This window comes from Gymnodraco acuticeps, unplaced genomic scaffold (assembly GCF_902827175.1).
Source record: "Gymnodraco acuticeps unplaced genomic scaffold, fGymAcu1.1, whole genome shotgun sequence".
Classification (NCBI taxonomy): Eukaryota; Metazoa; Chordata; class Actinopteri; order Perciformes; family Bathydraconidae; genus Gymnodraco; species Gymnodraco acuticeps.
This window is the reverse complement of record NW_022990682.1, coordinates 782,381-854,469: the sequence shown is the minus strand read 5'-3', so window position 1 is coordinate 854,469 and position 72,089 is coordinate 782,381. Positions and strand designations below refer to the sequence as shown.

The 72,089-nt window shown below is 41.8% G+C and overlaps 1 protein-coding gene across 1 annotated transcript; it reads left to right on the top strand.

Annotated features, from left to right (window-relative positions):
* The first annotated feature begins 15,643 nt into the window (after window positions 1–15,643).
* cxxc4 (CXXC finger 4) lies at window positions 15,644–45,764 on the top strand. The gene is made up of 3 exons (XM_034230204.1): window positions 15,644–15,940; window positions 17,998–18,924; window positions 44,645–45,764. Exons 2-3 carry the CDS (start codon window positions 18,112–18,114, stop codon window positions 44,687–44,689), a joined length of 858 nt encoding a protein of 285 aa, XP_034086095.1. The 5' UTR covers window positions 15,644–15,940; window positions 17,998–18,111; the 3' UTR covers window positions 44,690–45,764.
* Window positions 45,765–72,089: the final 26,325 nt, after the last annotated feature.

Below are 72,089 nucleotides of genomic sequence, written 5' to 3'. Positions count from 1 at the left end.
GTCAAACCTTGGAAAGTATCTAGATATCCCTGCCCTAATGCCAAAGGAACTGGCAACTGAATATGTGTCGCCGTTTGATGTCTATGGCTGCTTCTCAGGTCGATTAAATGAAATCCTTGCTTCCCTCACTTGCGTCGTTTCCCTGCGTTTAGTCCCTCTCACCAGGGAAGCATGGAGGGACGCAAGGAAACCACGAGAAGCAGGGAAATTAGTTTTAAGAGCAATGGGACGTCCTTTCCTCCGGAGCGTCACGTGAAGCCACGTCCGTTTGTGATGACGCTGCACAGCTGATCGTCTGACAGCAGCCAGCTCTGTCCCCGTTATTTCCACACACACCCCCGCCTCTGTTAGTACACATTTACTGACACAAACATTTGTATCATCTGTTGTAGATCCCAATAAATAAAATAAAATAAGAACTCATTCTCAAAAAAGATAAACGCCATTCTTAAAATGTATAAACGAACAATAGTTTGATTAATATTGATTAGAGTGCACAAAAGAAATAAAATAATTGAGAGAAGAAAAAGAGATATGTTATCTATCAAAACCCAGTTAGATTAACATTCATTGGATTGCACACTTTGTTTGTTTGTTTGTTTGTTTGGATATGTAGCACATTAACATTTTAATAGCACTTAATGACTGACTGAATGGAAATGACAATAAATGAAAATGTAAAACGAAAAAAGCGATCATGAAAATGTTTCCAACAAATGAATAAAATGATTTTTGACCACTTTGTTGTTCAGATATATATATCACATATGTGTAACTAAATGAAACAGGAATTGAAACAAAACACGGTATAAACTGAGGAGTGACTCCCGTGAGGTTCATGTATTTTCTTCACTCCGTTGGGAAACTGTTCTCATGTCAAGAAGCATGAGATCAGTGCATGCACTGCATCGTCCAATCAGTGAGCGATACACGGTAAGGGGGCGGGGCGAGTATCTGAGGATTTCATCGGAGGATGGTCTGGTGGTTCCTCGATTATCGCTCCTCCATTATTGCTCCTCGCTCCTCGATCCTCCGGCAGAAATAAGAGCGATGGGACGGTACTCAAGATGGCGCAGGCAAATCAACTTCCGGTGAGACCGAGGACCGAGGAAATGAAAATAGTCGACCTGAGAAGCAGCCTATGTCTGGACCGCTGCATAAAAAGGAGGGTTTCTGCCCCGTTACTTCTCTTATTACTTCTATAAGAATAAAACACGGAGGAGGGAGATCTCTTTTTCTCCCCCTCTTCTGAGAGCCCATCAGCTGATCTCAGAGCATGCTCCCCTCTCATGCAGGGGGGCGTGGTTTCTATAGCTAATAGTTACTGAAATAGAGCCCTGCTGTTTTGTCAGGGCCTTTTCTTTAAATATAATTTTAAAATGTCGATACAGTAGCCCCTTTTTTAAAATAGCCTAGTTTTTATAGGTGTTGCTATCTGTTTTGTGTAGCGTGGTTCTACAAGCAAGTCAGTGCATTCATTGGGTGGTATCAGAGAGTTACAAGGGTCTGTAAATGCAATGAAAACATTTGGCCACAGCAAATCATTTATATTAAACATGTAATTTTTACTTTTGAATACTTCAGTACAAAGGATGTATTGAATAATTTAAGTGATATATGTGTACACATATAAATCATTAGTCAAAACAGGGCTACATTTGATTTAATTAAAAGGTATAATATGTGGTAAACTGAAGAGCCGTTTGGGAGCCGAAAGAGCCGGCTCTTCTTGGTGAGCCGAGCAGTGAGAGTGACGCGTAGCCAAAACCGGAAGCTGCAATGGTGACTACCATTAGCAGCTAACTTTTGTGCTCCGATTTTTACATAAAAATGGAATTATGGATTATAAACAATTGCTTCAAAGCCACAGGTACATTATCAACCTATGGATCAACCGATTCAGCCGCGTTTTTTCTCGTTTTAATGCCATTGAACACGTCTTTTGATCAGATTGACAGCTACGGTGAGACAATCTCCCGCAAAAGCTCCGTAAAATGTACGTGTTGTGATGTCTGTGTTTGCTTCCCCTGTCGCGAGATCGGATCGCTTAGATACTATACTTAAATAATCTGTGGAGTCTCAGCTTTAATCGGATATATTGTATGTGCAGTGTCGATAAGTAATGAGGGTATCTTTATTTTGAATTCTGTGCTAAAGTGCGTTTAAAAAAAATGAATAAAACCGCACGTCCCTGCGGTGTGAATATCGCGCATGCGCATATCGCGGTTATCGCCATGACACGGTATATCGTTCAGCCCTAGCATACTGGAATTATTTTGGGAAACTACACATAAAGCATCTAGGAGAAAACATTATGTATGCTGCCTGTGATGTATGTTGAGGACACAAACTAAGAAACCAATAAGCTGAAAGTATTCAACAGACTTCACAGATCAAAATGTCCCGCAGTTATGTCTCGAAAGTCAAGAAATTACACCACATTTGGGACATTAACAAGTGAAGACGGGTAAGTTTGATACTTGATATTCAATTTGATTTAATATATTTATGTTGCACCAAATTATACCCAACGTTATCTCAGCTCTCCTTATACAGAAAAGGCATAGTCTGTACTGTACTGTAAAACATAGGTTTTATACCTTTGGGGACAACCGTTTTAAGTTATCATGCATCTTGAAACACTCATAAAGTACATGAAGTGTCATGTTATCTGGCGGAAACCATAAGGAACACTTGCTGTATCAATAAAGCTCAACCTAGATTGTCAGAACCTTGTAAATTACACAAGTAAAGAGGCTGACTTCTGCACACTGTCATAAACACTTTAATGCTGCTTGCTACTTCTTATAACACTGTGTCCATTCACTGTCCTAGTAGTTCAAAACTATTTTGCCCTCCTAAATTGGTTTTTAGAACAGCTATTGTGCAGGAGACAGATTCCGCATCTGCCATTGTTGACTTTATCAAAGCCAAGGCTGCTGCTCAGAGGTTGAGTCACGCAGATAAATAGAGGCTACAGGCTAGTTCTGGTTGAGAGTCATGAGAAATAAGTATAAAGGTTGTATTCATCTCACATAATATTGATGAAACGATCGTCGCGACAAGTTGGTTTTATAGAATCAATGTGTGTGTGTGTGTTCTTGTGTGTGTGTGTGTGTGTGTTCTTGTGTGTGTGTTCTTGTGTGTGTGTGTTCTTGAGTGTGTGTGTGTGTGTGTGTGTGTGTGTGTGTGTGTGTGTGTGTGTGTGTGTTGTGTGTGTGTGTGTGTGTGTGTGTGTCATGGCTTTCTGCCTTCCCTGCTGGCTGAGGAGGTCTTCTCAGCTGTAAGTCTGGCTTACATTCGACCAAAACTCCCTGAATGTCTTAAGAGTGTTTGTGTTTTATTATAAAATTAAAATAAGCAAAACTTTAGGCAGTTTTTTGTAGCTATGAAGAGTCTGTCTAACAAGTTAAAGAGGCCCTTTTCGGGAAATTCCGCTACCTGTGTAGTGTGTTATTTAAGTTTGTGTGCATGTTAATGGTCGGCAAAGGCTAAAATCCCAAAGTTCCCTTGTGAAGGAGTTTCTCTCTCACACTCCCCTCCATTGTTTGCTTCCTCTCTTCCTTTTACTTCCGGAACATAGTGACATCACTATGTAAGGTAAGGTACGTTTATTTATATAGCACATTTCAGACGCAGAGGCAATTCAAAGTGCTTTACATGATCATTAACACATGATAGTAGAACAGAGAGGAACACAATAAATAAACATAATGGAATTACAGTTTCATAAAAACAATGCATTAATGAGATATACAATAGTTTAAAAACGACATTGTAAATACGGTAAGTGCTAAAACAAGTTAAAAGGCTTCTGGGTAAGCAGCTGTAAAAAGTAGTGTTTTTAGCCTCGACTTAAAAGAACTCAGCGTTGGTGAGTTGTAACACCTGTGTTTCTATTGGCTATTGCTGCAACACATTGTACGTGATAGGCTAAGGGGAGGGACATCTTTAAGCAGTTGACCAATCACAACAGAGCCGGCCAGCTAACCAATCAGGGCAGACTGACTGATCTTTTTTTAACATTAAATCAGAAATTTGTCAAATCTTTCATGGGCGCAACCCTCATACTCAGCTCTGCTGCTCATCCCACAAATGCTTGTTCCTCACAAATGTGGCACCAGTTGAAAGGTAAGAAAACAGGCTTTCCAACGGTATAAGATGTATTGCCAAGAAGCATTGTTACAACCAATACATAATCTACCAAACACACATTTCTTTACTTTTATATAAATATGTCACAGTATATGCACAAAATACAATTATGAATCTGAAAACAAGCATAGTATGTCCTCTTTAAAAGGTCCCTCAACTCACTCTCTTGCTGTCATCTAATCTGAGCATTTATTAATTAAATACAACAACAAAATACATCCATATGCAAAGGACTACAGGTTAGCTCAGTAAAGGAAAAGTAGCCCCCTTGCAGCACAATCACTTTCCTTTCCTTGACCTGGGGCATGCATCTTGATAAATCGACATTCTAACTCAATTTGCATATCAAGTTGTGATATGCTCCGATAACGCTGAATGGAGATAACGAATACGCTTATTAACAGCAGGTGTAAATGCATAGGCTTGCAATCAGATATCATTATAGCCAACCAAGATACAGATTACATGCTGATAACAGGTGTAAATGGAATCTTTAATTAATTGGTCATAATCTAATACATTAGTGACAAAATTGCAACATCTTGATAACCAGCTGTTGTACAAAAGTAATTATGTAACTTCTGATTGTGTCCCGGCCACATGTAAACACATGAGTGTAACCAGTCTGGGTGCAAGCACGATGTGGTGTGAGCCATTTTTAACTGAGTCACACCCTGAATGTGACTTATAGACATTACGGACGCTTCCAATATGTTTGTGTTTGCTTAAACTGTTTGCTCGCCCTCACTGACAGCTGAGCATGTGTTTGCACACATTAACACAAAACCAAAAGTGTCCCCAATTTCAGGGACACTTGGAATAGAATCACTTGTCTGATAATCTTTGTTTTTTGTGTTTGTTAAACAGATTATTCTTCAAGTGGGAAACTGCCTCGGTGTGTAAAAAAAAAGACACTTTATATTGACAAATGTTCAAAAATTAGGTATATGACTGAAAAGTTTCCAGGTTCTAGATCCATTGGAGGTCTTATGACAAGTTATTGTTTAATGTGTATGACTGGGTGGGAAATACATGATCCTTGCTCTAAAATCGATATAGTTAAAGTGGACCTATCATGCTATATTTGAAAAATATATTGTATGGCCCATTCAAAACATGTCTATGAATTTTGTTTTTCAAAATACCAAACGGATCACCCATTGTAGCCATGCCTCATACTGCTCATACCCCTCTTTTGCAGCCCTGTTAGAGAAACGCGGATTTTGGGTCCTTAGCTTGAAAAAAAAGAAAGAAGAGGAGGCGGAGCTAATGCCTGATCAGAACTCTACCGGAGATAAAGTTAAATTCTGCTGTGATAAAACGCCATCCTGTTTAAAACCACGTCAAGGATTATTTCTGAAACAGTATGGAGCTCAAATGATTTTTCTCTTGCGGGTTTATCACAAGGTGAGTTCTTTTTTTATTTCCTGCTTTTTAAACACATGTGCTCTCCAGTACAGGTTAGCTCTGAGTGTTAGCGAGGCTTGCTAATGTAAACAAAGACGAGATTACATCCAAAACACGCCAGGCATTGTTTCTGATAGCAACTTTCTGTGGGTCCGCTGCCGCTATGATGTCAGAGCGGATGGAAATCTGGATCAGATCCGTTGCAGCCCCGTTTTTAGAGATTTGGGTACGGAGGAAAAGAGAGGGGGTTGTATTTTCTGACGCTGCGTGAGTTCCCTGACACACCGGGAACACATATTCATGTATAAAAGACGTACAAAAGTGCATTTTGCATGATAGGTCCCCTTTAAGTTAGTAAAAGAACCAACTTAATAAAATTCATATGATATAAACATGAGAATTTGGGGATTTTATAAAAAAGTCACTGGCAAGAAAACGTTGAGAAACTTAAATAAGTAAATGTAATGTTTTTGCGTTGGTTAGCGGCAATAATGTGTTGGTGTGAGATGGATTACAGCTGCCACAACAAGACAATGATCAACTCTGTTTGACACTAATTTCCAACAGAGCGCAGGTTGGCGTTTTATAGACACCTAACCCTTCCACCACACACTGCTGTTTATTGTCTCTGGTCAGTTTAATACATTCTGACATCCACCAAGGATCATTATTGTCTGAGTGTTTACATTCATGTAGCAGGACAGCCCTGGGATAGGTGAGAGCAAATATTGATTGTGGGCGTACGGTGGCATTTAATTCCAGCTGATGACCTTTGTCACCTGCAAATCCTGTCTGGAAGCAGCAGTCATGAGAGACGTGTGCACTCGAGCCAAAGATACATCTGGTCCTCACAACGCTAAAACTATAAAGGATACTGTTACACATTTTGTTCAGCAGGATCATCTCTGCATGCTGTTAAAGTGATTATTTATTGAACAGTTAAAATCTAGTTTTGACAAAGTAAAAGTTCTAGTGAAATAACAATAATCTAATAAAAGTATAAGTCTGTTCATCTCACCAACAGATGGACATTAATGCTTGACCGCGGTGAATACTGTTGATGAACACCAGTATGTAAAACATTAGCTATTTTTGTTATTAAGAACTAAACCCGTCACATCCATATAAAACTCAATATTAACATTTATAAAACTGATTTAAAAAACACCTATGGTTTCGTTTGTTGTGCTCTTCACATTCTGTTGTCAGTAGATTACACACTGATATGTTGGTTTTAACAATGAAATGATATAATACTCAAAGGGACAATTTGTCTGCATAATAAACCATGTTCACCTTTGATACTTTAAAGGTTCTCAATTAGCGTTCAGAGCACTAATAAAGCATGAAGTTTGTTATATAAAGATATGTAGTGGGATGTGGGTGCTTGTAAGTCCTTGTTTTTGTGCACCACTGGCTAGCTAATAGCCGCCCTTTACACTGCGATCATAAAGCGGTAAATTGAGGACTTTTAAGTACATTAAGGTCGTAAATACCTTTTGTATTTCAATTTAAGTTCAAATGAGCACATAATGTCCTCTTTAAGATATTGAATCTTACTTGAGATGGAGCATTGACATTGTGGTATTGCAACTTTCACTTTAACTGAACTGAATGCTTCTCCCATTGCAGATCACATTCACATAAATGTGTAATTGGTTATTTCTCAGGCTGCAGATTCAAGAAAACACACCTAAAAAGACAGTTTATGTAACACACTCATATACAGTGATGGATGGATCTGAACAGAGAATGCAAAATGTTACATTTCTTGAGGAAAAAAGAAAGTGAACTTGAAATAATAAACAAGAAATCAGTGTCGTTCCTTCTTCCCGAAGTTTGAATCGCAGATACATCTACACAATGTGACTGTGCGCTTTCATTCATGCAGCCTATGCAGACACAGGGCTTTCTATCCACATGTCACTTGATGTTTTTCTGTGCGAGGTGCTGTCATCAGTACCAGACTCTGCCAAGAGTCAGCTTTCTCACAGCAGAGCTACTAACTGGATAATTAAGGGAGCGGTATACACTCCAATTAGCAAGCGATGGGAAAGGGAGGAGGGATCGCTCGGCTGTATCCGAGGAAAGTAGCGTAAAACCGGGTGATATACATCAGATCGCAGCAAAGGCTAATGTGTGTGAGCCGAGGGCACTATACATTACAGCCTATAGGAGGAAATGAGTCAGGTCTCTAAATAAATACTGCCAAGGTTGCTGCTGCACTGTGGAGCATCACCGCCAAAGCCATAATCTCACACGGTTTATTTTCCTAAGTTCCTCTCTGTCTTCACTCTCAGTCTGTCAGTGTCTCTCTTCCTGCTCTGAAGGCCTCAGAGGAATGCTGTTTACCATAACAGTGTGTGTGAGCCCGTCTGAAACACCTCCAGGACACACCGTCAGGCTCCTCCCTTCTCCTGGTCAGATTTATTTTCTCTATTATTCCCTCGACAAACAACTGCAACTCTATGTTTTATTTGCATGCATACACAAATATATACATCCTGCACGGGCCTGCAGACTCTTAACACTTTTTCAACAGGAAGTATACAACATGCTGTTAAACAGGTGAAGATATAGGCTTATCCCTCCATTTCCCACCTTGTGTTTTTCAACAAAGTAAGCCATTTGACATCTGTAGCAGCTAAATCATAAATAAATTAAACTGCTATCTGCTGAGGCACTAAATAGCTATTCTCAGGCAGGGAAATTATCCAATGTCCAGGTAAGTACGTCCGTTGTGTGTTTTACTCCAAGATCGAACAGGTTGATGACAATGCACATTTTGGTTTCCTGTGGCTTTCCCTGGTAAAAAACATATGCCACTTTTTGTGCGGCCAATCCCACCTCCACCTGTCTCCATTAAACATCTAATCACCCTGCGCCCAAAGCTGCCTATAAAATAAAAGCATACAAAAATACTTTGACTACTTAAATAAACACTAAACAAATATACTGTAAATGTACTAAGAACGGAAACTGCAAAACAATATATGTTTGACTTTTAAATAACACAAATCAATGTATAGGTCCCACAACATCAATGTAAACCACCACTATGGGCCTTAGGAATATTGTGATGGACATTTATTTGACGGTTTTCTGACTCCATGACGATTAATGAATAACAATAACCTGCTCATTAATCAATGTATGTCCCAATGTGCACTTTGAGGAAGATGCGCTACCACTTCATGTAGGATTTTTTAAGATGAAGCAGTCAGATGTACTGTTCACAATTTACACCTCTGACTTCAGATCCCTATCACAGTCCTGTCACCTGCAGACGTTTTCAGACGACTCTACCATCGTGGGCTGCATCAAGAGGGATCAGGAGGCTGAGTACAGGAGTGTGGTGGACAGGTTTGTGGAGTGGTGTGGACTAAACCACCTGCAACTCAACGTCACAAAAACCAAGGAGTTGGTGGTGGATTTTAGGGAACAGAAGACCCCCCCCCCGACCCCAGTCACCATCAATGGAACAGAGGTAGAAATCGTGGATCACTACAAGTACCTGGGCGTCTAGACAATACGTTGGGACTGGACTAAAAACACAGGACGCAGTGTACAAGAAGGTCAGAGTCGTTTGTTTTTTCATAAGGAGACTGGGATCTTTCAATGTCTGCAGAAACCATGCTGCGTAGGGGCTGAACGATATATCGTGTCATGGCGATAACCGCGATATGCGCATGCGCGATATTCACAACCGCAGGGACGTGCGGTTTTATTCATTTTATACCGTTTCCTTTTCGAGACTGTGTCTCAGGGCTTCTTAACATTTATGAAAACTATTAATGTGTAGCACCAGATTAACGGGAAGAATCTCAGCTAACTGAAGATATAAACCATTTTTACCAAAACAAAACACAAGGGTAATACCAAGCCTCTGAAAAAATGCTAACGCACTTTAGCACAGAATTCAAAATAAAGATACCCTTATTACTTATCGAAACTGCACATACAATATATCCGATTAAAGCTGAGACTCCACAGATTATTTAAGTATAGTATCATCACTAAGCTATCCGATCTCGCGACAGGGGAAGCAAACACAGACATCACAACACGTACCTTTTGGGAGCTTTTACGGGAGATCGTCTCACCGTAGATGTCAATCTGATCAAAAGACGTGTTCAATGGCATTAAAACGAGAAAAAACGCGGCTGAATCGGTTGATCCATAGGTTAATAATGTATCTGTGGCTTTGAAGCAATTGTTTATAATCCATAATTCCATTTTTATGTAAAAATCGGAGCACAAAAGTTAGCTGCTAATGGTAGCCACCAGAGTGTATGCAGCTTCCGGTTTTGGCTACGCGTCACTCTCACTCCTTATTTGTTCATGGTGTGTGTGTAGAACTTCCCCTCGATTCCATTGGCTCTAGCGGTTATAAAGAAATTTCATTCGTCAAAATCGACCAAGGGGGGCCAGAGATAGGTCAAATCCACCCAAATGACCCCAGAAGTGTGTTTTTTTTGCTAAATCTCTCTAGAAAGGTCACATTTAACTTGTTTTGCATCAATCTTGATACAGGGTACTTATTATATGTTGTACTTTGGATTCCTAAAGCTTTTAGTCTACTAACCCATCATCCAGGGTAGTTTTCACTATAAGTAAAAAAGATTTTCGAATCCTTCATCCGGTTTAAAATATAGTTTAAAAAAAACGCAATATATATCGCAGGGGGAAAAAAATTGCAATGTCAGTTTTTTTCAATATCGTGCAGCCCTAATTGCTGCGGATGTTCTATGATCAGGAAAAGCTGGTTCAGTCCTGGGAGTAGAGCTTGAGCCTGTGCTAGAGGGTGTCAGAGAGGAGGATTGCTGAGGAAACTGCTCAGCATCCTTTACAATAACTCTCACCCCATGCATGCCACTCTGGAGGCCTATCGGAGCACTTTAGCAGTAGACTGCGAGCACCGAGGACGAGCACCACAGAACACCACAGGAGGGTCTTTTCTCTTCCTGTGGCCATCAAACTTCATAACTCCTCCTCCTTCTGCAGGAAGGAAAATTAAACTATAACACCATGTGCAATATTAGGTTAATGTCATAATGTCATAATCCCATAACATCTGCAGTTTTAATATTTAACCAAATTGTATTTAGTACGATGAGAAATTAGCAATTAGTATAAATTGTTTCTAGTATTTGATATTTAGTATTTTACTTGAATGTGCAATATGACTTGTCACCAAATGACTGCTACCTATTCTCTACTGGGGCACTAATACGTTTGTATTTGTATTTGTATATTGAGCTATTGCATATTGCATACTTTATTAAGATGTATCTGTATTATCTGTATTGTAATTTTGGAGGCAACCTGGCAAAAAGTATTTCCTTCGGGATTACTAAAGTTCTAGTCTAATCTAATGTATACATTCTGTTATTTATTTTGGTATGGAGGAGAACAATTGTTGAGATGTTAACAGTATTGTTTGGCCATCAAAAACCCTCCATTTAAAACTAAAGACATACTAGATATAGGGCTTATTCCCATCCAGTTTTGTGTTTATTTTTTATATTTTTAATTGATCAATTAGTTGTTTAATTAAATTGCGGGACTTTCATATTTCACGAGAAGAGAAAGCTAGACTGGATGTGTCTCACAGGTTCTTGTGACAGATGTGAACGCAGTGCTCGCATCAAATTGAGATGGATGAATCAATGGATTCCACACCATCACCCCTCAAACACCCATGTCTTATGACTTGGCTCCTCTGTGATTCTATTCCCATCGACTAATGCGGGCTACTTTTAAATCTCGGGTCATGGTTATTAATTACTCCTCCCAGTTCAGTTGAAAGCCGGGGAAACTGGGGGAGGAGTAGAAGCACAGGGAGCGAGGCGGTAGCATGCATGCAGGAACAAAGGCCCGCCACGAGGGTTCATGCCTCCCACTGCTAGAGAGACCCACATGCTGCCGTGGATCTGCAGACGGAAGTTAGGACCACCTAGGCAGATTTTCCCCTGGGGGCTATTATCGCCCGGAAGATAAATGAGTTTCAGGCAGAGGAGCTTCCACACACACAGATGCAAAGGGTCTGAAACTGCAGGAAACAACGCTTCAAGGATGGTTCCTTTTTTTATTTTTTTTATGTAACTGTCAATCATGTCTAAGAACAAAAGGGGCTGATTCCATCATTATTTTGTTTTTTCACATGTGAATTTTGTGGTGTCAAAGAACATGTGCTTTATTGTAGTGTTAATGCAGAATGAAAACTTATGAATTTCTTAAGTCTGTTTAAGGAAGAAGAAAACCCTTATAAGAGTTAATGAGCTGGAGAGGTGGAAAAGTTTACGGTTACTATGAGTTTGAGGTGAAAGGTGGACAGACCAGCCCTAATACAGGTATTTTCCAGATTATTTTCATCCAGAAACAACATTTATTATAAAGGTACACACATAATCTGACTACGTGTGTGAACATCTGATAACAACGTTGTTACATAAACACAGTTTTAAATGGAATAATAATAAAGAAATGTTGACATTTGCACAAACACTTAAAGAGTCATGTAAAACATCTGAGTGTTTGTGAACTGGGTACTTATATACTCTGACTCATAACTTCACCTTGAATAAAGTTAGTATTGTATGGTGACTGTAGTGTTTTTATTTCTTGAATAACCTTTACTCTTCCCTTATATATTAAATACAAGGACTATCGACTGAGAAAAATAAACTAAAGTAAGAAACAATCTTTAGCAAATGTTAAACTTATTTTCTTTTCAAACAATACCAGTTATGTAATTCATGTTTTGGAATAAGAAAACCTTTTAGAAAAGTTAGTTTATGTATTGCATAGCAGGGTTTTGTCTAAACCGTGTAACAGGGGCACTGCACCCTCTGACTTTTGGCTTGCGCCCTCAAACCAAAATGCAGATATATAATTTAAAGCGATGCCAGAAAACAATATTTCTGTTCATCAAAAACAATATAATTACAAAATCGTGTGAAATAGACCGTCACACGGCATAGACAGCTTTGTTTTTAACGGAGCTCCGACGGTTGAGTTGTTGTTTACGTCCGTGACGCCATCTTGTATACGGGCGTCATGTTCTCACGAGAATTAATATATCTTAAGATCAGCGCCACAGTATTGCCCTCATATTATATTTTTCTAGAAAAACCCCTGCATAGGCACATGTTATATGATGTTGTCCATAGGGCAATCTGTGTGTGCCTCCTTTAAAATGACTGAATGCCCTTACCCGCCTGATGGTGAATTATTAAAATGTAGGTCCCATGGCAACCGTCTATTTATTCTATTGTATCTTTTAAAAAAGCATTGGATGCAACTGAGTGTTTGTACTGGGGTCATCTAAGACCCTTTATATTGGGGTTTTTAAAACCACTAATCGAAACAGAAAGAAGAAACAATTGAAATGCAAATGATAGAATATAGCTCCAGTGAGATATGACAAAAGGTGTACTATGGTAGGATGAGATTTGAACACAGATGAGGAAAGATCTGTGCACTCAGAGATCACAGCTTGAAGGTGCGTTGACACACCTGACTGTATTTTATGAAGTCTTCACGACTCCAAACCTAAAACCCTTATATTTTTACACTTACTTCTGTCGAACTGTTTCTGTTATCACGCCTACTCTCCACCGCTGCTAGGCCGCTTTGGGTGCTTCAGTGACGAGTATCTGTTGCATTCCTCAAAGGTATTTCCAGGCACGAGTCGTTTGTACGTCTCCACACTACCGATGATTGACAGCCATTGAAAGAGCGATGATCTGACAGCTGTTGAAAGAAGATGAGGACGTTTTAGGGTCAAGGTCTTACATGTCAGGTCAACACAATCACTAAAAACAAGACATAAGCCCACATTATATGTCATTTAGCTGACTTATACACTTTTGAGGTTTAGTATTTTGCCCAGGGACACTTCGGCATGCTGACTGCAGGCACTGGGGATTGAACCATTGACCTTCTGATTGGTAGTTGCCCATTTAGCCACCAACACCCCCACATTATAAGATCAGCATCCTTAGAGTTAATGATGTATCATTGAATGTCACCATTTGAGTGTGTGGTTTTTCATATGTAAAAAAATAAGAGCTTGGAAAAATAATCAAACTGAATCTCTGAACTCAAATATCACTTGTTTATGAACGAAATGTCACTTCTAGACTAAGTTAGGTATAAACAGATCGTAAAAAAAAAGAAAAAAGGTAAAACATTTAGCGTGGTTAAAGTCTATACCTCTTCTTTGTCCTCTCCATTGCCAGCTCTCAATACATTCATCAAGTGTAGCCCTCAGCAGCCTATAGGGCCTGTGTCCCAGGACTCACCTGGAGGGCTGCGTCACTTAGAGATGTGTCAGTGCTGCTGTCACTGTGTTTACTCTTAGAGCTGAAAGTAGAGCTGGGATTTTGTATTCCTCTGTGGCATGATGTCATTTTAAGTGATTTATTGATTTGATTCACTTGACAGAAAAAAGAATCTTGCTAATTGTTTGTTTTTTACGCTAAAGTACCAAACAATTTACTGGTATAAGCTTCTGATGGAGCAGCAAATATAATATTTAGTTTTTTCTTGCTTTGATATGATGTGAAATGTGATTATTGTTGGGTTTTCTACATTTAGTGCAATAAAAAGCTAATTTGACATCAATTTAGACATCAGTTTGGGCTATAGATATGTTTTAATCCAATAATAAGAACAACTTTAAAGTTGTTAATCTTTTTAACCATCTGCATGTATTTGTAGCTGCAAGTGCAATCTAGACCTTAATCAGTTTAATAAATGACCACCAGGGCCGTCCCTCCCTACAGGCCTCACCTTGCGGAGGGGGCCTCACCTTGCGGAGGGGGCCTCACCTTGCGGAGGGGGCCCTCACCTTGCGGAGGGGGCCTCACCTTGCGGAGGGGGCCTCACCTTGCGGAGGGGGACTCATCTTGAGGAGGGGGACTCATCTTGAGGAGGGGGCCTCAACTGAGCCGAAAATGCGGCGCACCTATGCGCTTATGCTGCGCAATTATTGTGGCGCGGCACGGTTTCGCCGCTGCAAGGCTCCAGCATTATGCTGTTTTACTGTACATTCTTTTGTAGTAAGTGTATGCAAATCATATAACAAAATTACACTGTAAGTGTTTTTCTCTAAAAAGCAGCATATGGTTACTAAAATAATTTGGTAAGGGTGTGAATGAGTAATGCGCCTCAGTATGGAGTTATAGAGGTGATGGTCTGATGTTAACTTTTTGCTCAACTCCACCCTGAGGCTCATAGATAAATGCTGATGTGGGAAAAAAATAATCCAGGGATGCTGCTTGGAGTAATAATTTCCTTTTAAGTCATAGTTTATAGGCTTCAACATGAATGAACGCACATGTGACACAACACACACACAAACACACACACACACACACACAACACACACACACACACACACACACACCACACACACCACACACACACACACACACACTACACACACAACACACACACACACACACCACACACACACACCCACACACACACCACCACACCACACACACACACACACCACACACACACACACACACACACACAACAGGCAGGGGGGCTCGTGGAATAAATGTGCCATGCGTGGCCGTGTTGTCAGCCTGTGGGGAGCTGTAGGCTGGGTGGCCAGCAGGCAGGATTTATAATGGTGATGAATCCCGGAGGTCTTAGTAATTATGGCTGTCGCTGGACGGAGAGGGGGGGGGGCAACCCAGCGGAGGCATTTTATCTTAATCACAGCTCAGCTCCATTCAAATTAATTTGACAGTTTCCCCAATCCTTATTAAAAGACGCATTTTACAAATGACAACCCCCCTCGCCTCTCTCCCTATTTAAATGCCTCGTCATGGAAAGGGATATAAGAAAAAAAAAAAATTGCTGGAAAGAAAAAAAAAGGGGGAACTATAAGGTTTGCAGAGATATTTCCCGGTGATCTTTTTTCCCCCTGCAGGGCGCCCTGAGCCATCCATCCCTCCCACCTCCCGAGTGTTCTATAGTAATTTCCCAGCCAATGATCAGTAGGTGTCCACATCCCTGCTTCCTCACCTCAGCACCAATCAGCCACACACAGCGACAGGAGGCACGAGCGCAGAGAGCAGCAGCCACACAACACAGAGGAGAGGAAACACTCTGCGATTTCACCCTTTTGGCTTATTTATGCACTTTCCATAACACTTTTTTTTTTAACGTGACAAGAAAGTCGATAAAAAATGCTCCTTTTGTTTTGAGCGCGCACACATACACACGCTCTCCCCCGGCAGCTCGTGCAGTCTCCTCGCATCTTTGCGTTATTATTCCCCCACGTATCGCCTCGCGGTAATGTGCCGTCACACGGTCGCGAGCTGGTAGCACCTTGGGAGCTCTTCTCAACAGGAACCCGGTAGGTGATGCTCTCCCTCTTCCTCCCTCTCTCTCTTTCTGTGTCCGTCCATATTTCTGCCGTCCACTTGCATGCGTTTTTACCTCCTTTCCCCCCCGTCCGGATTGCGTGGCTGCAAAGTGATCCATGCAATGTCCGATTATTCTTTATAGGGTTTTATTTTGTCTTCTTCCCTCTTCGGATTATCTATGCATGACCTTTGCTCTGAATATCTGCCACAGAGTGTAATTAATGGCATCGCGGTGCAGCACAATGGTTCGTAATCGGACGTGGCGTTTTTTTTTTACTTTTCTTTCTTCAATCTCCTTCCCGCACTCTCTACCTTCCTGCTCTCTCTCTCTCTCTCTCTATCTCTCCACCTCTCCCTGTGTGTCTCTCCAGCAAGTATTGAACATTTCTGTCTCTCTAAACTTTGTTTACAGGCTGAAAATCAATGTCCGTGACTTGATTGCCTTTGGGCTGCGTATTTCGCTCCAGGGGTGAATTGATTAAGTAATAATGACCCTGAGGAGGGCTGATCATTAAGCCGAGGAGGGTTTTGTTTACTGGTGGCTGCGGGTTGTTTTCGGATGTCGTCGACATTGAACCTGCAGATCTGGTGTTGGATGATGGATAGGACTCTTGGAGGCACGTTTGTGTAGAAAAACAGGAATAGTTGACAAGAAACAATGCTGGGTAATTTAGTGCATGTTAGAAAGTGCAGTGTGAGTTACATTTTATTTGTAAAAGCCACTGGAAGTTGGACAATATTTAGATATTTTTTAGGTTTAAAATGTAAGGTTTAGGCAACATTTTACCTGGACAGGTTAAAAAGGAGATAGACTTAAGTGTTTAAGAGAACTATAATGCCACCCATATGACCTCTCCAGTCCATGTATATTTATATTTCTTTTTTTGAGACAGCTGCTGGTTAGCACCATGGAAGTGATTTGAAATGCTTTAGTGCTCCAGCAATGGATCAGCTTTGGCAATTAAGAGAGAAAGCCCAGAAAAAGGTAATGGAAGTAGGGGGAGATGTGTCTAATGGGCTTTTATCTGTGGAAACCAAATCCAGACACACTGGTGGAGAGAGAGGAGAGAGAGAGAGAGAGGAGAGAGATGAGAGAGAGAGAGGAGAGAGGAGAGAGAGAGAGAGAGAGAGAGAGAGGAGAGAAGAGAGAAGAGAGAGAGAGAAAGAGAGAGAGAGAGAGAGAGAGAGAGAGAGAGAGAGAGAGAGAGAGCGGGGTGAATGGAGCAACCCCACACATATACACACACACCTACACACACACCATCCTGAGGCAGCTGACACTGTTGTTCTGGTCCATAATCTGGATGTAAACTCACCGCTGGCTATATGTGCTGTCATTGAGTAAATGTAATGGAGCTGACCATGAATGAATACCAGGTGCTCTTAAAGGCTGGACAGAGTCGTGTTTACATGGACCAAGCCACCTCTACTATTTGGATTAGATGGAAAATGTGAAAATATTAAACTACGTTCCTCCTACTGTAGCTCCCAAAGCAGATTATTTTTAAGAGTTTATATTGCCAGCCTAAGGTAAAAAAAATAAAATCTTTGTGTTTGTAGCTGTCATAATCTGAATCCTGGTGGGGCTCTGCTCTAACTTTTCAAAATAATGGTATTTTCGTTTGAATATTCAATTTGTATGTTTTGATGAAGCTTACTCTTGTGTATTCAAATGCATTATTCATTCTGTGAAGTAGACGACTGGACTTCAAAATATGTAACAATACTTTGACAAGACATCTTTAAAAAAAATATTGAAAACGTGGCATCTTTTTTGAAGCATGCTAATTCTTGTTCCCATTATAATAATGTTGGTCTGTCACAGCTATCACGTTACTGTCACCAGATGAAGATCAGTTCTGACTATTTGTGATAGTAACATTAGAAAACGCACGGCGTAAACAATGTGTCAGGACATTCTTCAAATGTTCAGCTCTTATCTTGGGAGAAAAGTTGACGCAGAGAAATTAAAACTGATTAGGATGAAAACAATTGGTCTTTTTTGTGTGTAACTGTTGTTTTTTGTGTGTTTGTATTTTGCTTTTAGCACTGGAGAAGATACACCGGGATGGTATCACGCTGTTGGTAACCAGCTCCAGTTCCACAAAGGCCGGTGTAACCTCACTCTCTTCTCCTGAACACTGACAACCGTCCCTCAGCCATGGCGAACATAAACAATGCTCTTTGCATTGAAAACGCAGATATTTCTCTCTTACAAAAGGATAATCTCCAGGATGTTGGATTAAGCCAGCTTTTGGATTATAACGCAGAAATGGAAAGGTACAGGTCTTTTGCAAACTTTTATAAAACCAATGGGGCATTTCCACAGACTGCTAAGATTGCCCGCATCACAACGCCCATTTTTCCCAGTGCCAGAATTGGCATGTCCCCTTGGAACTGCGATAACGCCATGCTCTGGGGAAGGAAATCAGCGGCAATAAACCCTAATAGGACCAGCATGCATAGAAATGACTCCCAGAGGCCGGGGAAGCTTGGCGTGCCAGAGACGCTGCAAATGGCAAATAATAATTTCCTCTCTACCTTATCCCCTGAACACTGTAGAACTTTAGGGGGAGAATGCATGAACAAGCTGAAATGCAGCGCTGCTGAAGCAGAGATAATGAATCTCCAAGAACGCGTTGGAACTTTTTCCGCTATCCCCGGTTTAGGGGGCATCTCATTACCTCCCGGGGTCATCGTCATGACAGCCCTTCACTCCCCCGCAGCCTCAGCAGCCGTTACAGACAGTGCGTTTCAAATTGCCAATCTGGCAGACTGCCCACAGAATAATTCCTCGGTATCCAGTGGAAACCCAGCGAAGAAGAAAAGGAAAAGGTGTGGGGTCTGTGCACCCTGCAGGCGGCTAATCAACTGTGGTGTCTGCAGCAGTTGTCGGAACCGCAAAACGGGCCACCAGATCTGCAAATTTAGGAAATGCGAGGAGCTGAAGAAGAAGCCAGGCTCGTCGCTGGAGGTGAGAACCGGGGCTCTGCTTCCCCTTCTTTTGTTATTATCCCCTTGCACTCCAAAGCATTAACCTTTTCATCCAGTCACGTTCTAAGCCCTTGAAAATTGTTTCCATGCCCACCCATGCCTGAACATCCCCCCGGCTTCTCAAATCTGCCTACCCGCCTTGCCTAATTGGCAGTAATTAGGGGTGTTTGTGTGGAGCGCAAGCTGAGCTTGGCTCAGACACCCCTAATTGCTGCCAGTCAGGCTGGGGCTGGAACGCATCCGAACAACCCCGAGCTTGGCTCAGCTCCAAGCAGGGCTGGGAAATGGTTTTCAGCAGAGAGCCATTCCTCTCTGCACCCGGTCATTTTAACCAATTATGGAAACCGTCTCTGGATGGGAGAATCAATATCCCACAAAGCCTCAGCCTCCGACCACCAAGAGATGGTGAGAGTGATGGCAGGGCTGCTGATGGCGCTTCTCAAAACATAACCCAAGTTCTGTGTGGGGGGGGGGGTGGACTGATCCTCTCCCACTGATCCTGTATGAATTGATTGTGAATATACAGTAGGGTTGAGATTAAATCATTTTAATATTATATTTGTGACATTGTGGCCAATTATGGATCAACCTAGGGCAAACTGCATACCAAGAGAGATGCAGAAAAACACTGTCACTTCAGAAAGAGAAAAATATTACAATCTGGCTTAACTGACAAGCAGCAAGAGGGTTCATTAGGACACAATCAGAGGGCCGTGTTGTTTTTAAAGGTTCGTTTTAATTGATGTATTTAGGAGCTGACATTTGGTTAAGACAGAAAATTAATGTTAAGTTGGGAGTATGGCTCTCTTCACCCTGGAAGTTTGAACCTGCTCAATGACTAAACATAAGCTTGTGGGGATGAGTCACCAACAAATGCAACCTGTGGGCCTTATGATTTGCTCATTAATTAAGTGATTACATAGAGAGGAACAAGAGGTTAATTATAAAATATCACCTAATCTACTCATGGAAAAACACCATGTATGGATTCCTTTGTTTATTGTGAACTTCTGCCATCAGATAGTTGGATTTGTTTTTGACGCCATGATTGATTTTTTAAAGAAAACATAATTTTTCTTATGTTTTGTTATAGTACTTGTGCCTATTTCAGAGAAATAATGTAAATATTTTTAGATTTAAATTGTACCTGAAAGCTTAAAGTTTCAGCTTGTTCGTGAGCAATTCGTGTTAACAAGCTCAATGTGCAAAACATGTTTTTTTTATTTAATTCCCATCATTTCTGTCTCATTTACAAATCTGGTGCTACATGCATGTTTTCTGTCAAGTGATGCCAAGTTTGACAGCCACAGCTGATGAAAATCTTAGCTACTTTTCCCAAGCATCTAACACTCTCCTATTTCGCAAATGAATACAACTCCAAGGACTAAATCAGGTTCCTTTTTGGTATGTAAAATAGGGTTTCAGTCGTATGAACACCATTTGTGCAGACAAGGACAGGTCGAACCTAAATAGCTGTATTTTATATTTGAGTTAACATCCCAAAGTTTTGAAAAGTTCATATCAGGATGCAGTTTGGTAAAAATATTTACACAACGCAAACAATCGGAAATCAGTGTTTGTAAGAATCTGAATTTAATCTTTTTATAGAAACTACCTGAAACAAGATGACTTACATTGGACTTAAATAACTCAAAACAATATAAATTAAATGACCTGATCATGTCAAAGGAAGTCATATAGATTACTTCCATTTAGTGCAGCCATAAAAAGTGTCATATATTATCATTTGCAGAGTAGTTACAATTGAGTATTAGAACAAGCTGATACAGAATATATGTGATGATTTTCATACACTAGGAACAACTCTATTGCATCAAATCGGTGTTTAAGAGGTTAAATAAAGGGGGGTCAATGATTGGTTACAGGTTCGACGTGTAGACCATAGAAGTGGCCATCGGTGACTTCTATAACGTTGACTCCATATATCGTGTACTTACAGGTGTCCGGGAACAGGTGTCCAGGAAGCAGGCCTCACATTCATAATGCATGGGTAGACTCACTTTTGGAAAACATCCATTTGCAAAGACGGTTAGAATTACAGAGGGTGTGAAAACCCCTCAAACAAATCCACACATGCTCTTAAAAAGCTCCTTCGCTGAGTTCAGTAATTCATATTATGGACTTCTTCAGCAGTAATTGTTATTTTTGACTGAGCATCTGTAATTACGGGCGCACCTTCTGCTGCGGAAATGGGCTGGAGTTTAAAGGCATCTCAGAGGTGTGAAGTTGTGCTTTGGCTCGGACAAACTTATATGTACATTCACAGGGAGTGAAGTTTTTTACTGTTGTTGTTGGAGGTGCTTATGGATTTAGGAAGTGTGAGGAACCAGGTGCTTAGGTACGTTTAAAAGGAAAATGTACAGCCCATGCGTGCGAATTCATATGTGAACAGTCACACGTTTACACACTCTTTAGCACACACACACACACAAAGATGTACACAAACACTCTGAGAAAACACACGCACACAACAGTGTACCTTGCGCCTTGGAAGAGACGATAAGCTACTGGCAGCCAGTTAGATTTGGCTGTCAGTGTTTTCCACATGGGAATCACCCTGAACTAATTATATCTTAAGCAGCAGTGGAAAATGCAAATCAGAATTTTACTCACACCCCTGAAATCGGAGAGCCAATTTAATCTAATACCCCCTTTAATTTAGCGCGCTAATGCAAGGCCCTAGAGAATTGCCCTGTGTCACTGCTGTGCTGCAGATTCTGCTCTCTCTCTGTCTCCGAGCTGCTCTCAGGCTCCAGGATGGATTAGTCTGGCAGAGGAATCTCATCTAACCTAACATTTCCCGAGCAGTTACCTTTGCGTAGCTTGAGCTCCTATGGCTCAAAGGTCCTTCATTAACTTTCAAATGCAATAATACCTCACGTGTGGGCATGCTGCGTCCTAACCTCTGTTTACCTCGACTGTTTACCTCGACTTTGCTGATTTCTGCAGAGAGACGCAATTCTGTAAAAGTCCTGCCAGGCTGTGCTGCTCAACAGATAGATTCACATTGTGGCACTGAGACTGACGCGGTGTGAGGGCATCCATTTGTGTTTGTATGCAGTCAGTGGTGGAATGTATATTACATCTACTCAAAGTATCGTACTTAAGTCGATTTTTGTGGTACTTGTACTTTATCTGAGAAATTCTATATTTATTTTCTAGTCCATTTTAAAGTCAGAATTGAACCTTTTACACCGCTACATTTATATCACTGCTTTAGATTCGTTACAAATTCAGATTATAAGCCAATACAAAATGTAAATCAACTAATAAATAACCATTGACATATAATTATAGGTCAAAAACATGCAGTGGTAGTAAATAAAGTAATTATCTCTACTTTGACCAACATTGAGAGACACAATAACGCATCAATAATCCTAGTCGAGTAATTTCATATAGTGGATTCTGAAATGGGCCATTACGCTTAACAAGAACTTTAACTTCTGGTAATTAAGTGCGTTTTGTTGCAAATACTTTTGGGAACAATTTGAATGCTGGACTTTTACTTGTAATACGGTATATGTACGATTAAGCATTGTTTACTTAAAGGTCCCATGTCATGGCCATTTCTACTGATCATATTTCCATCGTTGAGGTCTACTAGAATACATTTATATTGTGCAATTTTCCAAACTCACATTGGTTTCTCACAACATCTCTGTATAGTATGTGTATTCACTCTCTGTCCTAAGCGGCTTGTTGGAGCTCCTGCTCCGCGGATTGGTCATTTTTGGTTCCGGGAACCGCATGACGTCATTTTGGTTCCCGGAAGAAACAAATGGAAAAAGAGAAATCCCCAACGAGGCGTTCTGGGGCAGCATAGACAGGTATTTTCTGTGTTAGAGTTTTACTCGCTACAGGGTGTACTTTGAGGGTTTGTGACTCTGCAGACCGTTTGCATGCAGAAAAACCTTCATAACACACAAGGGGACAGGTAATAACCAGAAAAGCATGACATGGGACCTTTAAGTATAAAATACAAGTACTTCTTCCAGCATTATTTGTTTGTGACTGTATGATTCCTAATCTTTTCAGCTTGTGGCGCCTTAAAATGAAGCAGTGTCTCGTTCTGACCCCTCATTACAGATTATAGCTTCGGTGAGCATGTGATTTGTGAGCAGATTTTTCCATTTTAGATTGTTTCATTTAAAGGATTTGTATATGCCTGAAGCGGTGAAGTATTCCACAGAAAGGTGGACAAATGACAGGATGGACAGAAAAATTAAACATCATTTCGTGTTAATTATCTTGTGACCCTACATATTTATCTTGGGACCCTGAGGCTGTTCTGAGGTACTTTGTATTCAGCATCCAACAAGTGGCTCAATGGAAGCAGCCTGTTTAAAATAATGAAATCATCTTTGAAAAAATAAAAACATCTTATCACTGCAGCTCCACAGTGAGGGTAATTATGGCCTTTGAGGTATTTTCAAAGTTTATAACAGAAATGAAATATAATAATCTCAGTTTTTATTTCAATTGAATTCCATTTGAGCAGATACATTTGATGTGCTTTTATGAGTTAGACTAATGTAGGGGTTGCCTTCATAAAAAAATATTAATTTTCACACGTAGGACTTTAGAAATGTGTTTTGTGGTTGTCACTCAGACCTCATCTTTCAGAGTCATTTTGAGAAATAAACTCATACTCTCACCGTTCCAACAGTTAAAATATACCAGTATCATATTTAATGTGATTTTGTACTTTATAGTATGGATTTTAAACTCAACGGACACTGACCCAAGTAGACTTATAGTGTTAATGTTAAGACATAAAAGAATACTACATGTTATATAGAGCAATAATAATAAACGTCCAGTCGAAGATAGGAAATAAATCTATAAAAGGTATTTCAGTTGAGTCCAGTACAATATCTGTAGAAGTTTGTGTCTATAATTCATTATGTTGTGCAGTCAGATACTTCATTTAATCAATACAACAACAAAAGTCTGACCTGTGTAGTGAAATCTTTCTAGAAACTTTCGTTCTACGCCCGACAAAAACCTTTCCAACATGTGGATTCAAGGTGTAGACTCGGCATGTATTATTTAATGTTTGTCTCAAGGTTTTGCTTGTGAATTACTCAATAATGCAGACTTTCCATCAGGAGTTTGATCCCTATAGATAGAAAATAACAATCCTGGTTTACTTAATTTGATTAAACCACAGGATTTAAAGTGCCAGCTCCCTATGTTGTTGACTATGCTGACAGGAACACGTTGACTTAAACAGCACTTCTGTTTTTGACGTTCATATAACTGCAAACACAAAGCTAAATCCATAACAACATCCAAAAAGGTTTCTATTTGATTAATGGCATAACACGGTGTCAGGAAAAGCAGGAAAAGGGCAAAACAAAAATGTAATTGAACGGATTCCTCCTTTCATTGAGCAAATGTCAAAGATCAGCGTCAAGTCATGGGCAGAAAAACAGCATGCTGGAGTAGAGGGATGTTCTTTCTCCCCCATACTCTTTGTGCAGGGTTGATATGACTACGTGAAATGGGTGAGATGGAAAAGGTGGCGTGGCATGCCTAGAAACCTTTGCTATAGAGTGCCACAGAAAACCCGGAAGTAAACTCCTTCCGGTTCCTTCGACAAAAACCAATGCAATTTCTCCATAGGATTTTGGAAAATAGCTGGAAATAAGGTCTGTGGTTGAGACACATTGAAGAGACGGATCACATTTTGTTCAGCCGGATAATATCCACATGTCTACCCTACTTTTATAATTTTCAAATCATAAATCAAATCGATAGATTTATGATTTGAAAATGAACCGGAAGTGGTAAAATGCTAACTTACTTCCGGGTTTTAGGACACGTCACTGTGGCCTCTATTGTGATAAAAGACAAGGCCCAAAATGGTAGAAAGCAGGACGTTGAGGAAAATAGCTCGGATTCAGCCCCTTAATGAGAGCAGGGGAGCCAAATAAGCAACGGCAGCCAGGTCTAATTTGTTTTAGGTGTGCTCAGAATAGATAAGGACAAATCTGTGGCCTTCACCCCCTCCCCCAACCTTTGCCTCCCTGGAGATAACACTGAGTGCTGCCAGCCAATCTCCGTGGGCAAAGAAGAAGAACAAAACGAGGAAGTAAAAGCCTGAGGGACAGACAGCCTTTAGATCTGCAGATCTCTAACTTACTGGATTTATTCAAGCTTTAAAACTGCAGATTAATTTGGTCGCAGAGGTCTGGGGGAGTGTGAAAAAAAAGCGAAATGAGGCCACGCATCTCAACCTAAAGGGCAACCTTAAGCTCCTGTCAAGACAATAGGATTTTGCCTTCTGAACCACGATGCAGACCGCTTAATTATACACATCTTCCCTGCAAGCTAGCCTTAGCTACTTAAGAGCACCGGCCCCCCTTATTCATTGTCATGGCCTTTTTTCCCCTAGATTGGTCGTGCCGTGTGGATTTTCTGTCAGTTTCCATTTGCACAGAGTAGCTGTCCTCCTCAGGCCTTCGCTGTGCTCGGAAAGGCACAACCGCACGGCACTGTTAAAGAATTCATCCTTTTCTCCACCGCCGCCAATTAAGGCCAGAGCGTAATCGGAGGCGTCTGGACGATGCCCTTACATTATGTGGTCTGTCGCCTCCTCTGCCCCCGTTTGATTTAACATCCCCGGTTCAGTGGTGAAAGAAGGCTCATTGCCATTGTCTTTATTATCGTGAGGAGAGCAGAGAGAGAGATGGGGGGAGAAACTAGAAAGCAGCCCAGCGGAGGATGGACAGTGTGAAAGAGCAGGTGCGGGAGGACGTTAATGTGTGGCACTTTAAATTTTAAACAGATGAGAATCAATTATTGATGCTGTCTCTGACTGAGAAGTTAAAAGGTATCTCGTCATTACCGCGAGCCTGTATACAAAAAAACTGTGTGAGAGAAAATTCTCCTGCAAACCCATCGTGAGCGCCAAGCCTTGGATGTTGTATTCAATTAAATGGTTTCTGAAAAATATTCTATGTTTTGGCTTGAATACAGCGAGGTTTACAAAGCCCTTTCCAAGGAATATTGCACGTATTAAGCTGAAGAGCAACAAGGCAAGTTGGAAATGGTTGAATTGATCTACAATTAAGAGCCAGATGAAAAAAGCAGGTCTTTAACGTGATATTTATTCATTTATAATTAGCTATTAATAAATTCCTCTAACAGGCACCTTGTTGTGTCTTTTGTGGTTGTATCATACACCTAGCCAGGGCTTGGTGATATGTAGAAAATAAAGATATATGTGACCAAATACCTTGATATCGGTATTGCAACGTATGATACAGTCAGGGTATATGCAGGAATCCTGAAGTCAAATGTAATACCTTTTAAGACCTTTTTTAAGACCCTTTCAATACATTTTAAGACCTCATCGCCACTTCCAGTTTCAACCGGTTACATTGGCGACACACTACCTCACATTTACTATATGTAGTATTGATTGTCCTTCCTCCTTATCTTCCAACCAGTTGGACGCAAACTTGAATTTCCCCATAACGATGTTGCTTAACAACCGGCGTAAACGGACCTTCACACGCTATCAAGCAGTGAGCGTGCGATGTCCTGTTCAGATGACGTCAAATCCAACGGGATGCCATAAATAAACTACACAGAATCACACTACACACCTACGCAATGATTACATTCAGGCAGACTGTAGTATACGACCTCTTTGGACAATTTATATACTCATTGAAAACAAGCTACGAAATGTAATACCTTGGAAAATGCCGTTTAATACTTTTTAATAGCCTTAATTTTAGCTAAATTGATTTATCAACTTTTAATACTTTTTAAGACCCCGCGGACACCCTGACAGTTGACCATTAGTGCCTTCACAAAATATTTACACAATATTTGTGTTATCAGTATTGCTCATAAGGACACAAAGGGGTACAAGGTAAACAAAAACATGCTAGATGGCGCCATGTTAGTTGGCCGCCTGTTGCAGGAGCTCTCGTGTATTTATGGGTTTTTTGTCCTTTTATTCACTTTAATTTCCTCTTTTGTGTGTTTTTTCTATTATTTTCTGTATATGAATGACAAAGGACACTTTTGGTTTTGAGAGTTTTCTCTGTGTGCTTCTGTTACTTTCTTCACTTTTAGTAATGGAGAGAAGTGACGGCATTGTTCACACATGCAACCCGCTGATTGTGCTGAAACAATAGAACTACTAGATGAGACTGGTCTGGAAAATGACATAATGCGCCGTAATGCAGCATCTAAAACGAGGAAAGAGGACACATGCCAAGATCTAAGAAAATCTCTATAGTGACATATGACCATATTGATATAATACCAGTATATTTATTCACGGAGCCATAAGCTATATTGCTACATTAGCCTTGAAAACAGTAAACTAAACAACGCAAGACAGAAATCGATGATTCTCCTAATGACTATTTTCAATACAGTTTGTTTCTATTTCTTAGCTGACACTGGACATCCACTTCATTTGTGGACTTAAAGTAGAAATGGATCCAACGATTTTGCTACCTGAGAAGAGAAGAGGAATATCTAGTACTAGTATAATTATTTTTAAGATACCAGCTGGAATATCTCTGTAGTTTCATGCTGCTTTTATTCATGAATTACACTGATAGTGATTGTGGGGCTACTGTAGATCGCCCTCATGCAAAATGACGGAAATGTAACTGAGCTATTTCACAATGACCTTAAAAGTAGAATTTCCATTCATGTTTATTTAAACTATAGCCTACAAAGAGTATGTGTGATGAAGTATTGCAATGTACAGTTACGGCCCGTCCACACAGCAGCGTTAAAAAAATCTTGAAAACTTGGAGGTGGGCGTGTCTGAAAGCTTGGGGATTTTTTTGCGAGCAACGCGACCAACAACCAATCACATGAATCTCCCGCCCCCGACATACAAAGCAATAGCAATGTTAAAACGAAGTAAACTGGATATAAAATCCCCAAACAGGCGAAAACCTACCAGTTTCACCCACTGTCTCTGCCACCTCCCTCCATGCCTGGTTCCTCCGGTTTGTATCCCGGTAAGTTATTAGCGACTGGTCATAAAGAACCGGGTGATTTGCTACCGCAATAACTAAGTTCTCCTCCATTTTCAGGAATATAGAAAATGAACTGCGGTCTGGCTCTCCCAGCTTGCACGCGGTTTGATTGGCAAGCGTACTGTCAGATTTGCATAAACGGGACGCTTCCACCTGAGCTTCGAAAGTTGAACATTGCTCAACTTTTGAATCCTGAAAATCCTGGAAATCCTGGAAATCTTCGCTTTGCTTCCCCACAATGCAGTTCGGCGAAAAGCGAGGCAAAGTGACGTCACCCCATTCAAAGTCAATGGGCAGAAGCGTTGGAAGATTTTTTTAACGCTGCTGTGTGGACGGGCCGTTACACATTGTTTAACTATTTACACGTGACTTTTGGTGATTGGGTAAAACCACTCCTGTAGCTTCTGGTCATATAAGACTGATATTTATTATTACAATGCTTTTTGTATATTTTATGTACAAAAACGATATATTAGTGTTGGTAACTCGTGCTATCCAGATGAACTGGAGACTAAACAGGAAAGCATGAGCACAGACATTTTGTTATCAGCTTTCCTTTTCTGGCTGTAAAATAACAACTTAAGAGAACTAATGCATTAACCCCCATCCCGCAATTATATATGTATGTAATTAAGACTGGAGTTGATTGCTAAGAGGGCAAAGAGTCACCACCATGTATAATTTAGGGTTAAGATAATAATTCTAAGGTGTAGAGGACTGCTCTGTATGTGATGGTTTGCATTTCAGCCTCTCTTACTCCCTCACTCTTGGACAGATCACTAAATTATAGTTCTTCTATTGATTTCTAACATGTCTCCTCAAGTCAAACCTCAAAACTCCCATCGCTGCTCACAACACTTATTTCCTGCATTGGGTCTGGTTGACATGATGCTTCTTGTTGACTATAAGATCATGACTTTACTCTGGCCCTGATGCTAGACGTTTACTGACTGTAGACATGTATTATAAGGGCCTATTATTTACAACTCTTTTCTCAAGCATACCACATTTTTTGATTGATTTCTTCTTTAACGCTGCTTTTTCTAGTGTTTGCAGAGGCTTGAAACTGATTTCCAAAAGGTAATCCATTACAATAGATCTTCCAGTCTACAATTTGATCAGAGGATGATAATGCAATGATGATAACTTATTAAAGGATTTCCTTGGTGGTTCAGATGCTTGTAGAAATCTCAGCTAGCCACAGTTTGAAGATTGGTCGCCACAAACAATTCACAATGTTGAGATGGCAGGAATTAAAACCAGGAAACTCACAAATAAATGAGCACGTCTTTAAGAGGAAGATGTGAATGTGATCTTTACTTGCATTGCAGGCCCAATTCTTCAATTATTGGACCGTATAAATGACGGGCACATTGGAGGACTAAAAACAGGATTTAGTGTATTAGTCGTCTAAACCAGAGGTTGCGCTAGACTTTTTCGCTGCCCGTGATTTTGACGGACAGGATCGCAACATTTCCGTCAAAAACCATTATCACCCGTCGGCCTTGTCACTACCTGATCTGCAGCCCTGCCCGATCTGCAGTGCGCATGTGCGAGATGGTCCGCCATATTGGAGAACTCCGTACGGCAACCCAAGTAGGACACTTGACACAGTGGCTTTTGGCAAAGCACAAAAAGAAAACTCTCGAGAGATGAGTTATTGTTATTACAACGTGACTTCACTATTATTATATATATATAACTCTTTTTATTGGGTTCTTTTATTTGGGGTTAAGTACATTGTCAGAATAAGTGAGAAATTGATTTAACTTCTATTAGACAGCTATATGCCATACATTTTTGCATACATTCACAGTAAATATGTATTCAGTATGATAGCTGTCTAACAGAAGTTAAATTCATTTCTCAATTATTTGCGGACCATCTCGCACATGCGCACTGCAGATCAGGCAGGGCTGCAGATCGGGTAGTGACAGGCCTGTACACAACTCTGCCGGGGGGGGGCTGGGGGGCGGAGAGAGCACGCTTGTGAACTGTCAACGGGGGGTGGATGCTCGCTTGTGAACTGTTAGCACCGTGTTACGCATGCCCATAGCACCTCGCGGGAGCGCGCACAGCGTTAAGCAAATACTTTTGTTGATCTGTTCGGCAAAGTTAGGTTTGGAAACAATATAATTTCCTTTTGGGCGGGCATGCATAACACGGCATAATACCGGAGCCCCGCTGCGGGGAAGCTTTGGCGCTGTTCTGAGTTTGTTCTAATCTGTCAAAATGATGGACGGATTTCAGATTTTTCCATCATTGTTAAAAAATATTCGGTTAACGCGACCTCCGGTCTAAACATAATTCTAAAAAAAATGACTATCTCTACAAACATTATTGAAGAAAAAGATAATCAGAATACATTCATGATTTTATATTTACTTGTCCTATATTACCCCTTGAGATATTTGTGATGTGCTACTCCCCTCTATGCTCTGATCACAGATTGTACCGTTTCAACGTTTTTATTTCTTGGACAAACTTGTAAATCTTATATTCTCCTATAAATGCTTCATACATATGCAATATGTATGTATAGTTGATGGGTTAAAGCAAAAAACACACAGCAGAATTGCCCTTTAACAGTAACTTATAAAGCTTATGGAAACAATATTGAGCTGCAAAAGAAAAAAAACCTCCAATCTTTGTTAACGTCATTGTCGCCAAATGTAATATACAGGGCGGAGGAACTGCGGGTCTGCGGCTGCACTGATTGGTTTATATCTATAGGTTAAAAGGCAGTAAATGACAGATGGCTTTGTGCCGTGCATCTAAGAAAACTGACGGGAAAGTGGATTTGTGAGTGACAACAGGCAGAGGGAGAAGTCGGTCAACGTGGTTTAAGCGTTTCAGTTTTTCTGCAAGTCAAATCCTCGCACACTGCCACCTTTCTATTGTGGCTCTCACCTTATGAATATTTCATGGCGAGCATCTGACACCATGCCCAGAAAGATATTTCATGTTTTTTTTTCCCTGATAGAAACCCTGGGGTTAGAGAGTGTCACAGAGGCGTGAAGTCGGTCTGTGTCCCCCAGGCGAAGGACGGGATTTATGATGCGCCGCTTGATGACATCAGGTGGATATTTTCATTCCTGAGCGGAGAGCCTCTTTGTCCTCCACAACCACTGATAAACCATTGAGCTGTTCGCTGTCTGTTGTCACTCCTCTAAAGATCGGTCTGTCGAGAGGAAGAAATGATTTCAATCTTCTCAGAGTGCAAGCTGTGTTTTGACAAACTGTGACCGGTTTCCTCGTCTGATCACTGCAGAGCTGGAATGACTAAGCGGGGGGGAGTCTGCTTGGATTAGCTTAAAGTCTATATTACATTGCCCACTGGCACCATATCGCTCTTGTTTTTGTCTTTGTTAAGCTTCACCTTCCAGTTTAACTAAAGCCATTATGTCGGCTAATTCCTCGTTTTAGGTCGCTTCCAGTGAAATATTAGCTTCATGACTCTAACTTTAATCCTTGTTTTTCTTTCATAATAGGGAGGGAGGTTCTCTTTTCACACACGCCTAGAGAGCTGACCTGGCAGTATTTTTGCATGCAGTTCAATTAAATAACACTAAATTAAGACGTCCTTCTTGGACAGCCTTTTATTTTACAATTCAGCATATTATAACAGTGGTTTTCAACCCTTATGACTGCTCCCACAAAGATAAATAAATATTGAAACCAAGCTGGAAACAGATGTAAACAGTCTCAATATAAATATAAAAGAAAAAGCCAAATAAATGTATATTCATTCCAGCTTTAAATGAGATGGTCTACTAATCCTGAAACAGGAAAAGGCTGTAATTCACGAGAGGAAAAACAAGACAAGAGGAATGTCTTTAAAAATACTAAATTACATGTAGTTTGCTTTTACTGCTTTCCGCTCCTCTTACAAATCTTGCAACCCTGAGATTTTTCCTGTGACTTATATAAAGGGAAGATCCGCTGTTGTATTTTCCACCCATTCTCTAATGTTATGTAACAGAAGATGTGACTCCCCTGGATAATTAAGGGTTTCTTAAGGTTTATGGAGAGTCATGAAGAAGTTAAAGTATGCAATAATTCACGAAGACATGGATAAGAAGAAACACAAAGAATAAGGTCCTATTGGCCTCGTCTTCTGCTTGATATGGAGAAACTGTCAGAGGCAGAAATCAGATTTGTATCAAAAAACAAATGTGTTGTCATTCTCGTGAGCACAACAAAGAACCACAGTTGCCAATTTCATCCAAAAATATTTCCAAAATGTCTTTTAACAGATTTAATGCACCATTTTACACAGTTGATCAACTTTACGTTAGTTATTGTTTTGCCCATTATCTATCAAGGTAGGTTTCACTGAGCTTCCTTTTGCCACGTAACACTCCCTAAGTTACACACATTCACACCTGGAAGCTTGCCAGTCCAACCTCAGTGTGACCTGCTGGCCTCTGAGCAGCTCCACTGGACCAGGCAGGGAAACGGTGTATCTCAAGGACATAATGGAGCTAATGAGGCGACGCAAGCGCTGATTCTTTAACTTCCCCCGCCCAGATTCATCCTGTTGGGGATCAAAACATTACTTTCCTCACACAGGCTGCCTTTTTTCTAGTGTTTAGGCCACCACTGCCCTCTAAGTATTGATCATTTAACCAAAAACTCACAACCCAAGCTGTAGAAATGCTCCAACTGTGAGTCATCTAACATCCTTACTCCCCCTAAAGACCTTTTTGAACATTAAAGCATGGAAACATGTCACAGCAGAGGCACAACATATGAACCTGAAATAAGAATAACATGTCCTTTTTAAACAAAAAGCTCTTAAAATAGCTCCACCTCACTTTATTCATCCATTTAGTGAACCTATGTTGCAGTCACTCGCATACTTTTAAATACTTTCCTCATGTTGTCTCAATACCAGCATCTCTTGCCGACACATTTAGCACATTAAGTATACAAAAGATATAAGCAGAGCAAAGGTGCTGTAATTGACAGGTGCCAATTAGCCGTACATATTCAAAACTTAAACTTTTGTTACTCGCTGAATTTAATGCACAGATTGATTTGAAGTCTCCATTACGCAAGTGCAATTAGAGATCCAACTTCTACTGTGTGTATTTTCTAATCCTAACCTAAATATTATGTTGATTTACAGTAAATATGCAGAGCTCTGCATATAGGCCTTCTGAGTTTCAGTTCTCCCACACAGATGCTGAGAAATCTGCTCAAAACAAGAAGGCCTGCTCCTGCTTTGCATTTCAATTTAACATTTCAGAGAACTGGCAGCATGTTGCCTCGCTTAGCCTTCGCTTCGTTACACCCACATGGCTTCTCGCCGTGCTCGTTGACGTCTTGCGCTGTTCAAAAGGCTTGGTTGAGAAATTGGGGATTTCCATACCCGATCCCTCAGGTATCTACAAACTCAAATGCGTGTCCTGCTCATCTTCCCCCTCACACTCCCATGATGCAAAGCCTGCCCTTCTCCCCGCTCACACTGCTCGGATTTCACCGCGTCTCGGCGCTCAATTGACCCCGCTGCCGCATCTCTTTGTTTTGTTTTCCTGGAATCTCAGCAGCACCTGAAAGCCTCTCCGCTGTCTCGCGTATAGGGCATGCTCCCAGAGGAGAGTTAGCTTTGTGGCAGCCCGGTGCAAAATTGTGATACTTGGACAAGAGTACTTAGGTGAAGCAAAGTGAAATGGAGGCAGGCACGGTTGTATTTAGTAGCAGGAAGGAGATCCGGGCTACAGACGGCCGCCTCTGACCCGAGGGTGCTGCCTCTGTCTCTTCCCACTGGGGTCGGCTCAGCCTCCGCCTGTGTGGGCAGGGATTTTCCATGCATGATAAATGGAGGAGGCATGGCGTCTGAGCTGTTTCAGCAGAAGAAAGTCGCTCCCTTTTTACCCTAGATATCTCTCACACTGTATTGTGCGAGATTGTACTATGTGTAACAGTGTAAGAGTTATTTTTAAAGCATATCAGAATTTGAAAATACTAAAAGACCTTTTTCCTGGACCATTTCTCCTTATTTTGACAACACATGCTGAGGATTTACTGGACACAATATCTCTTGAGCATAAGCATTATTTATTCATATAAGGAATATTTAATGAAGATGCTTGTAAATATTCAACCCCTTTAAATACTACAAATTTGCTTTGCTAACATTTTGAAGGAAACATAACTTGTGATATCCCAGGTCTGCGGAGGATTTGAAGGGAGGAGGTCAGGATGGATGGTTGGGTGTACTAATCACTTCTGTACTACTCCACCAATGTTTTTAGATGTGGGTTACTTTGACACAGCTGTGGAAAAATGATTTACGTAGAATTAAATGTTCTCCTATATTGACTGATATGAACGTCATTTTAAATTAATTTTAACACACAATAATGTAGTTTGACACAAGTGTACATTATTGTATTTGTATACCACCACCCTCTGAAGGCTAGTTTTGTATTGTACGATAATATAGTATAAAACAGTTATAAATGTAAATAGTTTCTTTACAGAAGACTTTATATGATTGTTGACAGACGTAACATATTGATCACATACATCCTTTTATCTGCTTAAGTCTGCATTTTAATGTGTTATAAATGACGTTTCCAATGAAGGTGTACAGCTCATAAATACTAAACAAATCGGGCTATACAGATGCCCCTACATCTTGGCAGTCAAAGATGATGTGAACAAACTCAATGCTAATCACTAAATACAAACAAAAAACCTAGGCCGGAGATTTACTTGCTTTAAACTACATGGTCACAATTGCATCACACTGTCTCACATATCCTGGGTTCGCTCGATCTTAGAGAAGCACATTGCTTGGTGTTCACCTGTCTCCATCTCTACCGTCAATATCGAATAACATCACGCATAGTTGTGAGGTAGGCAGAGCTGGATAATCTCCCCAGACTTTTAGTTTAAATTAGCTTACATCTCAAATTAGGCAGATCTTGAGTTACACTACTGTCAATGTTTGACACTTTCAACTATTTTTGCATTTTAGGCCACACCTATCAGTGATGTCATAGGATCATCAGTTGTTTTGCCGTCAGCAGCTGATGGAAAACATCTGCTATCACTGATTAGGGCGTGTCTGAAAAGAGAGCAGCTGATTGTATTTCAGCTGTGTGAGTCAGAGTGGATTTATCCCTCTCATACATTGGACTGTCTCCATCAACATATACTGACTTCCTCATAAAGTGACATGTTGCAGCGCTGCCCCACTTACACTGTTCCAATCCACTGTCCACTCAATGGCTCGCTCAGTTTGATAAAAAAGTGTATTTTCCCAAAGCCACTGAGCCTTGGCCCGCCTCGCTGCAGACCCACTCCTATGGAGGGGCTAGTAAAATATACGTCCTGCAGGAATACTGCACTGTAATTACATTCCCCCATTAGCATATGGAGGCTTGGAGTCACACTGCACTCAGCCTCCAGCAGCACTTTGCCATATGGTCCGTCTGCGCTTCTCAGGCGATATTTGGCAAGACTCTCGCAGAAGGTCAAATATCAAGTCAGAGGACTGTGCCAGAATTGCATCTATGCTAATTGCTCTCTCTCTCTCTCTCTCCTCCTCCGCTCTCTCATCCATCTTGTGCTCCTCTCTCTCTCTCCCTTTCCTCCCTCCTCTCCCACTGAAGTAAGTAATCTGAGTTAGGATGTTTCTGAGATGGAGATGGATTTGGTTTTCCTTCGCTGCCCCTCAGCCTAATCTCCCCCCTGTGACCACCCCCCCCCCCCCCCCCCCCCTCCCCTCTACCCTCTACCCACCACTTCATACATGCCTAGTCAGCAAAATACTCCCAAATTCCTCATTACTCACAAACATCCGCAATACACTTAGCTTGATTTGCTCGCATAGTTGCTTGGTGCAAAGCTGGACGTTGATTAAAAAAATTGTAGCTGTGTAGTATTTCAGTATAGGAATGCCATCAGGTTGTACTTTAGTTAGCCGTGTGAGTGTCATGACCATATTCAAGAGGGGCGGTTATTTGAATACATACGCTATTAAAATAAAGAAAAGGTGGCATTAACAGCTTATGGTAATCCACTAAATGTGTTAATATCTCACATTTAAAGTCCTCCATGATGATGATCTGTGTTTAATATGAGCTGAGAAGCTGCTAGTAAACGTCTGCAATGGTGAACCAAATACTGAAAATGTAGTTGATTTTCATCACACCTTGTAATTTAAGGAAGTAAAATAGAGATGCATCAATTTAAGGGATAATAAATACTTCCAATCATGCGCCTTAATATATTTTCTCACTTACGATAGGTCAAGGTTTTATGGGACATGTGAAAAATGAATGCTATAAAATAAGATTATATGTTGCTTTTATCTAACACACCACAGGCCTTGATTTACTTTTCCTCCAGCTACAGTAGCTGCCGCCCCATTATATCATAGTTCTGAAGTCATTTTGAGATAGTTCTTAGGAATACATTTTAAAAAACTGTAAGAATGTGAGCACATTTATTTCAGCGTGTTCTGAAAATTGTTCAGCGTTATTTGATTTAGGCTGTCAATATATCAATATCTTAAAGAGAACTACAGTCACAGGAATTTGATTCACACCAAGAATGTATTTTCACTTTACAAGTGATATCTCTACGGCTCATAATGATATATTCAAAGGCAGGGCTTCTCAAACTCCGGACCGAACTGCAAATCAATCCGGACCAAAGCCTGTGTCCCATTATAAAAAAATCAAAAAAGCCAGTGATCCGGACCAGTGACCTTGTATAAAATTCACAAGTGGACCTTTAATAAAAAAAGTTTGAGCACCCCTGGTCTAAGGGAACTGTGAAAAATGAAAGTATGAGTGTGCTAATGGATAGTGCTTGCTTACAAACACTGTTAGCCGTTAGCATTTTATAGGATCAGTAAAAAGATCAGTTAAGAAATAATATTTGTTTCCGTTACATACAAATAAGTCAGTGTTGTTCCACCTAAATGCAAGGCATATCTAACTTCTGAAAATTCCAAGAAAAAGCAGCCAAGCTGATATCCAAAAGGAAAAGTATTTTGTTTATTGTTCATATAATGCAACTGGACATTGTCAGCGTTGCAGGTATTATGACGCTTTTCTGACATGTGTAAGTAGCAAAAAAAACACATTTTAAAGGAGACCTATCATGCTATATTTGAATAATATATTGTAGGGCCATACCTATATAAGGTATATTTATATGTTTTCTTTTTCAAAATACCAAACAGATCATGCATTTTAGCCATGCCTCATTTCGCTCTATTTTCCTCTCCTCCACCCTGTCTTTGCATGCGCTGCAGCTGACCACGCCCCCCTGCAAAGGAGGGGGCTGAGTTAGGAGTGTCATGTTACCATGCTGTTACCATGCCACGGCAACCTCTCATTCCCCTGATTGGTGGAGAGTTGACCATATAGGCGGAGCTCCTCGTCACTGACGTCAGACTATTTTAAATCTGGATCAGTCTGTATCAGATCCGTTAAAGCCCCGTTTTTAGAGATTTTGGGTATGGAGGAAAAGAGAGAGGGTTGTGTTTTCTGACACTTGGTGAGTTCCCTGGCACACCGGGGACACATATTCATGTATAAAAGACGTACAAAAGGTGCATTTTGCATGATAGGTCCCCTTTGAGTATAAAAAGTTAAATATGTCTGATAGTGTTTTACTGTTGTAGTAGAAAAGATGGATTTTGACTATTTTAATTAATGGTGGCAGGTGTAATCAATTATAATAAATCATATTTAATCAGGTCATCATTATATTTTTCTTGTTAAAATATAAAGTGAAACCATAATGTAGCTACTAACTAAAGCTGTAAAACATTTGACTTTTTCTGCATGAGTAGAGCAGAATTATAAAGTGGCATAACGTGGAACAAGTAAAGAACAAGTACCAACATTTTGAACTGAAGTACGGTACTTGAGAACAGTATACTCTGTGCTGTAGAACAATTCAAATGACCTGTCCAATAACAATTCTTCATTGTTGAAATCACTTGCAATACTCGGTGTATTCAGACTAGTTTTGTCCGTAAACAAAAAAAACACAAAGCAGAAAGATAACTTCATCACAGCAGATACTAATTCCATTACAGCCAGTTAATTACTTATTATCACCAGAATGTTATAGTTGATTCTGTATAAGAGTTAAGATAAGATAGGACTTTATTCATCCCGAACGAAATTGTTCAGCCAGAGTTACAAAAATACAATCAACACAGCAGCACAATAATAATAAAACTGTACACTAACAGTACAGTAAAAAGAGCAATTCAATAACTACAGGAAACATAGGCGGTCACATGTAATGTAAATATTAACAGTGTAGTATTACGCCGGTAATACTCAAGGTTTGATCCGTTGCGCAGTGAGTGTGTTTGTGTTACGGTGTCGTGCTGCAGGCGGGGGGGGCAGTGGCGTGTGGATGACTAGATGAGTGGTCTGTCCGTGATGGCGGCCTTGGAGAGGAACCTTTTATAAACGGCATTGGGAGGCTCGAATATTGGCTACAAGCTTTAAGATGAGATTTCAACCCGCACCTATCACCGCCTGTAACGGTGCAGGTGATGGATTGCTATACCTTCCAGGTTTGAGCTTGGCAACGCCCCAATATTCCTGCAGAATAAAGTGACAGGCAATATATAACACATCAGTTAAGGCTGACTGCACCACTGAAACTTTCCTCAGACCTGGCCCTGAGTCTTTGGCTGGCTCCAAAGTCTTCTTTCCTGACTCTGATGAAACATGCTCTTTCCTCACTGCTCTTCACAGTTTTGTCCGCTTCACTACTTCACTTTTATATATACAGTCTATGGCTTCACCACCAGAAAATATCAAAGGCATTTCCCTTTATGTTCTCATTTTACATTGAAATGGTCACTGACTTTGATTTCCAGTTCTGAGGTGTCAGTCTGAATTGAGTTTGCTAGGTGTTACCTGGTAAAAAAAACAAATTGGCTGACCTGAGTTTGCACTTGTGATGCTGTGTGAAGATTATTTGTAAATATGTTCTATACAAAGTCAGTGTCCAGACAGCTATAGCCGTGTCAGCCGCAGTGTGTTTGTCGAGAAGACGTGGGCAGTGGTATTTATTTATACATATTTCGTTTGCAGCCTGTCAGACCTGCATCCAAAAGGATTGCGGTTATGAAAAGTGGCCTGGTTCCCGGTCCGTAGGTTCATAAATAATGGGTATTGTCAGAGTAATGTATGGGCCATGTGCTATAATGAGCATACGGAAACACATCAGCACACTCCCACAGGCTGCTGTTCAACCACTGTCTCTCGCTGAGATGCCTCCCTATCTGACTCTGCTATTCTATCCTGATTTCTATGCCACATTACACATTTCATTCCAGTATTCCTACTCATCTATAACACATGTTTTTATATCTCCGAATTAGAGTAGAGAATTCCTAGACAGAAAAAGAGAAGGGGAGGGGGAGAGTTGGTTGGAGAAAAAAAATCCACCGACAATTATGGTGAATTAAAAGTTTTATAATGTTGTGTGTACGTGTGTGTGCCTTTAGTGTGTGTGTTAGTGTGTGTGTGTGTGTGTGTGTGTGTGTGTGTGTGTGTGTGTGTGTGTGTGTGTGTGGTGTGGAGGGGGGGGGGGGGGGGGTTGCGGGGGTCTCTGTGACAAGGCTGGCTCGGAGCGTAGAGCCGAGGGTTCGTGCCAGACATGTCTCAAGAGAAACCGGGGCACATTTGCAATCACCCCGAGTTCAAAAGGGTAATTTATTCACAGTCTGTGGTTAAAGTAGGGCTGCTCAGAATGCCAGTGGGATTCTGCTGGGAAACGGAGTGGAGACACATTATTTTCATTTTCCCTTCTTGTTTTTTTTTTCTTTCTCCTCCTGTCTCCCTCTCCTGCTTTTTATCCCCTCATCCTCCTCTTCATCGCCTGTTGTTGTTTCTGCGAGCCCTGTGTGGCGTCTTTTAACACACGCCAGCGAGCATATTTCACTTTTACACTCATCCGCATTGACGTCCCGGTGCTGATTGAATTTTGAGGCGCTGCAGCGTCTGCCATTATCATCCTCATCGTCTTGAGTGGTTTATCTCCGGCCCCAGCTCCGTGTGACGCCAAGGCTGCAGGGGAGAGGAGGGGCAGGGCCGGGGATTTGAGGACTGTTCATGTGTTTTTTAATATTCCTGTGGAAAAGATAGGGAGGATCGGCCTTAACCTGGATGTTTAAGATTGCGGTTGGAGGTTTATGCTGTGTGTGCATGCATAGTGCCTTGCAGAGGTCAGAGCAGTTTTAACAGAAACTGCTTTAGTCCGGTCGGTTTGACTCTGATTTAACGTCCCGTTGTCGCCGTCTTTCTCCCACCTCGTCTCAATCTCTCGACGTGGCTTCAGCATTAACTGCACCTGCCAGGTTCAGTTAGGATCACAGGGTGTCATGGCTGCCCAGAGCCCTCACACTGCCTCGCCAGAATCAGCAGAGAATTATTCCGCCACATGTCAGTTTTACTGTGTCGTTATCACCAAAACCCACCGGCAGACACTTAAAATACACTGCCTGCTGCGGTGGTGTGGTGGGGTTAATTTGAGGTCTGGAGAAATCTCTTCCTCCTCCTTCAGTCAGCCCAATACTCGATTGTGTGCATTCATTGCCAGAGCGGGAAATTGTCTTCCCCTCGTGTGTCGTTGTTGCCAGGTTGTTATGTACGCTCTGCTGCAGCGGCGTTGACGTGAGGCTGAGCTGCTGCCATGGCGTCTTGATTTGAGGTGAAACCTTGGTGTTGCTCCCTGGTGTAACACTATCAACCCTTACCTCCTCCGCACATTTCCTCCTCCCTTTTATCACTCGTCTGTCTTTCCCTCTCCCTGTTTTTCTGTATTCTTCTGTCTTTTCTCCCTCACTCTCCCCGGCGGTTGATGGAGTGATTTTGAAGGCGCATGCAGGTGGGGGAGCAGAGCTGTGCTAATTGAGCCTTCTTTGTGCCTGGTCACTGCAGTGTGCCGAGGCGAGGGGGCCTGGGAGTGAATCCAAGCACCACTCAAGAGCCCCACTGGATCGATAACGCAGGAACTTAACAAAACAGAGACATGCCGAGTGCCCAGATCAGGGTCATTATTGTCTCCGGCAAGCCGCACTTCCACCAGGGACTGATCAATGTGAGAATATGGATCAAGATAAACATTCTCACCGCCCCTGTCTCTCCTCTTTGCCTCAGCTTTGAGAGCATCGTGTTCTAAACCAAGAGAGCGGAGCTGAAAGTGCCCGTGTGGATGTGCCGTATCCAATGTGGATGTGCACACCTTATCCACAGAATTCGGACAATTACATGCTCGTTAGGGATGTCACCAGAACAATACTTCGGTATCAAGTTAATGCCAAAATTCGGAAAATGTGACGATACCTGTTTATCTACAGCACCACAGGTACTACTGTTGGGATTGTCAGTGCTAGTCCTTCTGCGGCCGATAGAAAATGTTGATTGGACGCATTACACTAACTATTGACGTGTCCAAGGGGAAGCATCACTCTTTTTTATTAATAATGCTACTTTGTAAACACAAATCTGTTTTGAAATCAGCAGGAGAGCTAGTTAACGGTAGCTGTTAGCAACCAGTTGAGGGTATGTTCAAATTCAATCTTGTAAAAAGATTTGTGAAACTTGATTAAATATAACAGTTGAAGAATATTTTTTTTCACAGTGATATAAAATAGATATTGGAGAGGGAATTATGACCCTGTAAATGAACTGAAGGAGCATATGTTGAAGTACATGGGATTTATAGTGTTATGTTTGTTGAATAGCATGGTAAGAAATCGGTAGCTTGGTTTTGATGTGAACTTGAATTTAAATGCTGCAGTACACCTCTGGGAGGGATTAGGACCCACACACAAATTCAAATGTATCAATCCATCTTATCTCCTTAATGTTTTCCTGGGGTTCAGATGAGTAAAAAACTCACAATAAGTCTAGGGTCAAATTGGTCAGCTTAGTTTCATGCCACTCATCCATCACATCTAAAAAAAGAAGCAGTAATTATTACATGAAACAAGTATTTATCAAAGCCTAATTGCCTCCCAAAGCAAAAGAAAACACAATTAATGGAGCTACGATGACACAACAAGGGCGCAGGCGTCAGCTCGTTGCAATTAAGCAAAGAAGAAAACATGAGATCTGTGAGAGCGTCTTGACCCATCAAAAAGATAATGGTGTTTCATTTAATCCGTAGCTTTAAATTGGTGATGATGGTATCCTGCTGTTCTGGGTGCCTCCATTATTCACTTGGAAGGATAATAGTAATTGCTTAATGTGGTGTGGGAAAAAAATGATATGGTAAATGGTTTGCTTCCCACATTGGGAGAAATGAGTGAGGGTGATGTGACTGTAGTTGTTGTTGGAGGTTTAATAAATAGGTGTTGACAGCCTTTTGCAGACCTTTTCTCTTCAATATAAAGTTGTTTTTATTCATTAACTGTAATGGGATTATTTATCGGTCGATACTCACTTAATGAGTAAAGCTTAGTTTTCAGTTCAATCATGAATCGTTGCTGGCGCTTCCTTTAGCATCATTGGCCCAATTCACATATTTAGGTTTGAATGATTTCTAAAGACTTTTGACAATTACATTTGACTTGCAAATATTTTCTCTTGTTAAAATTAGGAATCTAAAAGGGCTAAAGTGCTCTCTGTGAATTTGGTAGTTGTGTGACTGTCTACACTTTTCAAAGTTGCCTCTAATGTAAAGAAATATGTCACTTTAAGTTGGTGATGTGTTAACTATAAAAGTGTCACAGCTAGAGTGCTGGATATACATCGTACATCATTAACTAAACTAAGGCTGAGTGATTTGGCTGTAATAAACAAGTATTATAAGAATACGGCAAATATTGTATGTAGAAAATTACAAATATCAAACCGATCGATTGTGTTTTATTGTTATCTCTGGTTGTAAGATATGACACTGCTCATGATGGACTATAAACCTGTTTCCTATATAAAAGGTCCTCAAAATGCTTGCTTGACAAGTTGTAAAACTGCAGATATTCCGTTTGTTGACATCACTATGTATAGTAACACTCGTTCTTCTATTGGCTCGCGTTCCCACACATTGTACGTGATAGGCTAAAGGGCGGGACATCTCTAAGCGTTTGACCAATCACAACAGAGACGGCCAGGTAATCAATCAGACTAGACTGGGCTCTGGTTTCAGACAGAGGGTGAAAAGAGTTGCATGTAAACATGTCACATTAGAGGCACAAAATACAAATGTTTACCTGAAAATGAGCATAATAGGGCCCCTTTAAGACAGAATCCCTTATACATGTTCCACTAAAAACGTATTGTTTCTTTTTTTAAATAAAAAAATATTCCGATCATTAATTTAGACAACATAGTAGTAAAATTACATGATCATATTCAACTCCACTGAAAGTCTCTGTGTTTATATAAACCATTTCCCTTCCTGTACACAGTTATTAATGTTTACTGTACATGTGGTCACATATGTATAAGCCTGAGTGTAGGAGTGTGGCGCTAAAGCTCTCATCAGCATGCCTTTAAAGAGCCTCCAATGACACTTGGTATTAAAATGTCAAATTGCCCTCCACTCAGACTAAAGTGATTTTAGTTGTGATTATGCACTATTTCCCCCCTGTCAACAGTGTGAAAAAATAATCAAAAAATGTGCTAATTGGTCATGGGGATTGGTGGGAGACTCCAGTATTTTTATGTCTTTGACTTCCAAATGAGTTTGGGTAAGGGTAAGGAGAGGCTGTCACTCCGGCATAGAGGTTTTTAGGGGAGAAGAAGAGGAGGTGTTGGGGGGGGGGCTGGCGCGAGCTCAAATTGAAATGATGCACTGTTCCCCCTCACTGCGGCTAGAGCTTGCAGTAATTAAATGCCTCATTGTTGCTTCTTGGGAATTTGTATTGAATATTTCATCCGGCGTAATGATTATTTGGGTGTGGGTGGGACGTGGATGTAATCACCTTGGCGGAGTCTTTGATGAAATACTTGGATTGGTGGTTGTGCTTTATTGCCGCTTTAAGTGCCCTTCTGGGTTTTTACTTGTACTTAATGTCCTGCTATTTAAAAATTCTGTTTCCAATATTATTGATTTTTTAGCTTCCAAATCTGTAATTTCCGACTGTGTTTATGGTAGTTTTTGTTATACATGACATGATTACTGTGCAGCCGTAAAACCTGCAATATGGTTTGCTACACATTGGAAGGAATACATGTGTCCAAAAGAAGCGTGAGGGTGATGTGACTGTTGTTGTTGTTGGTGTAATAAATAGGTGTTGATAGCCTTTTGTAGACCTTATTTCTCGTCACTGTAATGTAGTTTTCATTCATTAACTATAGTGGGGTTGTTTGTTAGTGGGCACATACCCAAATTAGTAAAGAAGTTATTTCAAGCCTGAATCATTGGCTTTTGCTTCTGTTAGAATCATGGCCCAATTCTTTTTATACATTTGGGTGTGGGTGGGACGTGGATGTAATCACCTTGGCTTGAGTCTTTGATTAAATACTTGGATTGGTGGTTGTGCTTTATAGCCCCTTTAAGTGCCCTTCTGGGTTTTAACTTTACCTAATGTCCCAATTTCAAAATGTGCTTTCCAATAATATAGATTTGTAAGCTTCCAAATCAGTAATTCCCATCTGTGTTTATGTTAAGCCTGCAAATTAAAATGTCTCCTTCACGTTTTGTCTCCCACAGAGGACGCCGGTCAGCAGCGGAGAAGCTTTTCGGTGGTTCTTTTAGAGAGACGGGCCATGGCGGCCCTTATCCAGCTGCAGGAGGGCAGGTGGGACCCTTGACTCTCTGCCAGGAGCGCCTGATGGGTCTAAAGAGCCCAAAACGCCCAACACATTTCAAGGAGGACGAGCGATGAAAAGTGGACTGACGAAAAGATAAACGAAAACATAATGGTGTTGTTTTAACTCTGTAATTTCCTTTTTCTGTGTAATTATTGTACCTTTTGACAGTATCATAATGTATATTTTCGGTGTCTATGAATGTGTTTTCAGTGTTGTGGCTGTATGTTTACAGCCAATCCTATGTAAAGGACTCAAACAGACAATCATACTGATTCCGTCAAAAACTGAAGAGGCCACAAGGATTGATGATAATACAACACACTTAACTCTGGAGCAATAATCTATTCTGTTGATTATTCCTCAACCTTTCATTTCTGTTGAATAATTTTATCAGACTGAATCATCTGATAGTTTTGTATTTTTTTTCTCTGAAACCGGTCATTTTGAATGCCACGCTAATGTAAAGACCGTCGCCGGCTGGAACGATGACACGAAGGACGGCAGCTGTGCTTCTGTCAGAAACTTGTAGACGTGTTTTCTCATTTGAGCGGACTCACTGCAGAACAACAGGGCACATTGTCTTGTGTGGTGAGATGCATTTCTTTACAATCCAATTGAGCATCAATTGATTGCGACAGCTCCAGACATGTATGAGTCACGCTGCTGTCTGGAGGTCATATTCTCAAGTACTTGTTTTTTTAACCAAACTTTGTCGGTCATCAAACCTTTTTTTCTTTCTTTCACTTAAGGTTGTAACTGTCTAAAAGGTAGAGAGTAATGCCAGTAAAGGAATTGTATGTTATGTTTAAAAACCTTCAAAATTAGACTTAATTACAGTACTCTATACATATTGGACATATCAGATGTTGTTCTGGAGCAAAGGGGTAGACTGGACTTTTCTCCTGCAGAGTAAACACATTCCAAAAACAAAATTATTCAATAAGTTACTCATTGTCTTAAACCCTATTGTTGCATGTGTAAATGTGTTTTGGTTTTAAAGACTACTAAGAATTTGTATATTGTTGTTGTGATGCTTTTATGTGTTAAAATAAAAAAAAATGACTTCAGTAAAAGGACGCTATATGTTTGAAGTGGCACCAGATAAATCCACCAATGATTGAAGGGGAACAAAATAACAATCAGTGATCAATTAAGGATCACCTGATTAAAAAAAACTATTTCTATTGTCCTTCCCGCCAAGCATCAGAAATAACAACCAGGAGGAGAAAGGAAGAATGTAATGGCATCAGTTGCCTCCCCAGTCACGTAGTCCCTTGAATACTAAAACGTTGCGCCGAGAAGAGTGGTTCCCAGAGGCAGCCGACTTTAAAGGACTAGTGAAATCCCATGTGGTTTGTCATGCTGGAATACTCTTGGGGGGAGGGGGGAGAATAGGAGGGTGGTGGGGGGACGAGGGGGAGGTGGGTGTGGGGGGTGTGAAGCGAGACAGGCGCCCTGAGATAGCTCGAGCAACTGAGAGATTGTCGGGTCTTTGGGTTTCAGGGAGGGAGTAGTTATAGGGAGATGGGGGCAGTCGGAGGGACACATTTGGCTGGGTAGGTGAGGTGGGGAGGGGGTGTCAATACTGAGGAGATTGAGCGGAGAAGGAGGAAATCATCCGGGACCGACGTCTCCCCCGACTGAACACGCTCGCCATCACCCAAATTGAGCTGCTGACTGGTTAGGGCCGGGAAGACGACTTCAAGTGCTCCGTGTTTGCGGCGATGCAACGTCTGCAGCGCCCCAATCCCCCCTCGCTGGTCATCAGAGCTTGATAACGTGCATCAGGGGTATGCTGGCGCGCTCGCTCCCTGGCCGGTGAGATTAAATAACATCACAGACAGCTCTCTCTAATCCTTTCCCCCCCCACCCACCTCCCACTCTGCGCTCTGGAGCTGGGATTTAAAGTCCTCAGGCGCCGGGGGTAACGTTCGTTTTCCTGCTTCAGACAGGCAGAGACAGAGGCTGAGGACGGAGAGAGACTACATTAGCACGTTAGCGGGGTGTTAGGGATATACGATTTGTTGCGAATAAACATCTGCACACTGTCTAACTTGCCAAATATATATTGTTATTTGCAATTTTCCCTCTCTCCTACACACCTTTCTCACAAAACAGATGTGCGATGTGTTAATTTGTCTGAATATATGATGAGTCCTCAGTTCTTATGGGTCTTAAGGTTTAAGATTATGTGGTTTGGTAAAAAAAAGAAATCGCATTAAGAAGACCTAGACCTCTCGACAAAACCAATTTTCCTCAGACTAAATTTAAGCGATATATATTACTCGAAGAATTCTTAAAAGATAAGGTAAATATTTGTTTGGGGAAATTGGCCTTTTTCCACAAGTTCAATACAATATTTGTTGGTGCCATTTGACTTTGTATAGCTTAGAAAAGATAGGAACAAACCCAGCCTGCCTACCTCCAGAATTCAAGACAGTAATGAAACATAGACTTCCGGTCACTTCACGTGGCCATGGAAATAGTTACAGCATGCAATATTGGTATTTTTGTAAGAAACCAACAAGATATAAGATGTAAGGTAGCTGCTGATGGGCTAATTGAGGCTTATCACTTCCTTAACTGTAGCACCTTATATACTCAACCCACAGACTTTAAGTGGTCGATCTGTGACTCAAAAGTTGAGTTATTAATGCCGACAATAGCCTTCATTGGTTGCCATCATGCTACTTGGTGGATGGGGAGGGAACACCAAACGTGTGAAAATGGCGGCCCAAAAAACATCAGTGATTGCCGTTGCAACACTGAAATTCCATTACCGCAATTGTTAGGTGAGCAAATAAGCCAAAAAGGAATTGTATTTTCATTTTTGAGGGCACAGAAAGTGTCTTTGCTGCTGTCTGAGATTTCCTTCTTCCAGTAAATATCAACAAAACCTCTTGTTGACCCGAAATAATGAAATCCTACCGGAGAGATATCTGTGATACATATTATGTACTTAATAATATTTTTTAGCAGTAAACTTAACTTGAACCAGAATGAACTCACAAACACACAGAGTTTGCTGATGATTCATTATTACTCAAGTGCAGGGGTGGAGAACCTTTTTCCTCTCAAGGGCCATTTACATTTTTTCAACATCCTCAGAGGGCCGTTCAAATTATTGACCTCTGCTTAAAAATACTAAAATCACAGCCCATTCATTTGGCCTTTCTTTCATTCTGTGCAAAGAAAAAGCAACCTCTTAATCCAGATATCTTACCCTGACTCGTGCATGCATGCACGTGCACGGTTGTGGCATGACCACCCAAACAGAAAGATATGGACACAAGATGTGTGCAAATGTATTTAGTTTCCTATCTATGTGAACATGATTGGGGGGGGGACCTAACCTCCTCCAGGGGGGTCCGGGGGGATGCTCCCCCGGGAAGACTTTTTTTTTTAAATGTTGAAGTTAAAAGCATCAATCTGGTGCACTTTGAGATCAAAATTAAGAGATCTATGGATACATCTCTCAACACCCAGATGAAACAGAACTGTAAGCAGATTTACTTTTTCTTTATGGATATTTTACAAATCACTCCCCTTTCAAACTGTATTCTTGTTTATTAATAACGACTTTTTTGTCATTTGCTTTATAACTATAATGATCATATAAAGATGTGTCTTTACCTCACTGGTTGGAGAAAAAGCTTCTTATATTCGTTAGCAGAGCTAGCTAACCAGATGCTAATAACAACAAAGTTATTGACTGTATGCTCAGTATGACATATGAACAGATCGCCACTGGGCTTTCAACTAAAGACACAGCCACGCAAAAACTGCGGCATGTGTACGGCTCCTTATGGGTACTGCAATTTCTGAAGTGCCGGAGCAGCGTTCCGGTGCTCTCCATCAGAACTACACCCCTGTCAGACGAGACATATACCACGTGATGACACGTTAGGCTTGTGTTGTGTTCAATGACCCAGACTTTGGCCAGGAAAAACCGGCACTTGTTTAATTATTTTGCGGTCTAGATATCTTTAATTTTTTTCTTTTTTGCGTGTGTTTATAAATTACCTCGAGGGCCGTACCAAATGGTCTCGCGGTCCATATACTGTAGCCTACGGCCCGGAGGCCGGAGGTTCCCCACCCCTGCTTAAGTGATACACTAAAGTAGCAAGCCAAATAGTGTCACATTTGGGGATAAAATCAACTAGAAAAGGAGAAAGCTGAAATGACATTCAGACAAACAAATAATTTGAGGTCTTTGTGCCATCATGTCATAAACAGAAATTAGCCACTGCTCTGTAATGTCAGACTGTTTCTAAATTCTACAAAAAAAATACACAAACGGTCACTGTGGGCCATGGGTTAGTGGGCCAATCAGATGTGCTTACCCTCTCTGTGTCCTCAGCATAAATGCAGAGAGAGTCTGTGATAATCCCTTCAGGGATTTTGAGAATGCTCCCTCACTTTACTGGCATACTTCTTGGCTCTGAGAAATGGAAAATCCAAACACCTTCCGGCGAGGAGGCGCTTAGATACGATACAGTACTGAATGAATATTGAATAGGACAAGTAAAATATCCTCTTATACCTTAACCTGTCACTTTAATTGAAACAATATGATTGCATCTTGTGTTTTGATTTCAAGGTTAAAACCATTGAATAAGCCTCTTATTAGTTTTGGGAAGGTTACTTTGAAATGTAAAAGGTCACAGATACAGTGGGGCAAAAAAGTATTTAGTCAGCCACCAATTGTGCAAGTTCTCCCACTTAAAAAGATGAGAGGCCTATAATTGTCATCCTAGGTACACTTCAAAAATGAGAGACAGAATGGGGGGAAAGAATCCAGGAAATCACATTGTAGGATAAATTCCTCGGTAAAATAAGTATTTGGTCACCTACAAACTCCACTATGGCCAAGACCAAAGAGCTGTCAAAGGACACCAGAAACAAAATTGTAGACCTGCAGGCTGGGAAGACTGAATCTGCAATAGGTAAGCAGCTTGGTATGAAGAAATCAACTGTGGGAGCAATTATTAGAAAATGGAAGACATACAAGACCACTGATAATCTCCCTCGATCTGGGGCTCCACGCAAGATCTCACCCCGTGGGGTCAAAATGATCACAAGAACGGTGAGCAAAAATCCCAGAACCACACGGGGGACCTAGTCAATGACCTGCAGAGAGCTGGGACCAAAGTAACAAAGGCTACCATCAGTAACACACTACGCCGCCAGGGACTCAAATCCTGCAGTGTCACCCTGCTTAAGCCAGTACATGTCCAAGCCCGTCTGAAGTTTGCTAGAGAGCATTTAGATGATCCAGAAGAGGATTGGGAGAATGTCATATGGTCAGATGAAACCAAGATAGAACTTTTTGGTAAAAACTCAACTAGACGTGTTTGGAGGAGAAAGAATGCTGAGTTGCATCCAAAGAACACCATACCTACTGTGAAACATGGGGGTGGAAACATCATGCTTTGGAGCTGTTTTTCTGCAAAGGGACCAGGACGACTGATCCGTGTAAAGGAAAGAATGAATGGGGCCATGTATCGTGAGATTTTGAGTGACAACCTCCTTCCATCAGCAAGGGCATTGAAGATGAAACGTGGCTGGGTCTTTCAGCATGACAATGATCCCAAACACACCACCCGGGCAACGAAGGAGTTGCTTCGTAAGAAGCATTTCAAGGTCCTGGAGTGGCCTAGCCAGTCTCCAGATCTCAACCCCATAGAACATCTTTGGAGGGAGTTGAAAGTCTGTGTTTAAATTCTTTAAAAATCAGACAATGTGATTTTCTGGATTTTTTTTTCTCATTTTGTCTCTCATAGTTGAGGTATACCTAGGATGAAAATTACAGGCCTCTCTCATCAGGGATCACCAACTACATTTGTCATTTGAACATGCACACCTTACGTGTATTGTTGTTGTTAGCATCTGGTGCTAGCTAGCTGCGCTAACGGATATAAGGAGCTGTTTCAATGAAAACAGAGGAGCGACATTTCGCCGACAACTGCGCCGAGCACTTGACTTTATGCAGGTAGCCAGACAGTGAGACATTGTACAAACAGTCAGCACACTCAGCACCGATAGTGCGCGCAACATGATTGCAGCGTCCAGGCAGCTCCCGTTCGAGCATATGCCTTGAGTTGCACATAGCTCCAACGATCCATCACCACGCACGCACGCACGCACGCACGCAAATATTTGTAATCGACTGACAGCCCTAATGAAAATAAATTATAATATAATTAAAACAATATTTCCATCATTCTGCATTATTAATAGCCATGTGTTTTTATCCATTGCAGGTACGTTGTGTGTTTTTTGAATGATGGGTTTAAGTTTTCAAGGAAACAGATCGTCCGACAATTGGGATTTTGGTCCAAGGTGACATTTTCTTTGACTATTGGTGTTCCGGAATAATGGGCCGGCTACTTCTCAACACCCAATACTGTACGACAATGCAACAGGTACCTTACCATATTTAGGAGAACATATGGCTTGAGATCACCAATAAGGACACGATGAAGATGTAGGTGATATGTACTCGATAACGATATATAACGGTCCCAGAATAGGGCTTAACACAACAGATAGCCTTAGCATCAACTTTGGGGTCCAGCACAGAAGCTCTACTATAGTATATTTTCCAGATTTCAGAAGATAAATATTGTTTCGTTTCCAGCACTGAAGGTCAGTTTTAACTCTCAACATGGCCACACATGCCTTGGTGAAGTTCACATGCAACGCCCATTGATGTGATTGGCAGACAAGAGGTGCAAATTCAAAGATAACCAATAAAAAACTTCTTCCAAATGAATGGAGCATGTCTGGACGTAAAATAGGATGCAACAGATTGAATATAATGCATCCAAGCTGTTCACCAAAAGTAATACATTCCTATGTAACCAATTATGTATCAAATACTTTTGATTAGTAATTGTTATGGTGTTCAATTCCATTTTTTTGTAATGAAATTAGATAAAGTCAACATATGTAGCTAGTTAATGTCCAAAACAGCATTTGATCGACCCCCTTCTTAATTTGTAATGTTTGTGTAATAAATCCCAATTCCTCTCTTCCATCTCCATCTGTATATTTGCACATACTTACATCCTCTTACACAACGCACACAACACTTTCCCAGACTGAGTCACTCGCACACAGAGGACAGAAAATGAGACGGAGAGAGAGAGAGACACGTCGAGCCTCCCTCTCCCCTCCTCCTCTTTCATTATTTATTTACTGTCTGCAGTTTTTCCATCGCACGCATATTGATGCGGAGAAAGCAGGGTGTGAGTGCGTGTCAGAATCATTTCCTGACGAGGGAGACAAGGTGGAAGTAATCAGCAGAGCGCTGATGCAATATGACAGCCCCTAGAACCGCTGGTACACAGTTAAGAGCAGGAGGAGAAGAAAAACATCCCCCCCCCCCCCCCCCACTGAAGGAGGCGGCAAGACTTGCACAAGCGACATTCGGGTGGAAAGTACATTTACAAAGTTCTCAAAGTTTGGGGGAAGAAATCCAGTTTCTAGGGCTGTTTTGTCTCAGAGCATCTGGGGAAATGTATCATAAAGTGTAAAAAACATCTGTATTGTTTGTGGGTTTTTTGTTTCTCCTCTATAAGGCCATTTAACAAGCTACATTAGTTATCCATTTGTTTTGAAAATGTTTCGAGCTTCCACTTCAGTTCAGTGCTTTTGTTGCACCCTCTGGGAATTTAAGTAATTTGGAATATATGAAGTGGATAACTGCTGGTCGCTTCAATCGTTACCAATGTCCAGATTTTTTTTGATGATGAAATTCCCCAAAGGCGATAATAATAAAAGCAGACATTACGGAGGGGAAATTCAATCAAATAGAGTCAAAGTTTTCAGTCTGTAGGTACGTGCTGTATGGGGGAAATAACAGGCCTCTTACCTTCACACAGAATAGGACGGTCTCATTATTACATGCAATAAGATTACGAAGTAATTACAGTAGGTGAATTTATATGTTCATAAAATAGCGTGTGTGATCTTAACTCACTGTTCGAAATGGGGGGGAGCCAGGGGGAGCTTCTCTATCTCTGTCTCTGTTATCACCTGTCTCCCACATATGTAGAGACACATTCACACCGTCTTACACACACATACAGTACTGCGCGCACACACACACACACACACCATCTGCTCCTCCTGACAGGCACAACCTTCCTGGGTGTAGTAATTGATGAATGAGGAAGACGGTGCGTTTAGGGTCTCCCTGACTCTCCGTTTCACATGCAGACCCAAAGGAGCAAACAGGTAACCCCCTCGCTCAAACACATGCGTATACACACACACACACACACGAACACACACACAGAGGTGTAAGCATGGTGATTGATTGATTGGGGCAGTGGGTTTCATGACGGCTGGCAACATTTCTCCACATCATGTCAACGCCCCTGGCAGCGAGAGTCTCAGACAGATCTCAGAGGAATCAGGTAATCAAAGTCAGCGGCTGCAGGGCGCTGGCCATGTGACAGCATAAACTCATTTAGAATAACTCTGTCTATTAAAGATTACGTTTGAATACAACTAAATTGAATCAGGAAAAAAGTACGTTGTTTTTAGTAAAATAGTATCCTTAAATCACTTACTAGATTTTTGAACATATGTGCAGATTGTATGTTTCGAAGAACTTCATTTAGTTTCCAACTATATCTGTATGGTTGTGTAAAGGCAATTGTGGTGGAAGTTTCATATGAAAACATTGACAATTTGTTTTATGTTGCCCATGACTTATTCCCAAATCCAATGCCCGCCTTTTCCTAATAATGCAGTGAGCACATTTGTAATATTGTTGATTTGGAAAAGGACAGATGTTTGACCAACAGCCTCAGTTGTGTAAACGTATCTAAAACCAGAAGGGACAATGAAAACTAAATAGGCCTTTGCACAAACTTGCAACGTTTGGTCCCATAATGAAAAAGTGACTCTGGTCAAAAAGTAAAAGCTGATATGAAGAACTTGAAGTGCCAAGTAGCACCAACTACCTGCTGTATCCCCTCATCCCAATATCTGCCTTTCCCAACGTCCAATCTGTTTTAGCAGATTACATTTAGCGGCATGAGGGACGCAGGATGACAACCATCGTCTCCAGTGTCATGTGTTTAGCATGTTAAGTCCTCCCACCCTCCTCACTACAACTCCTCTGCAGTACAGGGATGCAGCACCACCTGGATTGGAGGAACTGGATCCCTGGATAACTGAATTACAGTTCCTTCGACAGAGTTGGCAAAGTAAATGAATGGTATGCAAACAATTCTAGGAGAGATTGTGTGATTTAAGGCGATACAGCACAAAGTGGCTTAAATACATTTACTCTTCTCTGAATCAGGTCCAGTGGGTGTCTCCTGCCTTTCACATGCCCACACAACCATTCAGAGTTCCACAACATTAAACACATTCAGAACTTGATTTAAAGTAATCCATCACCGGTTCAGACAATGTCTCAAAACCAATGAAGAGAATAAGGATTCAACAAAGCAACGTTTTAGTTCTAAACTAATGTAGAAACTGGCAGTGTGACAAAATGTCCTATTTACATTCATCAAATGTCAAAATATGGGGAGAATGTGCAATTCATAGGAATTCCTCCCAACATTTAGATAATTATCAAACTTTATACTGAGTTTATATCTAAATTCATGTCTTGCATCATTTATAGTTATTCAAATTATAGCACAAAAAAGCAAAACTGTTTAAAAGGATAAACTAAATGATCCCTTTCTCTAGCTGGCCCATCATTCCTTATCAATCCCACCCTCACAAACCCTTAAAGGTCCCATGTCCTGCTTTTCTGGTTATTACCCGTCCCCTTGTGTGTTATGTAGCTTTTTCTGCATGTAAACGGTCTGCAGAGTCACAAACCCTGTAGTGAGTAAAACTCTAACACAGAAAAGACCTGTCTATGCTGCCCCAGAACGCCTCGTTGGAGATTTCTCTTTTTCCATTGTTTACTTCTTGGGTATAGTGACGAATTTTGGGTATAGTGACGTAACGTAACGGCTCCGCAGATTGGTACAAAAGAACCAATCCGCGGAGCCGTTATGTTTGGACAAATCCACGGACTTCCTCACACTCGGCGGGACGTTGCGAGGCTCGCTGCTGCGAGGAGCGGGACACTCTCACTGGTGTGGGGTCGGCGAGACAGTGAGACACCGCGGAACTCAGCCTGGGCACACACACAAACTCCCAGCCAGGCTGCGGGTGTGTGTGTGTTTGGGGCTGGGTTTCGCTGTGTCTCACTGTCTCGCAGACGGCCACTGGGCTCACAGGGAGGTGGGGGACAGGAGCTCCAACAAGCCGTTTAGGACAGAGGGTGAATACACATACTATGCAGAGATGCTGTACGAGAAACCAATGTGAGTTTGGAAAATTGCACAATATACATTTATTTTAGTATACCTCAACAATGGAATTATGATCAGTAGAAATGGCCATGACATGGGACCTTAAGTTAAATAAATAAAGTTGATAGTTTTAATAGACTGATGCCGTGCCATTGTGTTTAATGGGGAATAATGGAAAGAAGGTTACAGACACTGACAAACTGTATTTCTAAAGAGGCTTTTATTCACTTATCTCTCAAGGTATCACTCATCCTTCAAGTTATCCACCTGTCCTTTCATCCGTGCACTGACCTCTCTATCCATCATCAGACCGTCCATCTATCAGCTGCTGCACTAACCAACCCAAACACCTACCCACCAAGTATAGCCAAGTGAAGTCATTACCTCTTGTTGCCATTACTGACCAAAGCCTCATAGCGCAACATCAAACTAGGGCTAGGTAATATATTGAGGTTAAATTGGTTTTATGATAAAAGACTATACATTTTTTTTTGCAACATCAACACTTAAGACGAGAAAGAAGAGAACTGACCTTTAACGTAACATTAAAACAATTAAAGACAATAGGTTCAAGAGACCCTTTAAAGGGGCCCTATTACGCACATTTTCAGGTTCATGTTTGTATTGTTTGCCCTACTGTGACATGTTTGCATGCTTTAAGGTTAAAAAAGGTCTCTTTTTTCCCGTACTACAGCACCTCTTTTCACCCTCTGTCTGAAACCAGAGCCCAGCCTGCTCTGATTGGATAGCTGGCCGGCTCTGTTGTGATTGGTCACATTGGCTTAGAGATGTCCCGCTCCTTAGCCTATCACGTCCAATGTGTTGGAGGGATAGCCAATAAAAGTGCAAGTGTTACATAGTGATGTCACTATGTTATGCAAGTAAAGAAAGGACTCCAATGGTGGCGTTTCAGGCATGGGTCCAACCCTATTAATCATGTGACCCTGTATCTACAATTTTATGGCAACATATTGGGTGTTGAGGACGTGTTTGTGGTCAGAGACAATAGAGAACCGCAGTGACGCATCCTAAAATTCGGAAGTAAGTTAGCATTTTTACCAATTCCAGTTCCTTCGACAAAAAGCAATGCAATTTCTCCATAGCATTTTGGAGAATAGCTCGAAATAAGGTCTGTGTTTGACACAAATTGAAGAGACAGATCACGTTTTGTTCTACGACATTACATACATCATTGACCCCACTGGTGATTTTTGAAGAGTTTGCGTGTCTGAAAAACGATGGTTGTTAACATGTGGCTGAATAGGACTACAGAAGTTGTCGAGGCCGTTGTACGTCACTACACCGAACACGTAAACACTCCCGCTAAGTTTGTTTGCCCTGTTCTGCTTGAAAGCAAGTACCTGCGGTCTTGCAAACTGTTCAAACAAACGCTTCAACTTGAACAATTTTGAATCTGTAGTTTTGAATATGGATCTTAAGTTGCGTGACATTGAAGCAGCGACCCTGCTGTAGTTCGTTTATAGCATAACGTTAGCATTTTGCTTCTGGCGACTAGATTTATGATTCGAAAATTATAAAAGTAGGGAAGACATGTGGATATTATCCGGCTGAACAAAACGTGATCCGTCGCTTAAATGTGTGTCAACCACAGACCTTATTTCCAGCTATTTTCCAAAATCCTATGGAGAAATTGCATTGGTTTTGGACGAAGGAACCGGAAGGAGTTTACATTCCTTGACTTCTTCCAGGCGAAAGTCGAGGCCATCCATCAGCAGCTCCTGGTGACTGGCCCTTCCCCCCTACCTGCACCTCAGCCACCTGGTAATGCACCCCAAGCGCCGCGCCTCTCCCACTCCAACCTCTCCTCCTTCTCCCCTGTGGATGCTCTCCAAGTGGCCAAACTGGTCAGCTCGGCCAAGACCTCCACCTGCTCCCTGGACCCCATGCCCACAGCCCTGGTCAAGGACTGCCTACCCACCCTCTGTCCCTACATGGTGGTCATCATCAACGCTTCTCTGGCTCCTGGTATAGTCCCCACCAGCTTCAAACTGGCCTCAGTCACCCCCATACTAAAAAAACCTGGCCTGGACCCCGACGACCTCCAGAACCACCGGCCGATCTCCAACCTTCCCTTCCTCAGCAAAACTCTGGAAAGAGTGGTCGCCGGCCAACTCCATCAGTACCTGTCCAACAATGAGCTCTATGAGCCCTTCCAATCCGGCTTCAGACAGCAACACAGCACTGAGACCGCCCTCATCAAGATCACCAACGATCTCCTCATTGCTGCTGACTCTGGCCGCCTCAGCATCCTCATCCTCCTGGACCTCTCTGCAGCATTTGACACCATCTCTCACAACATCCTCCTCACCCGCCTCTCAGACCTCCTAGGTGTCACTGGCACAGCGCTGTCCTGGTTGACATCCTACCTCCACAACAGGAAACAGTTTGTCTCCATCAGTGGCTCAAACTCAGCCCCGGCCCCAGTCCACCACGGTGTACCCCAGGGCTCTGTGCTTGGCCCCCTCCTGTTCACCATTTACATGCTTCCCCTCGGCCAGATCATCCGACATCATGGACTCAACTTCCACTGCTACGCTGATGATACCCAATTGTATCTCAGCACCACTCCATCCTCCCAGCTCCCCCCTCAGTCTCTCATCAACTGCCTGCATGACATCAAAGCATGGATGTCATGCAACTATCTGAAACTAAACAGCATGAAAACAGAGCTCATGGTTGTGGCACCCAAGGCCCTGCTCCAGAAGGTTGGTGACTTCGTCCTTGAGGTTGACGGCTGCTCCATCTCCCCATCTCCTGAAGCCCGCAACCTGGGTGTCATCCTCGACTCCACCCTTTCCTTCCATTCCCACGTCAAATCTGTGACCAAATCGGCCTTTTATCACCTGAGGAACATTGCCAGACTCCGACCGTCACTCTCGGAGTCGGTTGCCGAAACCCTAGTCCATGCATTTGTCACCACCCGCTTGGACTACTGCAATGGTGTCCTGTTCGGGGTTCCCAACAAAACCCTGGACAGGCTCCAGTATGTCCAAAACTGTGCTGCTAGGGTACTCACGCACACAAAACCGTGGCAGCACATCACTCCCACCCTCATCCACCTACACTGGTTGCCGGTCAAGTCCCGCATATCCTACAAAATCCTCCTCCTTACCTACAAATCCCTCCATGCCCTTGCCCCCCAGTACCTATCGGACATCCTTCACCCACATGCCCCACCCCGGAACCTGCGGTCCTCAGACTCTGGCCTGCTTACCACCCCCCATACCAAACTGCGAACCTACGGGGACAGAGCCTTCAGTGTGGCAGCCCCCACCCTCTGGAACGCTCTCCCTGCGGAGATACGCAACATCCCCACACTTGAAGCCTTCAAAAGGGCCCTCAAGTCCCATCTGTTTGCCAAGGCTTTCGGCCCCTAAATCGATCTGTTGTTCTGTTTGTCTGTCTTTTGTTTTGTTATGTTTGTCTTTGCACTATTACTTGTGAAGCGACCTTGGGTCCCCTGAAAGGCGCTATAGAAATCGAAGCTATTATTATTATTATTATTATTACTTCCGGGTTTTAGGATGCGTCACTGCGGTTCTCTATGGTGTTGGTAAGCCTCAGTATATTCTTATTACATTACATTACATGTTACTTGTTAGTCGCTTTTATCCAAAGCGACTTACATACTCAATACTGTGGGCAATCCCCACAGGAGCAATTTGGGGTGAAGTGTCTTGCCCAGGGACACAACGACATGCTGACTGCAGTGGGGTTTGAACCTGTGACCCCCTGATACGAACACCTGCACACAACCCACTGCGCCACACGCCGCCGTGGTAGGTTGATTTACAGAGTTTCCTAACATTTTTGAGCAGATTTTCAATTTGTTGAGCAATATTTACTTAAGTCGGATGACAAGATTTTTCTTAGATTATGGGTCTTCTATCCCAGAATGATCCCAAGTACTTTTCTGAGAAAACCACTTTTCAATCATTTTCGTTTACCCTTTTATTCATGATATCCACCTTATTGATGATTATGTAACAAAAATCTCATATAGATAAACATGGTTGTTTGCTATTGTTGTGATATCAAGGTATTTGTGCAAAAACATCAAGATATTTGATTTCCACCATATTACCCAGCCCTACATCAAACTGTGGTTACACCATCTGCATGTTTGGTGAGTGTGGCTGTGGACGAGGAGATGAGGAGATGGGGAGTGGGGAGTGAGGAGTGAGGAGGGAGGCGGGAGGAGGAAGGAGGAAGGAGAGGGAGTGTCTAAGTGTCAGGTCCCATTGGGGTCAGATGATGGCGGCTACATTTACCAAAGCAAACAGCCCAGAGGAGCAGAGTACTTCACCTGTCGCTGTGCATTACTCCATTATCACATCCACCAGTCTCACAATGTCCCGCTCCAACCACTCACTATTCAAAATTAATACAAGATGCAGAACACTGGCTGCTATAAAATGTTAAACTGCAGCAAGGATCACATTTTACAAGAGCCATTGGGATAGTTGTGAGAGAGTTTACTGTGTGTTGTTGTGTGTGAAACCCCTTACTCAAAGGGATAGGACTTCTGGTAATCTGGAACAATTCAAGTCCTATGTTAGTATGATGGAAAAAGCTATATTATTTGCTAGGGTTAGAGTTTCAGGTGAATGTAAAGATACATAGTATAAAGACAATAGCACATCTTAATACATGCTATGTGCAGTTTCCTGAGCAAATACCATAAACATAGATGTTTCATATAAAAAGAACAAATCAGTAGCAATGCAGGGGGTATGGTGGTGTTTACTAATCTGCCTTTGACTGTAAAAATGAATGTAAATGTGGAGACTATTATACAGAAAACATCACAGGATAAAAAGTACATTTGCAGGAAAAAAACATTGTGTAATTTCAAGCATGGTACGGAATAGAAAAACATAGCAAAATACAAATCAAATCAAGTTTTATTTATATAGCACATTTATAAACGATTTTTGGTCGAGCCAAAGTGCTGTACATATAATAAAAATAGCCTACAGTAGAGACACTTTACAGCAAATACAACAGCACAGATTGTTCAGAATATCAGTATGAGAAAAATGACACCCTCTGTCCTTAGACCCTCACATCGTACAAGGAAAAACTTCCAGAGAAAACCCACAGTTTAAGGGGAATATGGGAGAAACCTCAGGGAGAGCAACAGAGGAGGGATCCCTCTCCCAGGACGGACAGACGTGCAATAGATGCCGTGTGTAAATCGAAGAGATAATACATTTTACAGCATACTGTAGGTAGTCCAAATGTTAGGAAATGCATGTGTCTATAATAAGAAGATGAATCTACGAAGATGTCAACTACAATCCTGTTTCAGCCACCTACTCATCAACAGTGTCAATGTAGCACTGTTGATGAGTAGGTGGCTGAAACAATTGGGTTAAAGAGGACATATAATGCTCACGTTCAGATTCTTATTTGTATTCTGTGCTGACATGTTTTAATGCTCAAAAAGTGTTTTAGTTTTCTCATATTGCATTTGCTACAGCACCTACAGTGGGGCAAAAAAGTATTTAGTCAGCCACCAATTGTGCAAGTTCTCCCACTTAAAAAGATGAGAGGCCTGTAATTTTCATCCTAGGTACACTTCAACTATGAGAGACAGAATGTGGGGAAAGAATCCAGGAAATCACATTGTAGGATTTTTAATGAATTAATTGGTCAATTCCTCGGTAAAATAAGTATTTCGTCACCTACAAACAAACAAGATTTCTGGCTCTCACAGACCTGTAACTTCTTCTTTAAGAGCCTCCTCTGTCCTCCACGCGTTAACTGTATTAATGGCACCTGTTTGAACTCGTTATCAGTATAAAAGATACCTGTCCACAACCTCAAACAGTCACACTCCAAACTCCACTATGGCCAAGACCAAAGAGCTATCAAAGGACACCAGAAACTAAATTGTAGACCTGCACCAGGCTGGGAAGACTGCATCTGCAATAGGTAAGCAGCTTGGTGTGAAGAAATCAACTGTGGGAGCGATTATTAGAAAATGGAAGACATACAAGACCACTGATAATCTCCCTCGATCTGGGGCTCCACGCAAGATCTCACCCCGTGGGGTCAAAATGATCACAAGAACGGTGAGCAAAAATCCCAGAACCACACGGGGGGACCTAGTCAATGACCTGCAGAGAGCTGGGACCAAAGTAACAAAGGCTACCATCAGTAACACACTACGCCGCCAGGGACTCAAATCCTGCAGTGCCAGACGTGTCCCCCTGCTTAAGCCAGTACATGTCCAGGACTCCAGGCCTGTCTGAAGTTTGCTAGAGAGCATTTAGATGATCCAGAAGAGGATTGGGAGAATGTCATATGGTCAGATGAAACTAAAATAGAACTTTTGGTAAAAACTCAACTAGATGTGTTTGGAGGAGAAAGAATGCTGAGTTGCATCCAAAGAACACCATACCTACTGTGAAACATGGGGGGGGAAACATCATGCTTTGGGGCTGTTTGTCTGCAAAGGGACCAGGACGACTGATCTGTGTAAAGGAAAGAATGAATGGGGCCATGTATCGTGAGATTTTGAGTGACAACCTCCTTCCATCAGCAAGGGTATTGAAGATGAAACGTGGCTGGGTCTTTCAGCATGACAATGATCCCAAACACACCGCCCGGGCAACGAAGGAGTGGCTTCGTAAGAAGCATTTCAAGGTCCTGGAGTGGCCTAGCCAGTCTCCAGATCTCAACCCCATAGAAAATCTTTGGAGGGAGTTGAAAGTCTGTGTTGCCCAGCGACAGCCCCAAAACATCACTGCTCTAGAGGAGATCTGCATGGAGGAATGGGCCAAAATACCAGCAACAGTGTGTGAATACCTTGTGAAGACTTACAGAAAACGTTTGACCTCTGTCATTGCCAACAAAGGGTATATAACAAATTATTGAGATGAACTTTTGTTATTGACCAAATACTTATTTTCCACCATCATTTGCAAATAAATTCTTTAAAAATCAGACAATGTGATTTTCTGGATTTTATTTTATCATTCTGTCTCTCATAGTTGAGGTATACCTAGGATGAAAATTACAGGCCTCTCTCATCTTTTTAAGTGGGAGAACTTGCACAATTGGTGGCTGACTAAATACTTTTTTGCCCCACTGTATGTCACTATGTTACATAAGAAAACAAAATAGTCCATTTGAGTCGTTTCAGATTTGTTGCATCTTGTTTTGTTTTTTTCATGTATTTATATTTATTGCAAGTGTCTTTGAGTACTCAGAAAAGCGCTTCTTATATTTCATGTATTACTATTCTTATATTTATTCATATTATTGTATTTATTTTTTAAAGTGTTAAAGGTGGGGTAGGTAAGTTTGAGAAACCGGCTCGAGATTCACTTTTTGTTATATTCCATGGAATGCTCTTAACATCCCGATAGCAATGAATATCTGAAGTGCTTTGACAAAAAATCCATTAAAAAAATGTAATCTGTGGAAGCTGTAGCGCTGTAAAAAGCACGACCAATCATCTGAGCCGGCTAAAATACCTGGATGGCCTACCTGCCTGTCAGCCTTCCACCTGTGCACAAACTTATCTCGTGCCCTTATTGGTCATGTGCGCGTTCGTGTGTGTTGGAGGAGGGGCTCTGTAAGGAAGTGGCAGACTTTTTCCGGCTGTGTATTTTCAAATTCTAGCGCACTCGAGCTGGTTTCTCCAAAATTACCTACCCCACCTTTAATGTATTAAATATTGTTCCTATGTATTTTGGTTTAAAAGTCTGAAGCTACAACATTTCACCAGGAGCTCTGGACAGTAGCCCTGGAGCTGAGTGGCTATAGGCGGACTTTCTGCCCCATACTTTCATTCCTGCAGCAATATTGAATTCCAGGGCACTTCTAATACCACTGTGGTTTAGCTAGGCAGCAAATAGAACACGGGAAATGGCACAAAAGATATTTCCAGGGTAAAGATCCATCCCTGGAGAGAGGAGTGACACCAAGGAGTCCCTCTTCTCCTTCTCAGCAGCATGATTAATAACCCCTGTGCCCCGTAATCTCTCCATCATCTATCTATGTAAATGCCCCCGGACCTGCAGCGCCAACACACTTTGACGGATGGCTGTTCCACGGCATTGGGTTTGGTGTGTGTGTGTGTGTGTGTGTGTGTGTGTGTGTGTGTGTGTGTGTGTGTGTGTGTGAGTAAGTGTGTGTGTGCAGATTTTGCATATGTACGCAGGCGGTGTGTGAAGGTTTTTGTGGATTGAGAGGAAGAAATGAGAGAAATCACATGGTCTCTCCGCCTTGTCACAGTCAGTACGGCCTCACACACACACACACACACACACAGTTTTTGATACAAACGGAAACGAACACACACATTGGGAGAAGACGGCTTGGCACGCATGAACAAGGCACATGGGAGGTTATCATTTACTCACACAAGAAAGAAACAAGAGACCAAATTAGATCTGGCCGAATACTGTGATGGATTCTCATTTTATCTCTTTAGCCCCTGTTACGTACTCCCCCCCTTTTTGTTGTCCTCTTTGTTCTCTCTGCTGTGCAGGTACACCTGGCTCCGCCTTCCCCAGGTGTTCCCAGTTGTCACTCAGCCGAGCTTGGCCCAGGTGTTCCCAGTTGTCACTCAGCCGAGCTTGGCCCAGGTGTTCCCAGTTGCCAATCAGCCGAACATAAAAGAGGAGGCTGAAGGAGAAGGAGGGGGCCGATCACTACTCCGGATGTCTCTGCTGTGTCAGAGCTCTTTTGCCTTTTTGTTGTGTTTCCTGGAGGATGTGTTAGGATTAGGTTTTCGCGGCTTTATTTCTCCCGTTAGGTCTGTTGGATTTTGGGTAGCGGAGGAAGGCTCTGGATCCTACGGCCCGTGGTGTGGTTGGCCCAAGTCCCCTCCGTCTGTTTGTTTGTTTTACCTGTCCTCCAGTGGAATGATTAAGTATTGTGGCAATAAATATACGATTACAGTTTAGTGCCTACGTGTTGTGTACTTTTGTTTTATGTTGCGGACTGCCTCACGAGCCACTACTATTGAGTAGGGAGGCGGGTCGTAACTTATGGGGGCTCGTCCAAAGGCTGTCTCGGGCAGGTGCCGGTGTGGTGGTGAGTAGTATTACTTTGTAAAAGGCCCTTGACAGCATTTATTTGTTTGGTTGGCTGTATAGCGTAGAGTTGCAGTGATGGATTTCGACTTGGAGGGGTTTGTTGGTGATCCGACTCGGGGGAAGTTGGATGCATGTAGCAAACAGCAGCTTGGTCTGATCGCAGGCAAATTTGACATGATAGTCAATAAGCAGAACAAGAAACAAGTCATTAAGGGACAGCTGTTGGCTGCGCTTATAGATCAGGAGGTATTGTCGGAGGAGGAAGTAGACGTTCCCATAGACGACGAGACAGAGGTCTCTCAGAAAGTGAGCGACCTTCAACTTCAGCTAGAGCTGCGCAAGCTGATGGTTAGAGAGAAGGAGAGTGATAACAGACTGAGAGAGAAGGAGATCGCCTGTAATCTCGAATTGAGGAAATATGAGGCGGAGTTACGTTTGAGGGAGCTGGAAATGATGGCTAACCAGACTCAGCAGTTGGGGTCTGCGCAACCTCATGATTTTGACGTAGGCAAGTATACTCGGTTTATCCCAGTATTTAAAGAAAAATACGTTGATAGCTATTTTGTCCTGTTTGAGCGTGTAGCAACAACGTTTAAATGGCCTGGGAACATGTGGACCGTTATACTGCAGTGCGTTCTCGCGGGTAAAGCGCAGGAGGTGTATACTGCGTTATCTGAGGAGGTTAGCCGGGATTATGAACAGGTGAAAGCTGCAATTCTGCGCGCTTATGAGCTGGTGCCTGAGGCATACCATCAAAAGTTTCGTGGTTTGAAAATACAAGATTGTCAAGCGTATGTAGAATTCGCCCGTGAGAAAGAGGTTCTGTTTGAGCTATGGTGCTCATCGACGGGTACAAAATCTCTAGAGGACCTAAAAACATTAGTGCTCATGGAAGAATTTAAAAACGGTTTGCCTTACACAGTAGCCACATACCTCAATGAGCAAAAATCTGTGAAACTGTTTGATGCTGCGGTTTTGGCTGATGAATATGTGCTTACTCACAAGACTGTCTACAGTGAGAGGACTAGGGCACAGGCCGGGTTTGTGGACAATAACATCAGAGAAACCCCAGTGTTCACTAAAGTGCCATGGCAGTCCAGCAGGCCAAGAGTTGCTGAGGAAAAACCGGGAGAGGTGAATTGGGGATCTACGGATAGGCCAGTGTGTCATTACTGCAAGAAAAGAGGTCATATTGTTGCGAATTGCTATGTTTTACGGGATGAAAATAAGCATGTAAAGACGGTCGCTTTGGTGAGTACTTCAAAGCCAAGGTCTCACAAATCTGAACTGGAAGTTTTTGCTCCGTTTCTCATGGAGGGAATGGTGTCTTTACCGGGGAAGAACAACAGGGTTCCAGTGACCATTTTGAGGGATACAGCAGCTTTGCAATCCTTTATGATAAGGTGTGTTGCCCCTTTCTGAGGAGTCTTCTGTGGGTTCGGATGTTCTTGTGAGGGGGTTTGGTATGCAGTGTGTGGGTTCGCCATTGCATAATATTCATCTTGAGTCAGATCTGGTCACGGGTCCGGTAACTGTCGGGGTTCGGCCATGTCTTCCCATTGAAGGGGTAGATTTGGTCTTGGGGAATGATTTAGCCGGTGGCAGAGTGCTCGTTAAGCCGGGAGTGAATGCGGTGGCAGTCACCCGCGACAGTTTTACGGCTACGGGATTGGACAGACCGGTCAGGGATCCTCCATCATGGCGTGAGGGTGGGAAATCAGGTACGATAAGCCCTGGGGCTGTTCATAACCCTGTCGCTGCCTGTGTAGAGGCGCTGTCCAGTGCTAAAAGTGACACCCCTGTCACCTCGGAGGCCCCGATCGCTGCGGAGACTTTGGCCAATATGGAGTCTCATTTGGCACACTTGCCTGATGCGCAGCGTGCAGACGTATTGGAGCTGATCGTGAGGTGGAGGAGCCGGTGTCATACTTCTCAAATAAATTCAATCGACACCAGCGGGTGTATTCCACCATCGAAAAGGAGGCACTGGCTATGGTTCTGGCTTTGAACCATTTTGAGGTATACGTGGGGTCATCAAACATTCCTGTCACTATTTTCACCGATCACAACCCCCTTGTGTTTCTGCAGAGAATGCGTAACACAAATCAAAGGTTGATGCGGTGGAGTATTTTCATGCAAGCCTTCAATGTTGAGGTCAAACACATTCGTGGCAAGGATAATGTGTTGGCTGATGCATTGTCGCGCTTATAATATAGCAGTTATTGTGTGTTGTTAACCTGTCTGGTGTGTGGAATGAGTGGTGGTGAGCACGTCTGTCAACTAAGGTTGATTGTTGTGATTGTTTTGTTTTATAAAAAAATAAAAATAATAAAAAAATAAATCACTAACTCATGGTGGGGGGTTACGTACTCCCCCCCCCTTTTTGTTGTCCTCTTTGTTCTCTCTGCTGTGCAGGTACACCTGGCTCCGCCTTCCCCAGGTGCTCCCAGTTGTCACTCAGCCGAGCTTGGCCCAGGTGTTCCCAGTTGTCACTCAGCCGAGCTTGGCCCAGGTGTTCCGAGTTGCCAATCAGCCGAACATAAAAGAGGAGGCTGAAGGAGAAGGAAGAAGCCGATCACTACTCCGGATGTCTCTGCTGTGTCAGAGCTCTTTTGCCTTTTTGTTGTGTTTCTTGGAGGATGTGTTAGGATTAGGTTTTCGCGGCTTTATTTCTCCCGTTAGGTCTGTTGGATTTTGGGTAGCGGAGGAAGGCTCTGGATCCTACGGCCCGTGGTGTGGTTGGCCCAAGTCCCCTCCGTCTGTTTGTTTGTTTTACCTGTCCTCCAGTGGAATGATTAAGTATTGTGGCAATAAATATACGATTACAGTTTAGTGCCTACGTGTTGTGTACTTTTGTTTTATGTTGCGGACTGCCTCACGAGCCACTACTATTGAGTAGGGAGGCGGGTCGTAACAGCCCCTCTTTTTCAGCAATGGCAGTTTCAATAAATAGGGTGAATGGGATTAATTAGGCATCTCAAAGCACCATTTTAAATATTTCATCAATTATTAATGCTTGTATAATTTTTTATCCAATGAAAGTGTCTCTACTGTGAGTTTTTTTTGAGGATTTTAATAGGTTTTGAGGCCAGCGGTGGCATATGTTTGTCTCATTTATTGGAAGTAGGCAACTAGTTCATTGGTGGACATAAACCTGAGGGGCAGGACAGAAATCTGGGAGTTAGTGATCTCACTTTTGAATTCTGTACAAATCATGTCATGAGATTTGAGGTAAACCCATAGGAAGTGCACTTTGACATCTCCTTTAGGAAATATTTAACGTTTTTGCAGCCCTGCAGATAGTCGTTGCCCCGGTAAATGGTCTTTATGGATGAGGAGAGAGAAACCACGAATAGTGGGAGCGAGCTAAGAAGAGAGATAGAGCTCTTAATTGGCTTAATATTCCTCATAGTGAACCGTATGTGTCATCATAGCCAGGATGTTAATGGTTCCTACACACCAATTAGTATGTAATGCTTAAACTGGTACTAAGTCATAACCAACATCTCTGACACGCACAGAAGCACACATCTTACTTTATCTTCATTAAACAACCTATAAGCAAACTTGTATGCAAGTCACTTTTTTGGGGTCTCTTTATTTTAGTTTCATCCTTTATTTTCTGGTCAAAATTATTGTTTATTGTGTCATTAAGCCAAATATTTTTTAGCAACTCAAAAAAGGAATATGTTACCATGATTTTAAAGAATAAATAACACAAAATGTCATGCCTCAAACGGTCAAAATAACAATTGCTGCCGATATCAGTAACAGAAATTGAAAGAAAAATATAGAAAGTTATTGAACATGTTAACCCTTAGATACATAAGTGGGTCTTTTTTTACCCGGTGAGGTGGTTTTCTTGAAGTATCTTTGTAATTACATTTTTTTATCATTTCATATTCCAGCTATTCCTCCAAAAACATGTTTTGGATATCATGCCATTCAAATTTGAAATGTATATTTTATACAGTTTAAGAAATTGTAGTTTTTGTATTTCTACCCCAAGCTTCCATAATTTGGTCAAAAATAACCCGCATGCATTTTCTATGGCATCCTATGGTAACCTTTGATTCTTATCACCTGTGGCTGTCAGGAATACATTCACTGTAGACCACACAGACTACATCACAAGTGACACCTCTCAGGAAGATTATTTTACACCGCAATAATAATAATAATAATAATAATAATAATAATAATAACAACAACAACAACAATAATAATACATTATATTTGTATAGGGCTTTTCAAGGACTCAAAATCGCTTTACAATATAAGGGAGGGTTAGGGTGGGGGGTATAGGACTATCAAACTTGATCAACCGGCATGGATTGATGGAGGAGGGGGGCCATGAGTAGACAAGAGGAGAAGAGATGAGTTTTGAAAAGGGACTGGAATACTGTGAGGGTCTCAGAACAGCGGGGATCTTTGCATCAATATGTTCAAAACGTTTTTTTTCAAAATGTAAAAAAAATGCTAAAATTATAAATAGTGAAAAATTAAATATAAAATATTTCTAGTGTGAACCAAAATATAATACTAAATATTATTCAAGTGATTTTTCTTAACCAAAATGACAAAAATGGCATAAAAACACATTATTCTAATACGGGTCCTTTTTGACCCACTTTTGGAAGAGTGTAGGGTCCAGTCACTCTAATGGCGCGTTTCCACTGCAGCGGGGTAGCCCCGTTTAAGCGTCCCTAAGCGTCCTCGCTCTGGCCTCGGGCTGCCTCGCTGGCCGGCCCAGGCCGTGGCGCATTTCCATTACAGTTTAGGACCAGGGGTAGCAACGCAGTGTAGGCGGGGCGATCGGCTTTGTTTTTGTTCACATTTCTCGTTGTTCCGTCGAGCTCCCGCTGGATTTTATCATCCCCAATGAGATGAAAGAACGTCGTCACCTCCTCGGTCGACCACGGTGTGCTTTTCTTAGAAGTAGCCATTTTTGTAGCTCCTCCGTTTACAAAATGCTGTGTATAAAAATGCTGCAAGCTTGCTTCTAGATATATATGCGACGCTAGGGATGAACTCACGCGCAATCTTGTGACGATTCTCTCTGACCAATCAGCAGTCGAGTGTGTTGACGTCACTAGTTCAGCCCTGGCCCTGGTCTGAGGGAACCACGATTTTATGAGGCCGGAAAAAGAGGGAAAAAGTACCCGCTGGCCGGTACTAGGCTATATGGAAACGCCACCAAAAACCGGCCTGGCCGCTTGAGGACGGTTAAGGACGCTTAAACGGGGCTACCCGCTGCAGTGGAAACGCGCCATAAGTGCATCTAAGGGTTAAGATACAGATGATGTTTAAATGTGACACTATAACAGTACAATACATAAGAAACAATAGCTTCCCCCAAATTATTGACAATATTGATTTTGTACTTTTAGTTTGGCTAATAGTTGCTGTTCAACTGACAATTTAAAACTACATATTATAGTTGAAATTAAATTAGATATATACAGTCTATGATTTTAACTTGGAGGCTACGATTACAATCGTTAGCACCGATGTAGCTACCACTAGCTTACATGCTAACCCAAGCCTTACCATTCATTACGTAGCTGATTAAAATCATTAACACATAAATAAAGCACTAGAATTTCACTTACCGCAAAACCGCATTCATGCACCGTCTGTTTTAACCGCAGAGCAAGTCACAATAGTCCGATATATAAGCATGAAGAACAAACAACCACGGCCGGCTACAAGTTGTGTTTCCTGGATGAGCTGAGCAGGCAGAGTCCCTGTAGCTTCACGGAGCAGCTAGCAGAGAGACAAGAAGCTAACAGCGGCAGGCACTTGACAGAGCCGTCACTCAATGTGACCACGCCCTAATGTATGCAAAAACTTTAAGACCTAATATAAATAAAAGGGTCGTGTTAGAAAACAATTCACTCACAGATTCATAATCATGAAGGTGGAATCTAACTATATCGATAAAAATATGTATTGCATCCATGGGTAGAAACATGTTTTTTTCTGCTGTAAAGTTGGGCATTTTAACATGGGGTCTATGGAAATTGCTCCTTTCTGCAGCCAGTCCCTAGCGGCCCATGTATGAACTGCAGTGTGTGGCACTTCCGTATTGGCGTCCCGGCTGTTCCCCAGAGTTTGGCTTGGTGTCGACTCATCAGCAGCAGCTGATCTCTCTCTCCCGCCAGATTAGACTTCACTCGCGTTTATGTCCATATCGATCAGATCTAGCTAGTTCTAGCTAATGATATGACTACCTGCTTATTAAAAGACACCTAAACAATAAGTGTCGCTATGCAACTGGGTGAGGCCACAAAGTATAGCGCAGCATTATGCATTTGTTTACATGCCCACCGGAACCCCGAGGCATTACCAACAGATCAACGCACAATCAACCCATACAGGACATCTCTTTCTCCATATTAAGTGTTAGACATTAGAATTTACTATTCTTGTCTGTCACATACTATTCTTGTCTGTCACATAAGTGGCGCAACTGAAGCGGTATTGCTATAAAGGGAAATTATTTTGACCGGAGAGATTTAGATTTGCCGGCTAACGGGAACTCTGACGTCGCCATTTTGTGTGCTTCGCGGATGCGCTCGGCTCCTCTCGACTGCTGCTCGGGTCTGCTCGGTCAGCTTCCGGATGAGGAGGCATTCGTTCGACCAACTTACAGTAGATAACATTACAAACATTTTGAACAGGTGCCATAATAGTGTAAATAATGTTTGTTTTGGCATTTATAACTGAATGTAATGTTTTCTACTTGTTTACATCTGGGAAGGCATTTGCCTTCATCAGATGGAAAGTGTCTTGACCAACAACTTAAGTATTTCTTATAGCTATGCAGGGCATGCAAGCGAGCAAACACAAACAAGAACAAACAAACAAGTGAAATGAAGAATACAATTGAAATTGTACAATATAATATTGTGGTGGTTCATCTTATAATTCAGTCTAGAGAATGCACCAGACAGCATATAAGACCTGCAACAATCTAAATGTTCTAGGGGAGGCCCCCCAAACCCTTCGTGTGTCATTTTGTCCGCAAGCATTTTTCAGGGCAATCTCTATTTGGCTCAGGGCCATCTGTAAATTAGCTCCCAAAATCCTTAATGTCATGCACTGCAAAGGAACTTACAATAAGTGCAAAAACCATAAAGAATCAAACTCTGAACAACAAGGATATGCAGATATGTTCACTTCAAGCAAGATACCATAGGTGCCGGTAAATTGATTACAAATAACAATGACCATTCATAAAGTGACTTATTATTACAGTTTCTCAAACAACTGATGAACTAATACTTCCTATCTCTAAAGTGGAAGCTAGTTGATGCTTAGAAAATCGTATTTCCGTGAACTGAACAACCAGTATGATCCTTAATGGGGATTCAGAGTTCATAAAAGATAAGAACACATGGTTTATTATTTTGCATCCACTGTGTCTGTATGTGTTTCCTAAGTGGCTGCGGATGGGGGATGGTGACTGCTGATCGGGATGCTTTGTGTTTTTTTTACCACCAGATCCCTCAGGCAGATTTGGGCACAAAGACAGATAACACGAGAGTCATGAAAAGGTCAACGAGTAACATTTCCTTAATGCGCACCTGACTGAAGACAGCAGCGAAATACCAGAAGGGAAATCAGTTTAAGAATAAACCCTGCTGCAATGCATCTTTAAACAAATACATCAGTATATGCTTTATAAGAAGGACTGCACATGTGCTTGAAATTGTATCCCAATTGTAATATGGACGGGTGCAAAATCCAAATCGTAGTAACACAATATTTGGTAAACGCACAATATGTACAATATCTTTCTAAATGAAGTAATATAGATTCGCATACATTTATTTATTTATTCTCAGTAGCAACATTCTTCTTGTGTGCGGTGAGATTAAGTACCTTGGTCATTATATCTCTGATGATCTCACAGATGACAAAGACATCCATA

Excerpts from the sequence above, each read along its gene's own strand:
- cxxc4 (XM_034230204.1), top strand. The coding sequence starts at position 18,112 with ATGGCGAACATAAACAATGCTCTTTGCATTGAAAACGCAGATATTTCT. Across the intron at positions 18,925-44,644 it reads AGCCAGGCTCGTCGCTGGAG|AGGACGCCGGTCAGCAGCGG; the intron begins GTGAGAACCGGG and ends TGTCTCCCACAG.